The sequence below is a fragment of the Drosophila miranda genome (genome assembly GCF_003369915.1).
Source record: "Drosophila miranda strain MSH22 chromosome Y unlocalized genomic scaffold, D.miranda_PacBio2.1 Contig_Y1_pilon, whole genome shotgun sequence".
Classification (NCBI taxonomy): Eukaryota; Metazoa; Arthropoda; class Insecta; order Diptera; family Drosophilidae; genus Drosophila; species Drosophila miranda.
This window is the reverse complement of record NW_022881603.1, coordinates 50,034,130-50,103,104: the sequence shown is the minus strand read 5'-3', so window position 1 is coordinate 50,103,104 and position 68,975 is coordinate 50,034,130. Positions and strand designations below refer to the sequence as shown.

General features: G+C 52.1%; 4 protein-coding genes across 5 annotated transcripts; 2 read left to right on the top strand and 2 right to left on the bottom strand.

The window, feature by feature from the left end:
* The first annotated feature begins 20,183 nt into the window (after positions 1-20,183).
* On the top strand, positions 20,184-21,305 carry LOC117189391. Its single transcript, XM_033394511.1, has 3 exons — positions 20,184-20,689; positions 20,770-21,090; positions 21,155-21,305. Exons 1-3 carry the CDS (start codon positions 20,597-20,599, stop codon positions 21,176-21,178), a joined length of 438 nt encoding a protein of 145 aa, XP_033250402.1. The 5' UTR covers positions 20,184-20,596; the 3' UTR covers positions 21,179-21,305.
* Positions 21,306-24,096: 2,791 nt separating this feature from the next.
* Positions 24,097-25,250, top strand: LOC117189330. Its single transcript, XM_033394476.1, has 3 exons — positions 24,097-24,620; positions 24,701-25,021; positions 25,086-25,250. The coding sequence occupies exons 1-3, from the start codon at positions 24,234-24,236 to the stop codon at positions 25,113-25,115; spliced, it is 738 nt and encodes a 245-aa protein (XP_033250367.1). The 5' UTR covers positions 24,097-24,233; the 3' UTR covers positions 25,116-25,250.
* An 11,090-nt stretch (positions 25,251-36,340) lies between these two features.
* On the bottom strand, positions 36,341-39,730 carry LOC117191721. Its single transcript, XM_033396507.1, has 4 exons — positions 39,538-39,730; positions 38,449-39,432; positions 38,145-38,383; positions 36,341-36,577 (listed from the first exon to the last, which is right to left on the bottom strand). Exons 2-4 carry the CDS (start codon positions 39,422-39,424, stop codon positions 36,341-36,343), a joined length of 1,452 nt encoding a protein of 483 aa, XP_033252398.1. The 5' UTR covers positions 39,425-39,432; positions 39,538-39,730.
* An 8,893-nt stretch (positions 39,731-48,623) lies between these two features.
* LOC117191096 lies at positions 48,624-50,061 on the bottom strand. 2 transcript variants are annotated; one of them, XM_033396059.1, is made up of 2 exons: positions 49,803-50,061; positions 48,624-49,697 (listed from the first exon to the last, which is right to left on the bottom strand). In XM_033396059.1, exon 2 carries the CDS (start codon positions 49,687-49,689, stop codon positions 48,670-48,672), a length of 1,020 nt encoding a protein of 339 aa, XP_033251950.1. In that variant the 5' UTR covers positions 49,690-49,697; positions 49,803-50,061; the 3' UTR covers positions 48,624-48,669. The 2 variants fall into 2 exon arrangements, with proteins under 2 accessions (XP_033251950.1, XP_033251949.1); XM_033396058.1 differs by having other exon boundaries at positions 48,627-49,732.
* Positions 50,062-68,975: the final 18,914 nt, after the last annotated feature.

Sequence of the window (68,975 nt, the reverse complement as noted above, 5' to 3'; positions counted from 1 at the left end):
CGCGTTTCTTTGTTGCGTTTCAACTCGTGGCGTTGGTATTACGCGAGGTCTGGGTATTCTTGGGGTTATGTTTTTCTTGGCCCTCTAGTGGCCGTGGGGTATGATTCCACGAACCCTTGTTGATGTTTCCTTGTGATGTACCTTTTTCAGACTGAGGTATCCCCAGTCACGTCCAGGGTCAATCCGCAAGAAATTTGTAGAAATGGATGGAACTTTAAAGTAGGACGTCGAGGGTGGCCTGTCGTAGAGGGGGAGATTTGGGGTGAGGGCGGGCGTCGCTGGCGGCGTATGGCGAGTAGCGTACGGCGAGTGGCGTATGTGGATTGGTGAGGGGTGGTGTCAATTGAACTTACGCAGCGAAATCGTTTTTGGCGTCTATAACCTGGGTTTATTGTAGCTGAACTTATAATTTAAACTTTTTGTATTTCTCTAGTTGTCTTAGTTTAAACGTGCTGACTGCTCGGATGGTAGGTTGATCTGTAGTATTATTGCACGTTGAACCTTTTAGGTTTGTTACAATATTGCGGTGTAAAGCAGTGATCCTAGGCTGGGGTCAGTCTCAGTCTGCCCAGGGTCACCTACAGTTTATTTGTAAGTTGCTGAGACGTTGAGACTGGGGGGGGAGGCGGGTCGTTGGCGCAGGGATCCCCGAGCCGCCGTCAACGACGGGGCCTTCGGGAGAAATTAGGGAGGGGGGGGGGGGGGAAAGCGGCGTTGGGCCGGGCGGCGCGAAACTCACCCGAGACGCTGCACTCCCCGACTTCAGCAGGGTAAAACCCCTGTTGCCAAGGTCGAAGTGGGCCGCGGGTCCGGGGAGGTGAAGGAAAAGGATGGGGGGGCGCCTCTGTCGAAACGCGTACCACTTCTCACTCCAGCAGGGTAAAACCCTGTTGCCAGAGTCAGAGCGGGAGCGTAGTGACCGAGAACAGTCAGGAAAACGGGTGGGGAGGGGGTGGAGAGATGACCGCAGTCGGTGGTCCGACCAGAGAAAATAAATGGAAGCCAACGCGTTCTTAATTCTATGATCGAAGTTTTATTGGATTGGTTCCCCTCGCACTCCCTCCTACTCCTACTACTACCTTGGCCAGCGGCCAGCTCACCCGCGGATCCGGCGCCTGTGTTCCCGCAGCTCCTCCATGCTCTTCTCTCCTCTCTGGCGCGCGGCCGTTCAACACTTTTTTTTTACTCTTCACTTCGATGTCCGCGACGTTCCGTCTTCGCTCACTTCCCAGAATCGACTCCCTCTCTCGCTACGGTCGCTCGACGTTCTCGCCACGCCTCGCGCTCGTTTTCGGGCCAACGGGACTTTTCCGAAAGAGCTCCGCTCTGCGGCCGGCTGAGCATGGCTCCCTCTCCTCGCCGTCTTCTTTGCGGTTGTTCCGTGTGAGCTGGCCGTTTGGCGGGATTTCGGCTATGCAAAACATAACTAGCTTATTTACTACTATAGCATATGGTTGTGAGTAATCCAATTATTAATATTATTATTATTATTCTTGTTACTATGTGAGGGTCCCAGTATGGGTCCTCACACCCTCTCCTTACTTCGGGGGGCCCGTGAGCGAATAGTCACTTTGCTCGTCTTGCTGATGTGGACCTGGAAGAAGGTGTTGTCCGCCTCTGCCAAGAATCGGACATCTTTACGCCGCGGGTTGACGAGTTGTGCCAGGAGCCGGGCTTTCAGGGTGTCTGGCAGCCGGCCGTCGGGCGTACGTACTCTCCAATCCGCCTCCCCAGTCACCCAACGAACGGCTGGGTTGGGGGTCGACGTTTCTGGTATCTCCGGACGGCCGCCCTCGGGATGTAGGATGGCGTCCAGATCGCAGGCGTCCGGTAGCTCTGCGTCTTCGGTGGCGATGTCTTCGGGACGCAGGATGGCGTCAAAGTTGCTGACGGCCGGTAGTCCTGCATCTTCGGTGGCGATGTCTTCGGGACGCAGGATGGCGTCAAAGTTGCTGACGGCCGGTAGTCCTGCATCTTCGGGGGCGATGTCCTCGGGACGCAGGATGGCGTCAAAGTTGCTGCCGGCCGGTAGTCCTGCATCTTCGGGGGCGATGTCCAACCCGTCTATCCGTTCGAGAAGGTTGAGCGTATAAAGGGCCCCGAAGAGTGCCGGAAGCGGTGGCTCTTCCCAGCGGAGCACCTCTTTTTCGAACTCCGTCGGCTCGAATTGCTGGCGGTATCCGCGTGCGGTGGCACCTGGCAGCCCGTCAGGGATAGTGATGGCCTCTGCCCCTCGTCGGGGCTCGGACCCGGAGCGGTGTAGTCGGCTGCTTCTCCTACGGTGGCGTGTCCAGGGCCCTGCGCGTGGTCTTCGGCGACCTGGTCGGGGTTGACCTGGCTGGGGCCCTGAGCATGGGTGAACGTGGCTCTGGCGGCGTTGCCAGGGCTTGGGTCCCTGTACGTCTGGGCCACGTCTCCTGTAATATTGACGTGATCGGGGTCTGAATCGTGCCCCTCGATGATCTGGTCGATGCGGGGCCAGCTTACGACGTCGCCGCATAAATTTTCCCAGCTGAGGACCTCTGGGTGGACTTGGAATTCTCGTGGAGTGGGGCGAAGAATCAGTTCCTCGATGATCTCCCAGTCGACTGGGGGCTCCGGCCTGGCTTTTGTCGTAGTTCTCCGACGGCGGGGGTCTCTCGCATTCGATGAGCTGTGAATAGGAATGGACTTGTTGACTACAGGCAAGAAATACTTTGATACTCTGTGAGTGCGGCGGAGCGGTTATAGACTTAATGAGAATCTCCAAAATGTCGGCCTTGGTTGGTCCCTTCGGTACAATCACGGTTGCGGTTTGCCCTTGAAGGAACAGCCACGCCCGCTTCGTTTGGTGCGTCGTTCTTCGAAGGATGTCCGGGTCCCGGAAGCGGATGTGTCCAGGAGAAGCGGCCACGCACGCCTCATTCGGTGCGTCGTTCCTCGCAGGATATCCGGGTTCCTGAAGCGGATGGGTCCAGGAGAAGCAGCCACGCACGCCTCGTTCGGTGCGTCGTTCCTCGCAGGACATCCGGGTTCCTGAAGCGGATGTGTCCAGGAGGAGCAGCCACGCACGCCTCGTTCGGTGCGTCGTTCCTCGCAAGATATCCGGGTTCCCGAAGCGGATGTGTCCAGGAGGAGCAGCCACGCACGCCTCGTTCGGTGCGTCGTTCCTCGCAAGATATCCGGGTTCCTGATTGGTTTCGTCTCTGTGTATCCGGGGTGTCAGCATCGTCGTGGCGGTTTGAGTAGATCTGCGTTGTAATCAAGATTGTTGTATATTGGTTCGGTCAGGGTCGTCTTCACTGTCCGTCCTGATCTGGTCGGTCTTTTCGTCATCTTCGTCGATGGTCTGGTAGAACGCCTTCAGGTCGTTCAAACTGGCTGATCGCTGCTTACGTCCGTTTAGAACCTGTAATCGGACGAGATTCGGAGAGAGAAACTTGGTCACCCGGTATGGTCCCTCGAATTTCGTGGCCAACTTGGAGGCGAAGCCTTCGGCTGCTTTGGACAGAGTGTGGCGACGTAACATCACTTGGGATCCAATAGCCGGTTTCCATTCCCTACGGCGGAGGTTGTAATGTCGTTTTTGCTCTTCTGATGCTTTGTCGCAGTTTGTTTTTGCGATTTCGAACACCTCTCTCATCTGTCGTGCCCTGGTCTCCGGGTCGGCGATGCTAGTTCCCGTTCCTGGCGTAACCTCGTCGTACAAGGCGCCTGGCAGTCTTGGCTCGCGACCTTGGATCAAAAAAGCGGGGCTGAAATGCGTCGAATCGGACACGCTTGAGTTGATCGCGAGCGTGATTTCTGGCAAGAGCTCGTCCCAAGTGTTCTGTTTTCCGTCGATGTATTGCGCCACCATCGTTTTAATTGTTCTGTTCGCGCGTTCTGTTGGATTTTGTTGGGGAGTGTACGGGGCAGTATGCTGAAGTTCCATCCCTAGCCTTTTGCAGAATCCTTTGAACGATCGGCTGGTAAACTGTGCCCCATTGTCGCAAACGAAGGTACGAGGGGTACCAAAGCGGCTTAGGATTCTTTCTCGGAATGATCTTTCCAGGTGTGGCGTAGTTGCCTTGCGTAGAGGCACCAGTTCGACCCACTTACTAAATGCGTCGAAGAAAACCAGTGTAAAGTAGTGATCCTAGGCTGGGGTCAGTCTCAGTCTGCCCAGGGTCACCTACAGTTTATTTGTAAGTTGCTGAGACGTTGAGACTGGGGGGGGGAGGCGGGTCGTTGGCGCAGGGATCGCCGAGCCGCCGTCAACGACGGGGCCTTCGGGAGAAATTAGGGAGGGGGGGGGAAAGCGGCGTTGGGCCGGGCGGCGCGAAACTCACCCGAGACGCTGCACTCCCCGACTTCAGCAGGGTAAAACCCCTGTTGCCAAGGTCGAAGTGGGCCGCGGGTCCGGGGAGGTGAAGGAAAAGGATGAGGGGGGGCGCCTCTGTCGAAACGCGTACCACTTCTCACTCCAGCAGGGTAAAACCCTGTTGCCAGAGTCAGAGCGGGAGCGTAGTGACCGAGAACAGTCAGGAAAACGGGTGGGGAGGGGGTGGAGAGATGACCGCAGTCGGTGGTCCGACCAGAGAAAATAAATGGAAGCCAACGCGTTCTTAATTCTATGATCGAAGTTTTATTGGATTGGTTCCCCTCGCACTCCCTCCTACTCCTACTACTACCTTGGCCAGCGGCCAGCTCACCCGCGGATCCGGCGCCTGTGTTCCCGCAGCTCCTCCATGCTTTTCTCTCCTCTCTGGCGCGCGGCCGTTCAACACTTTTTTTTCTCTTCGCTTCGATGTCCGCGACGTTCCGTCTTCGCTCACTTCCCAGAATCGACTCCTCCTCTCGCTACGGTCGCTCGACGTTCTCGCCACGCCTCGCGCTCGTTTTCGGGCCAACGGGACTTTTCCGAAAGAGCTCCGCTCTGCTGCCGGCTGAGCATGGCTCCCTCTCCTCGCCGTCTTCTTTGCGGTTGTTCCGTGTGAGCTGGCCGTTTGGCGGGATTTCGGCTATGCAAAACATAACTAGCTTATTTACTACTATAGCATATGGTTGTGAGTAATCCAATTATTAATATTATTATTATTATTCTTGTTACTATGTGAGGGTCCCAGTATGGGTCCTCACACCCTCTCCTTACTTCGGGGGGCCCGTGAGCGAATAGTCACTTTGCTCGTCTTGCTGATGTGGACCTGGAAGAAGGTGTTGTCCGCCTCTGCCAAGAATCGGACATCTTTACGCCGCGGGTTGACGAGTTGTGCCAGGAGCCGGGCTTTCAGGGTGTCTGGCAGCCGGCCGTCGGGCGTACGTACTCTCCAATCCGCCTCCCCAGTCACCCAACGAACGGCTGGGTTGGGGGTCGACGTTTCTGGTATCTCCGGACGGCCGCCTTCGGGATGTAGGATGGCGTCCAGATCGCAGGCGTCCGGTAGCTCTGCGTCTTCGGTGGCGATGTCTTCGGGGCGCAGGATGGCGTCAAAGTTGCTGACGGCCGGTAGTCCTGCATCTTCGGTGGCGATGTCTTCGGGACGCAGGATGGCGTCAAAGTTGCTGACGGCCGGTAGTCCTGCATCTTCGGGGGCGATGTCCAACCCGTCTATCCGTTCGAGAAGGTTGAGCGTATCAAGGGCCCCGAAGAGTGCCGGAAGCGGTGGCTCTTCCCAGCGGAGCACCTCTTTTTCGAACTCCGTCGGCTCGAATTGCTGGCGGTATCCGCGTGCGGTGGCACCTGGCAGCCCGTCAGGGATAGTGATGGCCTCTGCCCCCTCGTCGGCGCTCGGACCCGGAGCGGTGTAGTCGGCTGCTTCTCCTACGGTGGCGTGTCCAGGGCCCTGCGCGTGGTCTTCGGCGACCTGGTCGGGGTTGACCTGGCTGGGGCCCTGAGCATGGGTGAACGTGGCTCTGGCGGCGTTGCCAGGGCTTGGGTCCCTGTACGTCTGGGCCACGTCTCCTGTAATATTGACGTGATCGGGGTCTGAATCGTGCCCCTCGATGATCTGGTCGATGCGGGGCCAGCTTACGACGTCGCCGCATAAATTTTCCCAGCTGAGGACCTCTGGGTGGACTTGGAATTCTCGTGGAGTGGGGCGAAGAATCAGTTCCTCGATGATCTCCCAGTCGACTGGGGGCTCCGGCCTGGCTTTTGTCGTAGTTCTCCGACGGCGGGGGTCTCTCGCATTCGATGAGCTGTGAATAGGAATGGACTTGTTGACTACAGGCAAGAAATACTTTGATACTCTATGAGTGCGGCGGAGCGGTTATAGACTTAATGAGAATCTCCAAAATGTCGGCCTTGGTTGGTCCCTTCGGTACAATCACGGTTGCGGTTTGCCCTTGAAGGAACAGCCACGCCCGCTTCGTTTGGTGCGTCGTTCTTCGAAGGATGTCCGGGTCCCGGAAGCGGATGTGTCCAGGAGAAGCGGCCACGCACGCCTCGTTCGGTGCGTCATTCCTCGCAGGATATCCGGGTTCCTGAAGCGGATGGGTCCAGGAGAAGCAGCCACGCACGCCTCGTTCGGTGCGTCGTCCCTCGCAGGACATCCGGGTTCCTGAAGCGGATGTGTCCAGGAGGAGCAGCCACGCACGCCTCGTTCGGTGCGTCGTTCCTCGCAAGATATCCGGGTTCCCGAAGCGGATGTGTCCAGGAGGAGCAGCCACGCACGCCTCGTTCGGTGCGTCGTTCCTCGCAAGATATCCGGGTTCCTGATTGGTTTCGTCTCTGTGTATCCGGGGTGTCAGCATCGTCGTGGCGGTTTGAGTAGATCTTGTATTTTTGGCACACTACGCATTGGCGAACGTATCTGGCGACTTCTCGGAACAGGCCTGGCCAGTAGTACTTTTGGGCGACTCGTGTGCTTGTTTTTCGGATTCCTAGATGTCCGGCCGTCGGGTGGTCATGGCATTCTTTTAGTACGCGTCGTCTATGTTCTGCAGCGACGCAGAGTTTCCATGGGGTGGAGTCTTCTTCTTCGGGCACGGTGTGCAGGCGCCGATACAGTTGTCCACTCTCGCTTCGGTAGTCTTCATATTTGCCCGGCTGCTGCCTGATTCTCGCCAACATTTTCCTGATCCACTTGCACTGTGACTCCTCCTCCAGAGCTTGATGTAGTAACTCCAATGGTTGGCGGGAAAGTGCATCTGCTACCACGTTCTGCTTCCCTCGGCGATAGCGAATATCGAATTGATATTGCTGCAGCTCCAAAGCCCAACGTGCTATCCGTCCAGTGGGGTTGTCGATCGAGTTGATCCATTTGAGGGCGAGATGGTCCGTGATCACGTCAAATCGGTATCCTTCCAAGTAACAGCGCAGCTTGCGGATTGACCACACTATTGCCAAGCATTCCTTCTCACTAACGGAGTAGTTCTCCTCGGCTTTGGACAAGCGTCGACTCGCGTAGGCTATTACTCGTTCCTCGTCCCTTATCTTTTGTGTAAGGACGGCTCCTAATCCTTGTTCGCTAGCGTCGGTTTGCAATGAGAATTTTTCAGAAAAATCAGGGCAGGCGAGGACCGGCGCTTCGGTTAACCTGATCTTCAACTCCTCGAAGGCTTTCTCCTGTTCTTCCGACCATTTCCATTGCCGATCTTTCCTTAACAACGCCGTCATGGGTTCTACTATTTCGGAAAAGTTGGGTACAAACCGCCGGTACCAGGAGGCCATACCGATGCATCGGCGAAGTTCCTTGACACCTGCCGGAGGTTTCAGGTTGCGCACTGCGGCGATCTTGTCAGGATCCGTGTGTATGCCGTTCCCGCTGATGACGTGTCCTAAATACTTCAGTCTGCGTTTGAAGAAGCTGCATTTGTCCTTGTTGAGTCGAAGATTAGCCTTGCGCAGCCGCTGTAGAACTGTCCCAAGATGCCGCATGTGGTCCTCCACGGTGTGCCCGATGACGATAATGTCATCAAGATAGGCGAATGCGTGTGGTTCCATGTCGGGGCCAATCACGCTATCCAGTGCTCGCTGGAAGGTCGCGCCGGCGGAGTGAAGGCCAAAAGGCATCACTTTCCAGTGAAACAACCCGCGGCCCGGCACGGTGAACGCCGTGCACTCGCGGCTGGTTGGGGCAAGCGGAATTTGCCAGTAGCCGCTCTTCAGGTCCAGGGTCGATATGTACCTGGCATCTCTCAGCTGTTCCAATATGTGGTGAATCCTGGGGAGGGGATACGCGTCGGGGATTGATCGCGCGTTCAACTGTCGGAAGTCTATGCACATCCTGATGTCACCTGTTTTCTTGCCCACGAGGACAATTGGGGCGCTATGTGGACTCTTCGAAGGTTCAATCTGCCCTTCCTTAAGCAGTTCGTCGACCTGTTTATTAATGACGGCTTGCATAGCGGGGTTTTTTGGATAATAACGTTGTTTTATAGGCTTGTTGTCGCGCATCACGATGGTGTGTTCTGCAATGGGGGACACTCCGCTGAGGCCGTCGAATTGTTTCAGTTCCTGTTGCAACCATTCGGTGATCCGGGGTTCCAGGGGTTCGTCGTCTTCGGGCTCGAATCCAGGGGCCAAAACGTCGGGCAATTGGGATATACTCACGGTGGCCACTGTTGCTCCCTGTGTCCGTTCCCTGGTGCGCCTACGGCGGGGCCCGTTGTCGCCGATGCCGGGCTCGAATCGCACTCGTTTCTTGGATCGCTGCTGTACCTCGTGTACCCGGAAGGGGTTTTTCAGCATGGCTCTGTGGTCGAGGCCGGGGAGCGCCGATGTCCATCCGGGTTGGTATCCTGCCGGGGTCGAGACCTCGCCCGAATTCCTAGAATTCCTTGAAGAAACGGCCACGCACGTCTCGTTTGGTACGTCGTCCCTCGCAAATTTTCCCCACCTCACCATCATGGATCCCAGGGGATCGGCCACGCGCTCCTCGTTCGGCACGTCGTTCCTCGTCGGTTCTTGATGCTGGGCGACCCGGTCTCGGCTGAGATTCGTAGGTTGATCCAGGCGGGCTGGGGATCCTATGTCTTGAGTCCTGGTATCATGGCTGTGTTTAAATTGCAGGCGCAAGGGGACTCCTCCACACTGCAGGGTCGCGTCTATTCCGCATAGGAAATCCATCCCGAGGAGGACGTCATCCAGCACGTCTTTCATTACTAGCACCGGCATCTTTACTTGTTGATCTCCTAGTCGTATGTCTGCCATCAGCGCCTGAGTCAATTCCCGGAGGGACCCATCCGCCAATCTGATCGTCGTTCGCACCATCGCTATACTCTGTCCGTTGTCCAGCTCCAGGGCTTTGCGTTCGCTAACGAAGCTCCGTGTGGCGCCTGTGTCCAGAGTAGCGAGTAGGTCCTCTCCTTCCATGGTTACTTGCGCGCGAATTCGTCCTCTCTCCAGCCGCAGGGTTCCCTTTACTGCCTCGGGGTGGGATTGGCGGTCTTCGCCCGGTCCCCTGCCGAGTGAAGCGCCTGTCCGTTTCCCGACGAATTCCTGCGACAGCATTCGATGGTGCGTAGCCCGCGACGGCCGCAGTCCCAGCAGTACAAGACTTGGGGCTGTTTACACTCCCTGGAAAAGTGTCCGGACCCGCCGCAGTTCCTACAAGCATGCTGCACGTCGATTATGGGGTCGGCGTCTTGGAGGATGGTTCCATTCCTGACATCCGGCTGCTGCGAGTCCGTCGACCAATCCCTCACCTGGGTTCTATCGTGCCGGAGATCCTGTGTCCTCGCGGCCGCGTGATTCCTTGGTCCTCGTTGACCAGCCGTTGGCCCTAAAGTTTCCCGCGGATGGGTGTCTCGTGCTTGGTTCGCGTAGCCCGTGAGCTCCGACGGTCCCTTGTTACGCGTCACCTCGAAGTTCACAACCAGTTGCGTTAATTCGGAGAGAGAATCAAAATCTTTTCGTCTCGTAAACAACTGGTATTCCGGGAGCATGTTATCGTATATCCTTTCCAATTCCTGAGCCTCGGTGTATCCCGCGCGCTGCATCATTAGTCGAATGTCCACGAGGTACGTTTTAAACGCTTCTTTTGGTCGTTGAAGATGGGTTCGGATCTCGTCTTCTAGCCGTTGAAAGTACCGGGGAGGCAAAAAAAACTCTGAAAACTCTTTGCGAAAGGTCTCCCATGGTTCTCCACTAAGGCGGCTCGTTCGAAACCAACTCTCGGCCCGACCGGTCAACAACACGAGGATTCCTTGTGATAAGTGGCGTAGATCTATCTTATAAGTGGCTGCCCTCTCTTGCACGTGCTCCAGGAAACTTAACGGATCGCCGGACCCATCAAACACGATTCCCCAGCGGACCATTTTCTCGGTGATCGCAGCGTAAAAATGCTCTTCGTTCCAGGTGGACCCCTTCGTTGGTGGGTCCTTGCTACCGTGCAGGTTTCTCTGCGCGGCACCGACGTCGATGCCATGGAGTAGGCTCTCTGCCGGCACAGCGGATCCCGACGCCACGATACTACGGCTACTGGCGGGTACGACATCATACGCAGCCGGGGGATGGGGTTGTAGGTTAAGAGGCGCGAGTGTAGAAGGGCGGGGAGAAAGTGGTTTAACCTCTGGAGTCACGGCGACTCCGTACTGGGCCTCCAATTCCTCCAACCGAGAACGCGCCGTACTTGGTAAATCGGCCGAGTTTGCGAAGGTCGCGAGTCGACGTCTCAACTCTTCGACAGTTCCAGCGCTGTCTAACCCAAGCTCCGCGGTAATCATCTCCAACTCGTTCTTGCGCCTGACCGAAATCCACTTGACTCCCATGTTGAGTTGGTCCGGGTCACTGTTGCTGCACGTGGTCTACGATCAAATGTCTGGAGCGTCGCCCGAGGAGTCGAAAAACGTAGCTAAGGACGCGGCGAAAGACGGGGCTCTGAATCCTTAAACGGCGAGGACGCGTGCGAGGCTATTCGGTAGTGAATTACCGGTGGGCCGTCTTGGTCGTGGGCCTGGACACGGGGGCTGGCAATTAACACGCGCTTGTTCAGGGGTACTTCAGTCGTTGGTTTCTGCAGGATTGTTCCGGTTAGAATCCGTTGGTTCGTGTTCAGTTTCGGGGGGAGCGCGAGGTGGACAGAAGACGCGGGGATCGCTGTCTTTCGCACGTTGTATGCTGCGGGATAGGGACCACTGTATGCTGCGGGATAAGGACCACTGTATTTTGCGCGTTGTGTACTGATCGAAGGCAGGGGATCACTCTGTTTCACACGTTGTATGTTTGACCGAATGCTGAGGATGACTGTCCCTTGCGTTGTATACAACCCGGCTTATATTGGGTCTGGCTGAACGGCCGAGCCTCTGCCGACGTCGACGTCTCGGAGTCGGCCGAGAACACCACGCGAGAGAGCCGCGGGCGAATGGTTAGGTAAATAGTCGAAGATCGGGGGGTGCGGGTAGTATGAGAAAGGGATAATTTCATGTATTATACTCGTGGGTCGTTCGGCTCATGCCCGCCGCCGACGCCCAGAACTGTTCTCCGGTCTTCACCCCCTCTCTCCCCACTGAGATGTAACAGAGGTCTGGCTGCCCTTGGCTCTTTCCCCACTGTACCGGGCGCTATGATCCCGCATGGTTTTGCCTGAGGATAACGGGGACCACAGAATTTTCGTTCTGCTTTGCGTGCTGCTTCGTCGCTGGTGTTTCGCTTGGATTTTTTTTTTTCTCTTTCTGCTGGACATGGGAAGGGCATCACTATGCTTTGCTTGGCTGCGGGCTGTACTTTCATTCTGTCGTTTTCCTCTCTCATTTCCTCTTTCCCGTTCTCTCCTCTTCATTTGCCGACGGCTAACGGGGATTGTACAGCTTTTCAGCCACGCTTTGCTCGCTGCTGGCCTGTACCTTCGTATCGTATTTTCTTATTGATACCCTATAAATTTCTCCTCGGTTTGATGCGGCGCTACCTACGCGATCTACTTGTGGATCTTTAGGCCACGAAGGGTGAAATCCCCCCAGAAAACTATCGTTTGAATTGTCTCAACAGTCCCTGCTCGGGCGCCATCTGTAAAGTAGTGATCCTAGGCTGGGGTCAGTCTCAGTCTGCCCAGGGGCACCTACAGTTTATTTGTAAGTTGCTGAGACGTTGAGACTGGGGGGGGGAGGCGGGTCGTTGGCGCAGGGATCGCCGAGCCGCCGTCAACGACGGGGCCTTCGGGAGAAATTAGGGAGGGGGGGGGAAAGCGGCGTTGGGCCGGGCGGCGCGAAACTCACCCGAGACGCTGCACTCCCCGACTTCAGCAGGGTAAAACCCCTGTTGCCAAGGTCGAAGTGGGCCGCGGGTCCGGGGAGGTGAAGGAAAAGGATGAGGGGGGGGCGCCTCTGTCGAAACGCGTACCACTTCTCACTCCAGCAGGGTAAAACCCTGTTGCCAGAGTCAGAGCGGGAGCGTAGTGACCGAGAACAGTCAGGAAAACGGGTGGGGAGGGGGTGGAGAGATGACCGCAGTCGGTGGTCCGACCAGAGAAAATAAATGGAAGCCAACGCGTTCTTAATTCTATGATCGAAGTTTTATTGGATTGGTTCCCCTCGCACTCCCTCCTACTCCTACTACTACCTTGGCCAGCGGCCAGCTCACCCGCGGATCCGGCGCCTGTGTTCCCGCAGCTCCTCCATGCTTTTCTCTCCTCTCTGGCGCGCGGCCGTTCAACACTTTTTTTTCTCTTCGCTTCGATGTCCGCGACGTTCCGTCTTCGCTCACTTCCCAGAATCGACTCCTCCTCTCGCTACGGTCGCTCGACGTTCTCGCCACGCCTCGCGCTCGTTTTCGGGCCAACGGGACTTTTCCGAAAGAGCTCCGCTCTGCTGCCGGCTGAGCATGGCTCCCTCTCCTCGCCGTCTTCTTTGCGGTTGTTCCGTGTGAGCTGGCCGTTTGGCGGGATTTCGGCTATGCAAAACATAACTAGCTTATTTACTACTATAGCATATGGTTGTGAGTAATCCAATTATTAATATTATTATTATTATTCTTGTTACTATGTGAGGGTCCCAGTATGGGTCCTCACACCAGGAGGACGGTGTTTCCATGTTTGGAGCGGGGCAACGGCCCAACAAAGTCGGCGCATAACACGCTGAAGGGTTCGTCAACTTGTCTGGTGAACATTTTCCCCGCCGGTTTGAACTGGCTCACCTTGTATTTTTGGCACACTACGCATTGGCGAACGTATCTGGCGACTTCTCGGAACAGGCCTGGCCAGTAGTACTTTTGGGCGACTCGTGTGCTTGTTTTTCGGATTCCTAGATGTCCGGCCGTCGGGTGGTCATGGCATTCTTTTAGTACGCGTCGTCTATGTTCTGCAGCGACGCAGAGTTTCCATGGGGTGGAGTCTTCTTCTTCGGGCACGGTGTGCAGGCGCCGATACAGTTGTCCACTCTCGCTTCGGTAGTCTTCATATTTGCCCGGCTGCTGCCTGATTCTCGCCAACATTTTCCTGATCCACTTGCACTGTGACTCCTCCTCCAGAGCTTGATGTAGTAACTCCAATGGTTGGCGGGAAAGTGCATCTGCTACCACGTTCTGCTTCCCTCGGCGATAGCGAATATCGAATTGATATTGCTGCAGCTCCAAAGCCCAATGTGCTATCCGTCCAGTGGGGTTGTCGATCGAGTTGATCCATTTGAGGGCGAGATGGTCCGTGATCACGTCAAATCGGTATCCTTCCAAGTAACAGCGCAGCTTGCGGATTGACCACACTATTGCCAAGCATTCCTTCTCAGTAACGGAGTAGTTCTCCTCGGCTTTGGACAAGCGTCGACTCGCGTAGGCTATTACTCGTTCCTCGTCCCTTATCTTTTGTGTAAGGACGGCTCCTAATCCTTGTTCGCTAGCGTCGGTTTGCAATGAGAATTTTTCAGAAAACTCAGGGCAGGCGAGGACCGGCGCTTCGGTTAACCTGATCTTCAACTCCTCGAAGGCTTTCTCCTGTTCTTCCGACCATTTCCATTGCCGATCTTTCCTTAACAACGCCGTCATGGGTTCTACTATTTCGGAAAAGTTGGGTACAAACCGCCGGTACCAGGAGGCCATACCGATGCATCGGCGAAGTTCCTTGACACCTGCCGGAGGTTTCAGGTTGCGCACTGCGGCGATCTTGTCAGGATCCGTGTGTATGCCGTTCCCGCTGATGACGTGTCCTAAATACTTCAGTCTGCGTTTGAAGAAGCTGCATTTGTCCTTGTTGAGTCGAAGATGAGCCTTGCGCAGCCGCTGTAGAACTGTCCCAAGATGCCGCATGTGGTCCTCCACGGTGTGCCCGATGACGATAATGTCATCAAGATAGGCGAATGCGTGTGGTTCCATGTCGGGGCCAATCACGCTATCCAGTGCTCGCTGGAAGGTCGCGCCGGCGGAGTGAAGGCCAAAAGGCATCACTTTCCAGTGAAACAACCCGCGGCCCGGCACGGTGAACGCCGTGCACTCGCGGCTGGTTGGGGCAAGCGGAATTTGCCAGTAGCCGCTCTTCAGGTCCAGGGTCGATATGTACCTGGCATCTCTCAGCTGTTCCAATATGTGGTGAATCCTGGGGAGGGGATACGCGTCGGGGATTGATCGCGCGTTCAACTGTCGGAAGTCTATGCACATCCTGATGTCACCTGTTTTCTTGCCCACGAGGACAATTGGGGCGCTATGTGGACTCTTCGAAGGTTCAATCTGCCCTTCCTTAAGCAGTTCGTCGACCTGTTTATTAATGACGGCTTGCATAGCGGGGTTTTTTGGATAATAACGTTGTTTTATAGGCTTGTTGTCGCGCATCACGATGGTGTGTTCTGCAATGGGGGACACTCCGCTGAGGCCGTCGAATTGTTTCAGTTCCTGTTGCAACCATTCGGTGATCCGGGGTTCCAGGGGTTCGTCGTCTTCGGGCTCGAATCCAGGGGCCAAAACGTCGGGCAATTGGGATACACTCACGGTGGCCACTGTTGCTCCCTGTGTCCGTTCCCTGGTGCGCCTACGGCGGGGCCCGTTGTCGCCGATGCCGGGCTCGAATCGCACTCGTTTCTTGGATCGCTGCTGTACCTCGTGTACCCGGAAGGGGTTTTTCAGCATGGCTCTGTGGTCGAGGCCGGGGAGCGCCGATGTCCATCCGGGTTGGTATCCTGCCGGGGTCGAGACCTCGCCCGAATTCCTAGAATTCCTTGAAGAAACGGCCACGCACGTCTCGTTTGGTACGTCGTCCCTCGCAAATTTTCCCCACCTCACCATCATGGATCCCAGGGGATCGGCCACGCGCTCCTCGTTCGGCACGTCGTTCCTCGTCGGTTCTTGATGCTGGGCGACCCGGTCTCGGCTGAGATTCGTAGGTTGATCCAGGCGGGCTGGGGATCCTATGTCTTGAGTCCTGGTATCATGGCTGTGTTTAAATTGCAGGCGCAAGGGGACTCCTCCACACTGCAGGGTCGCGTCTATTCCGCATAGGAAATCCATCCCGAGGAGGACGTCATCCAGCACGTCTTTCATTACTAGCACCGGCATCTTTACTTGTTGATCTCCTAGTCGTATGTCTGCCATCAGCGCCTGAGTCAATTCCCGGAGGGACCCATCCGCCAATCTGATCGTCGTTCGCACCATCGCTATACTCTGTCCGTTGTCCAGCTCCAGGGCTTTGCGTTCGCTAACGAAGCTCCGTGTGGCGCCTGTGTCCAGAGTAGCGAGTAGGTCCTCTCCTTCCATGGTTACTTGCGCGCGAATTCGTCCTCTCTCCAGCCGCAGGGTTCCCTTTACTGCCTCGGGGTGGGATTGGCGGTCTTCGCCCGGTCCCCTGCCGAGTGAAGCGCCTGTCCGTTTCCCGACGAATTCCTGCGACAGCATTCGATGGTGCGTAGCCCGCGACGGCCGCAGTCCCAGCAGTACAAGACTTGGGGCTGTTTACACTCCCTGGAAAAGTGTCCGGACCCGCCGCAGTTCCTACAAGCATGCTGCACGTCGATTATGGGGTCGGCGTCTTGGAGGATGGTTCCATTCCTGACATCCGGCTGCTGCGAGTCCGTCGACCAATCCCTCACCTGGGTTCTATCGTGCCGGAGATCCTGTGTCCTCGCGGCCGCGTGATTCCTTGGTCCTCGTTGACCAGCCGTTGGCCCTAAAGTTTCCCGCGGATGGGTGTCTCGTGCTTGGTTCGCGTAGCCCGTGAGCTCCGACGGTCCCTTGTTACGCGTCACCTCGAAGTTCACAACCAGTTGCGTTAATTCGGAGAGAGAATCAAAATCTTTTCGTCTCGTAAACAACTGGTATTCCGGGAGCATGTTATCGTATATCCTTTCCAATTCCTGAGCCTCGGTGTATCCCGCGCGCTGCATCATTAGTCGAATGTCCACGAGGTACGTTTTAAACGCTTCTTTTGGTCGTTGAAAATGGGTTCGGATCTCGTCTTCTAGCCGTTGAAAGTACCGGGGAGGCAAAAAAAACTCTGAAAACTCTTTGCGAAAGGTCTCCCATGGTTCTCCACTAAGGCGGCTCGTTCGAAACCAACTCTCGGCCCGACCGGTCAACAACACGAGGATTCCTTGTGATAAGTGGCGTAGATCTATCTTATAAGTGGCTGCCCTCTCTTGCACGTGCTCCAGGAAACTTAACGGATCGCCGGACCCATCAAACACGATTCCCCAGCGGACCATTTTCTCGGTGATCGCAGCGTTAAAATGCTCTTCGTTCCAGGTGGACCCCTTCGTTGGTGGGTCCTTGCTACCGTGCAGGTTTCTCTGCGCGGCACCGACGTCGATGCCATGGAGTAGGCTCTCTGCCGGCACAGCGGATCCCGACGCCACGATACTACGGCTACTGGCGGGTACGACATCATACGCAGCCGGGGGATGGGGTTGTAGGTTAAGAGGCGCGAGTGTAGAAGGGCGGGGAGAAAGTGGTTTAACCTCTGGAGTCACGGCGACTCCGTACTGGGCCTCCGATTCCTCCAACCGAGAACGCGCCGTACTTGGTAAATCGGCCGAGTTTGCGAAGGTCGCGAGTCGACGTCTCAACTCTTCGACAGTTCCAGCGCTGTCTAACCCAAGCTCCGCGGTAATCATCTCCAACTCGTTCTTGCGCCTGACCGAAATCCACTTGACTCCCATGTTGAGTTGGTCCGGGTCACTGTTGCTGCACGTGGTCTACGATCAAATGTCTGGAGCGTCGCCCGAGGAGTCGAAAAACGTAGCTAAGGACGCGGCGAAAGACGGGGCTCTGAATCCTTAAACGGCGAGGACGCGTGCGAGGCTATTCGGTAGTGAATTACCGGTGGGCCGTCTTGGTCGTGGGCCTGGACACGGGGGCTGGCAATTAACACGCGCTTGTTCAGGGGTACTTCAGTCGTTGGTTTCTGCAGGATTGTTCCGGTTAGAATCCGTTGGTTCGTGTTCAGTTTCGGGGGGAGCGCGAGGTGGACAGAAGACGCGGGGATCGCTGTCTTTCGCACGTTGTATGCTGCGGGATAGGGACCACTGTATGCTGCGGGATAAGGACCACTGTATTTTGCGCGTTGTGTACTGATCGAAGGCAGGGGATCACTCTGTTTCACACGTTGTATGTTTGACCGAATGCTGAGGATGACTGTCTCTTGCGTTGTATACAACCCGGCTTATATTGGGTCTGGCTGAACGGCCGAGCCTCTGCCGACGTCGACGTCTCGGAGTCGGCCGAGAACACCACGCGAGAGAGCCACGGGCGAATGGTTAGGTAAATAGTCGAAGATCGGGGGGTGCGGGTAGTATGAGAAAGGGATAATTTCATGTATTATACTCGTGGGTCGTTCGGCTCATGCCCGCCGCCGACGCCCAGAACTGTTCTCCGGTCTTCACCCCCTCTCTCCCCACTGAGATGTAACAGAGGTCTGGCTGCCCTTGGCTCTTTCCCCACTGTACCGGGCGCTATGATCCCGCATGGTTTTGCCTGAGGATAACGGGGACCACAGAATTTTCGTTCTGCTTTGCGTGCTGCTTCGTCGCTGGTGTTTCGCTTGGATTTTTTTTTTTCTCTTTCTGCTGGACATGGGAAGGGCATCACTATGCTTTGCTTGGCTGCGGGCTGTACTTTCATTCTGTCGTTTTCCTCTCTCATTTCCTCTTTCCCGTTCTCTCCTCTTCATTTGCCGACGGCTAACGGGGATTGTACAGCTTTTCAGCCACGCTTTGCTCGCTGCTGGCCTGTACCTTCGTATCGTATTTTCTTATTGATACCCTATAAATTTCTCCTCGGTTTGATGCGGCGCTACCTACGCGATCTACTTGTGGGTCTTTAGGCCACGAAGGGTGAAATCCCCCCAGAAAACTATCGTTTGAATTGTCTCAACGGTCCCTGCTCGGGCGCCATCTGTAAAGTAGTGATCCTAGGCTGGGGTCAGTCTCAGTCTGCCCAGGGTCACCTACAGTTTATTTGTAAGTTGCTGAGACGTTGAGACTGGGGGGGGAGGCGGGTCGTTGGCGCAGGGATCGCCGAGCCGCCGTCAACGACGGGGCCTTCGGGAGAAATTAGGGAGGGGGGGGGGAAAGCGGCGTTGGGCCGGGCGGCGCGAAACTCACCCGAGACGCTGCACTCCCCGACTTCAGCAGGGTAAAACCCCTGTTGCCAAGGTCGAAGTGGGCCGCGGGTCCGGGGAGGGGAAGGAAAAGGATGAGGGGGGGCGCCTCTGTCGAAACGCGTACCACTTCTCACTCCAGCAGGGTAAAACCCTGTTGCCAGAGTCAGAGCGGGAGCGTAGTGACCGAGAACAGTCAGGAAAACGGGCGGGGAGGGGGTGGAGAGATGACCGCAGTCGGTGGTCCGACCAGAGAAAATAAATGGAAGCCAACGCGTTCTTAATTCTATGATCGAAGTTTTATTGGATTGGTTCCCCTCGCACTCCCTCCTACTCCTACTACTACCTTGGCCAGCGGCCAGCTCACCCGCGGATCCGGCGCCTGTGTTCCCGCAGCTCCTCCATGCTTTTCTCTCCTCTCTGGCGCGCGGCCGTTCAACACTTTTTTTTTTCTCTTCACTTCGATGTCCGCGACGTTCCGTCTTCGCTCACTTCCCAGAATCGACTCCATCTCTCGCTACGGTCGCTCGACGTTCTCGCCACGCCTCGCGCTCGTTTTCGGGCCAACGGGACTTTTCCGAAAGAGCTCCGCTCTGCTGCCGGCTGAGCATGGCTCCCTCTCCTCGCCGTCTTCTTTGCGGTTGTTCCGTGTGAGCTGGCCGTTTGGCGGGATTTCGGCTATGCAAAACATAACTAGCTTATTTACTACTATAGCATATGGTTGTGAGTAATCCAATTATTAATATTATTATTATTATTCTTGTTACTATGTGAGGGTCCCAGTATGGGTCCTCACAGCGGGTATTTATTTTTTCTTTGCAGTATTAAATATTCAAAATTACACCCATTCTTTTGATAATATCTATATCCATCCCAATTATGTCTGCAGTAATTTGGTTTTTCTCAAAAATTGCCCGTGATGAGTTTCCATCGTTTGTGATTCCAAATCCTTGTTTGGGCAGTCAACCTTCAGTGATAGTTTGTCTAAGAATTTTTCTTCCACTCTCGTGGAATTTTATATGTAAGTTCTAAAATAAACTCCTTACATATAATTCTTGCATGCAAAACCTGGTCACAAAGACAGGTACGATTTACCTGCCACAACCTTGCACGAAAAACGGTCACAATATGATTTTTAAGGGATTTAAAAACTGTGATAGCCGTTTTTGTATTTGTGTCCTAAGCGGCACACAAATCTTCGACTTTTGCCACCTCTTTTCGTCTACTAGTCATTGTGCGTCGTTTAACTTCTTGATTTTGTATTGCTGTGACGAAACGAATAATTAAAAAAAATAAATTGAATTTAAATAAACAAATTAAGTGCATTTACTAAAACGTCTCAGAGGAGTCTCAGTTTACCAAAGAGAAGTCTCAAACATTAGATGTGTTGGTGTGCGATGTATTGTACAAGAGGCTGCGTGCCTTGTGTTTGAATTTTTCAATAGTTATTGAGCATGCCACTGAGCATGCAAAGAAACTCAGGGCAAGAACAAGTGGGACAATGGTAAGTGCCAAGTCCGGGGTGTAGGGAGACTAGCAGTATGTGTTTCTTCCTGTGAGCCTGTGAGGGTCACCACGGGATTCAAATACGGTATGAGCGAAGCTTTTATATTATGTCTAAGCACACAAAAGCACTAAAAACATGTGAGTTCTTCAGAGCAGAGGTTTTCGTTTTGTTTAGCGTCGAGTCGAGTGCTCGTAGACATGAAAACTGCTACTGCTACGCCCATCACCAGTGCCTTGAAATTCCCATTACGAAGTCAACGTCTGATCTCGAAACTGTAAAACCGGGCACACGTACACTTCTCCGGAGAGTAAAACTTGAGTTGAACATAAAACTTTGAATAATAGTCGATGCGGACGAGGAAATCGGAGCAATAATCATCGAAACATGAGCCAAAGACGAGGACTCGTCTTGGACTCAAACTCTATGGGCCTGTCCAATCCGAATACTCCCACGATCTCGGGACAGCAGACGTCTCAGCAGTCCGGCACAGGTGCAGCTGGCGCTGAAGGATCAGCAAAGCCAAAAGGCTCTACAGCAGGACACAGGGAATGTCGAAAATCAATCCGGTGTCTTCACGGACTACAGCAACCAAGACCACTCCAGGTGCAATGCTCGCACTGAGCCCATAGCTACGGAGTACTTTCACCGTTTGGTGGACCAACTGCCTGAGGCACACGACATGAGCGCTCAGATGAATCTGCAGCTGAACAAGACATTCCTAAAACGGCTGGACGAGATCGACGGCCTCAATTTTCCGAGCGTAGATTTAAAGGTGAGTGCCTACACAATCCACCCCAGAGGCTACCACTCAATACCTAACCCCAATCTTTGTTGGATTGCCTCCCACTCCAGCTGCGCCAGATCACTTTTCAAGAGTGGGTGGACGTCCTACTAAATGTCAACAGCGTCATGTTCACCAACTTGTCGGCAATTAAAGGGGAGGCATACGGCAAGATCATGGACCGCGTTCAGTCGGTCAGTGGGGTGCAACAGCAGACGCTGGACGAAAACCGAAAACTGCGCAAGGACTTTTGCGCAATCATAAAGCTCCTACAGAATGCCTATCACCGGAACATTTGGGACATGGACAGCCTTTCACTGGAAACCCTGACTGTTAACCAGATTCTGGGCATAACCCACAGGCAGCGTCATCCGGAGAGCGTCAGTGAAATTGTAAGATATACAGCATTTAAAAAATCAGGTTGCTTCTCTCAATCGTTGTCTACTTCCTCCATAGAGCGATAGTGAATGCGGCCGGTGAAGATAACCTGTTTAGTCTTCCGTTACTACCGATGTTGTTTTTAGCTAAATTATATACATAAAATTAAGATTTACATTGTTCAGCAGCGTTTCTTGCGATAAATTTAATAATACTCATCTCATTCATTCTCCCAACTCATTCTCGTTTCAAAAACGGCGCTCATCATTTTCGGATCTTTACCTTGTATCACGCTCATCTTACTTAGAAAGGGTCACCACGATCGGTGATGATTGGCTTTCCCAAAAAGCTGGCTACCTGCAGGGTATCAAGGACGTGTTTAGTTTCTGTATTAAGGACAATAAGAACGAGGGGGAACTTTTTGAGTTGCTGCTGCGACCGCAACTCTACATTTATACCCGATTCATATGTAGTCAGTATGGCTACATTGAGCGACAATGTCTGCGTTCGGGAGAGACAGAAAACGTGTCCCAACATGTTGTCGGGCGTCTAGGCGCTCACTTTTTGCGATAGGCAAAGCCGACCATGAAATGTGTGTGTCAGTGAGAGACAGAGCGAGAAAGAATAAGATTGCTTTTATCATTCTGACTATAATATTAATAAGATCTGCAGTCTAAAAGCTCTCTTTATTGTTTATTGTTTATATAAGTTGAAAGTATTTTTCATCGAGTCGACCAATTTTCAGGTCATTTTTCGCCCACTCCTCTGAAAGTGCTGATTTTAAGTAATTTTTAACGTTTTATAATGTTGGAAGTAAATCCATTGATCTGGCTACTCCATTTCTGACCATGTGTGTAAATGGATGATGCAATAATTGCGTAATAAAACACACACACCCAACTCATATGCATGCAAATTAAAAAACTACAGCAGTGGATTGCGTTTTTAAAAAGTGTTTATTTAATTCTAAATTTACAGATATGGACTTAAGTTGAGGGTTACAAAGGATTCCGGACAAAGGGCTTTCGCGATCTTAATCTCGACTTTTCGGTTTGTCTTCTGGATCAAGACTGCGTTGAACCTTGATCTTTGCGTCGTCAATCCCTTTCGGTAATAATTTTTCTAAAAACATCCCGATTGATTTCGCCATCCCGAGTATTGGAGTATCGTGTGTGAGATTGTTTATCAGAATCCAGGTGTGGGCAAAGATTATTTTTCCATTTAGGCGAGTGTCAAAGATTGGGATTGTGGCGGGAGCCCAAGATTGAGATTGTATATCTTAAAAATTAATTGGGCGGAAGCCTATGATTGAGCTTGTGGTGGGAGCTAAATATTGAGATTGTTTATATTTTGAAACAAGGGGGAACGTTGTGAGTTGCTGCGGAAACCGCAACTCTATATTTATACCCGATACATAGTCAGTATGGCTACATTGAGCGACAATGTGGGCGGGAGAGACAGAAAACGTGTCTGAACATGTCGTCGGGCGCTGCGTAGCCACTAAAAATTATCCGATGTGATCCAGATTCAGCATTCTCATAGATACGGTCATTCTCTATGATTGTGCGTTTTATGTTTTCTCGTATCTTCACTATTGTGGACGCCACAGATCTTCGTTCTTTGTGTGGGCGGAAAGGGGTGGGGAGAAATTTTGAGATATAAGTTTTACAGTGAGATTTAACAGGAGTGTGGATACCAAATTTGGTTACTCTAGCCTTAATAGTCTCTGAGATTTGCGGATGCCTCAGATTTTCGTCTTTTGTGGAGTCTGAAGGGGGTGTGGCGAAATTTTGACACAAAACGGTCAAGGTCCGATACCACAGGAGTGTGGATACCAAATTTGGTTGCTCTAACTTTTATAGTTTCTGAGAACCTTGAACTCACATTTCGCAATAGGCAAAACCGACTATGAAACCTGTGTGTTAGAGAGAGACGAAGCCAGAAAGAATGAAATTGTTTTCTTGATTGTGGCTATGTGGCTGCTCGGATGGTTGGTTGATCTATAGTATTATTGTAAGTTGGGAAGGGCGTTGTAGCAAGACCTTTTAGGTTCGTTACAATATTGCGGGTATTTATTTTTTTTTTGCAGTTTTAAATATTCAAAATTACACCCATTCTTTTGATAATGTCTATATCCATCCCAATTATGTCTGCAGTAATTTGGTTTTTCTCAAAAATTGCCCGTGATGAGTTTCCATCGTTTGTGATTCCAAATCCTTGTTTGGGCAGTCAACCTTCAGTGATAGTTTGTCTAAGAATTTTTCTTCCACTCTCGTGGAATTTTATATGTAAGTTCTAAAATAAACTCCTTACATATAATTCTTGCATGCAAAACCTGGTCACAAAGACAGGTACGATTTACCTGCCACAACCTTGCACGAAAAACGGTCACAATATGATTTTTAAGGGATTTAAAAACTGTGATAGCCGTTTTTGTATTTGTGTCCTAAGCGGCACACAAATCTTCGACTTTTGCCACCTCTTTTCGTCTACTAGTCATTGTGCGTCGTTTAACTTCTTGATTTTGTATTGCTGTGACGAAACGAATAATTAAAAAAAATAAATTGAATTTAAATAAACAAATTAAGTGCATTTACTAAAACGTCTCAGAGGAGTCTCAGTTTACCAAAGAGAAGTCTCAAACATTAGATGTGTTGGTGTGCGATGTATTGTACAAGAGGCTGCGTGCCTTGTGTTTGAATTTTTCAATAGTTATTGAGCATGCCACTGAGCATGCAAAGAAACTCAGGGCAAGAACAAGTGGGACAATGGTAAGTGCCAAGTCCGGGGTGTAGGGAGACTAGCAGTATGTGTTTCTTCCTGTGAGCCTGTGAGGGTCACCACGGGATTCAAATACGGTATGAGCGAAGCTTTTATATTATGTCTAAGCACACAAAAGCACTAAAAACATGTGAGTTCTTCAGAGCAGAGGTTTTCGTTTTGTTTAGCGTCGAGTCGAGTGCTCGTAGACATGAAAACTGCTACTGCTACGCCCATCACCAGTGCCTTGAAATTCCCATTGCGAAGTGAACGTCTGATCTCAAAACTGTAAAACCGGGTACACGTACACTCTCCGGAGAGTAAAACTTGACTTGAACATAAAACTTTGAATAATAGTCGATGCGGACGAGGAAATCGGAGCAATAATCGTCGAAACATGAGCGACAGACGAGGACTCGTCTTGGACTCAAACTCTATGGGGCTGTCCAATCCGGATACTCCCACGATCTCGGGACAGCAGACGTCTCAGCAGGCGGTACAGGTGCAGCTGGCGCTGAAGGATCAGCAAAGCCAAAAGGCTCTACAGCAGGACACAGGGAATGTCGAAAATCAATCCGGTGTCTTCACGGACTACAGCAACCAAGACCACTCCAGGTGCAATGCTCGCACTGAGCCCATAGCTAAGGAGTACTTTCACCGTTTGGTGGACCAACTGCCTGAGGCACACGACATGAGCGCTCAGATGAATCTGCAGCTGAACAAGACATTCCTTAAACGGCTGGACGAGATCGACGGCCTCAATTTTCCGAGCGTAGATTTAAAGGTGAGTGCCTACACAATCCACCCCAGAGGCTACCACTCAATACCTAACCCCAATCTTTGTTGGATTGCCTCCCACTCCAGCTGCGCCTGATCACTTTTCAAGAGTGGGTGGACGTCCTACTAAATGTCAACAGCGTCATGTTCACCAACTTGTCGGCAATTAAAGGGGAGGCATACGGCAAGATCATGGACCGCGTTCAGTCGGTCAGTGGGGTGCAACAGCAGACGCTGGACGAAAACCGAAAACTGCGCAAGGACTTTTGCGCAATCATAAAGCTCCTACAGAATGCCTATCACCGGAAAATTTGGGACATGGACAGCCTTTCACTGGAAACCCTGACTGTTAACCAGATTCTGGGCATAACCCACAGGCAGCGTCATCCGGAGAGCGTCAGTGAAATTGTAAGATATACAGCATTTAAAAAATCAGGTTGCTTCTCTCAATCGTTGTCTACTTCCTCCATAGAGCGATAGTGAATGCGGCCGGGGAAGATAACCTGTTTAGTCTTCCGTTACTACCGATGTTGTTTTTAGCTAAATTATATACATGAAATTAAGATTAACATTGTTCAGGAGCGTTTCTTGCGATAAATTTAATAATACTCATCTCATTCTTTCTCCCAACTCATTCTCGTTTCAAAAACGGCGCTCATCGTTTTCGGATCCTGACCTTGTATCACGCTCGTCAATTTGTTAGATATCCTCAAATCTTGTGGCTCATAGCCATACAATACAATACATTTAGTGGTAATATTTACCATAGTGTTGATGTTCCACTGGAAGGGTAATTTTTGGTCGTCCCATCGTGTTTCATTTTCATTGGAAGGCAAAAGCATTGACAAAATAATCCGGTTCGTTCGATTTGCATGACTGTTATCTCTTGATGTCCTTACAGCATTGAGTATAGGCCTTACATCATTCGATTTACAATACTTTTCATCTTACATAGAAAGGGTCACCACGATCGGTGATGATTGGCTTTCCCAAAAAGCTGGCTACCTGCAGGGTATCAAGGACGTGTTTAGTTTCTGTATTAAGGACAATAAGAACGAGGGGGAACTTTTTGAGTTGCTGCTGCGACCGCAACTCTACATTTATACCCGATTCATATGTAGTCAGTATGGCTACATTGAGCGACAATGTCTGCGTTCGGGAGAGACAGAAAACGTGTCCCAACATGTTGTCGGGCGTCTAGTCGCTCACTTTTTGCGATAGGCAAAGCCGACCATGAAATGTGTGTGTCAGTGAGAGACAGAGCGAGAAAGAATAAGATTGTTTTTATCATTCTGACTATAATATTAATACGATCTGCAGTCTAAAAGCTCTCTTTATTGTTTATTGTTTATATAAGTTGAAAGTATTTTCCATCGAGTCGACCAATTTTCAGTTCATTTTTCGCCCACTCCTCTGAAAGTGCTGATTTTAAGTAATTTTTAACGTTTTATAATGTTGGAAGTAAATCCATTGATCTGGCTACTCCATTTCTGACCATGTATGAGTGCATGTGTGTAAATGGATGATGCAATAATTGCGTAATAAAACACACACACCCAACTCATATGCATGCAATTAAAAAACTACAGCAGTGGATTGCGTTTTTAAAAAGTTTTTATTTAATTCTAAATTTACAGATATGGACTTAAGTTGAGGGTTACAAAGGATTCCGGACAAAGGGTTTTCGCGATCTTAGTTTTAATCTCGACTTTTCGGTTTGTCTTCTGGATCAAGACTGCATTGAACTTTTATCTTTGCATCGTCAATCCCTTTCGGTAATAATTTTTCTAAAAACATCCCGATTGATTTCGCCATCCCGAATATTGGATTTCGTCATCCAAAGATTGAGAACTATAAAATGCTCAAAGTGCAGAATTTGCAGAAAGCCGGGTGTGAGATTGTTTATCAGAAGCCAGGTGTGGGCAAAGATTATTTTTCCATTTAGGCGAGTGTCAAAGATTGGGATTGTGGCGGGAGCCCAAGATTGAGATTGTATATCTTAAAAATTAATTGGGCGGAAGCCTAAGATTGAGCTTGTGGTGGGAGCTAAATATTGAGATTGTTTATATTTTGAAACAAGGGGGAACGTTGTGAGTTGCTGCGGAAACCGCAACTCTATATTTATACCCGATACATAGTCAGTATGGCTACATTGAGCGACAATGTGTGCGGGAGAGACAGAAAACGTGTCTGAACATGTCGTCGGGCGCTGCGTAGCCACTAAAAATTATCCGATGTGATCCAGATTCAGCATTCTCATAGATACGGTCATTCTCTATGATTGTGCGTTTTATGTTTTCTCGTATCTTCACTATTGTGGACGCCACAGATTTTCGTTCTTTGTGTGGGCGGAAAGGGGTGGGGAGAAATTTTGAGATATAAGTTTTACAGTGAGATTTAACAGGAGTGTGGATACCAAATTTGGTTACTCTAGCCTTAATAGTCTCTGAGATTTGCGGATACCTCAGATTTTCGTCTTTTGTGGAGTCTGAAGGGGGTGTGGCGAAATTTTGACACAAAACGGTCAAGGTCCGATACCACAGGAGTGTGGATACCAAATTTGGTTGCTCTAACTTTTATAGTTTCTGAGAACCTTGAACTCACATTTTGCAATAGGCAAAACCGACTATGAAACCTGTGTGTTAGAGAGAGACGAAGCCAGAAAGAATGAAATTGTTTTCTTGATTGTGGCTATGTGGCTGCTCGGATGGTAGGTTGATCTATAGTATTATTGCACGTTGGGAAGGGCGTTGTAGCGAGCCCTTTTAGGTTCGTTACAATATTGCGGGTATTTATTTTTTCTTTGCAGTTTTAAATATTCAAAATTACACCCATTCTTTTGATAATGTCTATATCCATCCCAATTATGTCTGCAGTAATTTGGTTTTTCTCAAAAATTGGCCGTGATGAGTTTCCATCGTTTTTGATTCCAAATCCTTGTTTGGGCAGTCAGCCTTCAGTGATAGTTTGTCTAAGAATTTTTCTTCCACTCTCGTGGAATTGTATATGTAAGTTCTAAAATAAACTCCATACATATAATTCTTGCATGTAAAACCTGGTCACAAAGACAGGTACGATTTACCTGCCACAACCTCGCACGAAAAAGGTCACAATATGATTTTTAAGGGATTTAAAAACTGTGATAGCCGTTTTTGTATTTGTGTCCTAAGCGGTAAACAAATCTTCGACTTTTGCCACCTCTTTTCGTCTAACTCGCCATAGTGCGTCGTTTAACTTCTTGATTTTGTATTGCAGTGACGAAACGAATAATTAAAAAAGCTAAATTGAATTTAAATAATTATACGATCTGGGTCAGTTTTTGCACTCTGGAAGATATACTCATTCTCTCCGACATATTCCGGATATAAAATATCGTTGCTCTAGCTCTTATAGTCTTTGAGCACTAGGTGCTAATAGGGAAGGACAGACAGACAGGGCTCAATCGACTCGGCTATTGATGCTGATCAAGAATATATACCTTATGGGGTCGGACACAATTCCTTCTGGACGTTACACACATCCATTTTCACCACAAATCTAAGGTTGACTGCCCAAACAAGGATTTGGAATCACAAACGATGGAAACTCATCACGGGCAATTCTTGAGAAAAACCAAATTACTCATTTTGAGTATCGGGTATAAAAAACCAATTAGGCGGAGGCCCCATAGTGAAAATGTTTTCGTCTTAGAAAGTCTAAGATTGTTTACAACTCGTATAAGAGCTCAATAGAATTGGGTACGTTAACTTGCATGTATATAGCCAAAACGACAACGACATTTTATATCCGGTCTTCTGTGATATGTAACTGTTACAAGAATATTTCGAAACTTCGCCCCGCCCACTTCCGCCCCCACAAAGGGCGAAAATCTGGGGCATCCACAAATCTCAGAGACTATTAAGGGTAGAGAATCATAGAGAATAACCATATCTATCCGGTTGCTGAATCTAGATCAGATCGGATAATTTGTATAGCCAAAAGAAAAAATAAATTTGCAGTGTCTACGCAGCGCCCGACGTCACTCTCAGACTGATTTTCTGTCTCTCTCGCACGCACTCTTTGTCGTGTCGATTAATATTAGCGGCGTCTGCCGGAGGATAGCCATACTGACTAAGTATCGGGTATAAATGTAGAGTTGCGGTCTCCGCAGCAACTCACAGCGTTCCCCCTCGTTTATATATGTAGTTCTTTTTGCTTCTGTAGTTCGTCTATCTATTATTGGATTATTCTCTGTCTCGTTATGCGTTTGTGATGTCCTATGGCGTTCTTCTAGGTGTTTTTTGTAGGCTTCAGCCTTTTCTATTGTTGTCTTTTGTCCACTTGGGAATGTTTTCTTCGTCTTCTATTCTCAATGGCCAGTTTGGATTCGGCTGCTTTTTAATGTTGTTTGTTATCTTCCACAGCTTTCTCATACTTCGTCCCTCCTCCACGCTTATTGCCTCTAACTGTCTATTGGTTTTGTTTTCCTTCCAGTTTTTAACCGCATTTCTCAGCTTGTTTGTAAGCATATTGTAGTGTTTCTTTGCTTTTTATACCCGATACTCAAAATGAGTATTGGGGTATATTATATTTGTGGTAAAGTGGATGTGTGTAACGTCCAGAAGGAATCGTTTCCGACCCCATAAAGTATATATATTCTTGATTAGCATCAATAGCCGAGTCGATTGAGCCATGTCTGTCTGTCTGTCCGTCTGTCCGTCTGTCCGTCCGTCCGTCCGTCCGTCCGTCCGTCCGTCTGTCCGTCCCCTTCAGCGCCTAGTGCGCAAAGACTATAAGAGCGAGAGTAACGATGTTTTGGATCCAGACTTCTGTGATATGTCACTGCTACAAAAATATTTCAAAACTTTGCCCCGCCCACTTCCGCCCCCACAAAGGGCGAAAATCTGTGGCATCCACAATTTCGACGATACGAGAAAACTAAAAACGCAGAAGCGTAGAAGATGACTATATCTTCTAGAGTGCAACATCTGAACCAGATCGTATAATTATTATAGCCAGAATCAAGAAAACAATTTCATTCTTTCTCGCTCTGTCTCTCTCTAACACACAGGTTTCATGGTCGGTTTTGCCAAATGCAAAATATGCAGAGCAACTAAATTTGGTATCCACACTCCTAATATATCGGACCGAGACGAGTTTGTTTCAAAATTTCGCCACACCCCCTTCCGCCCCCGCAAAGGACGAAAATCTGAGGCATCCACAAATCTCAGAGACTATTAAGGCTAGAGTAACCAAATTTGGTACACACACTGCTTTAAGACGTCACTATAAAACGTATATCTCAAAATTTCGCCATACCCCCTTCTGCCCCCACAAAGGACGAAAATCTGTTGCATCCACAATATTGCAGATTCGAGAAAACTAAAAACGCAGAATCATAGATAATGACCATATCTATCAGATTGCTGAATCTGGATCAGATCAGATCATTTTTATAGCCAAAAGGAACAAATCAATTTGCACTGGCTACGCAGCGCCCGACGTCACGATCAGACTGATTTTCTGTCTCTCTCGCACGCACTCTTTGTCGTGTCGTTTAATATTAGCGGCGTCTGCCGGAGGAGAGCCATACTGACTTAGTATCGGGTATAACTGTAGAGTTGCGGTCTCCGCAGCAACTCACAACGTTCCCCTCGTTGTTTCTTTGCTTTGTCCTTAATATTAGATATACTCGTCTCGCCTCTTTCTTTTTGTCAAGCGTTTACATAGTCCCTTCGTCAAGTTTTAGTGTCCGACTTTGGAATCGCTTGTCATTTGGTTTTGTTGTTTTTTCCGTTGCCTTGGCAGCTGCATCGTATATGTTCTTGGGGAATATGGCCACCGTGTCATCAATGTCCAGGCCAAATTTTATTTCCGTACTTAGGTGAATATTTTGGTTTAGGTGATCCTTGAATATTTTGACATCAGCACCTTTAGTCATTAGTGGCATGGGTGGGCTTGTTTTATGTTCGTGTCCTCTATTGTTTAATGCTATTTTAATTACTAGATGGTCAGACGTTATCTGTCGTTTTTGCAATCAATCCTTCCCCCTTTTGTAAGCCGTTCGTTATGGCAAAATCTATTGCTGATGGAGTCCTGCGTACTGGGTTCTTTCTTGGTATGTGATATATTTTCTTTTTTTCTTTTGATTGTCTGTTTTTTTCTTTTATTATTTTTATTTGTATTATTAGCAGATAGATTAATTATTTGATTTATTTCAGTGTCATCGTTATATTGTCTGCTATTGTTGTCCCTCTATCGTTACTGGCTTGGATTTGGATCAGTGTAGTAAGTAAATGCAATATTTCCTCCATTTTTCTTTCTAATTTTTCTATACTCTCTATGCCTTCTAGGGGCACCCTGGTGCCGGTCCCCGCAAATCCAATTGATCTTTGTTATTGTTGTGGTAGTGGTGCTACTGCTGCTGCTGGTGCTGTTTGAGCCCGAGGATTGGCTGCCTTTTCTGGAAACGGATAAGATGCGCCTCTGCTGAATTTCGCTGTTTTTATACCCGATACTCAAAATGAGTATTGGGGTATATTAGATTTGTGGTAAAAGTGGATGTGTGTAACGTCCAGAAGGAATCGTTTCCGACCACATAAAGTATATATATTCTTGATCAGCATCAATAGCCGAGTCGATTGAGCCCTGTCTGTCTGTCCGTCCGTCCGTCCGTCCCCTTCAGCGCCTAGTGCTCAAAGTCTATAAGAGCTAAACCAACGATGTTTTGGATCCAGACTTCTGTGATATGTCACTGCTACAAAAATATTTCAAAACTTCGCCCCACCCACTTCCGCCCCCACAAAGGACGAAAATCTGTGGCATCCACAATTTTAAAGATATAAGAAAACCAAAAACGTAGAGTTGTAGAGAATGACCATATCTTTATGGTCTGAATCTTTATGGTGAGAATCTGAATTGGATCGTATTATTATTATAGCCAGCATCAAGAAAACAATTTCATTTTTTCTCGCCCTGTCTCTCTCTAACACACACGTAGCATAGATCTCAGAGACTACAAAAGCTAGAGCAACCAAATTTGGTATCCACACTCCTAATATATCGGACCGAGACGAGTTTGTTTCAAAATTTCGCCACACCCCCTTCCGCCCCCGCAAAGGACGAAAATCTGGGGATATTCAAAAATCTCAGAGACTGTTAAGGCTAGAGTAACCAAATTTGGTATCCGCACTCCTGTTAGATCTCCTCCTGTGTATCTCAAAATTTCGAAAATCTGTTGCATCCACAATATTGCACATTCGAGAAAACTAAAAACGCAGAATCATAGATAATGACCATATCTATCAGATTGCTGATCAGATCAGATCATTTTTATAGCCAATAGGAACAAATCAATTTGCAGTGGCTACGCAGCGCCCGACGTCACGCTCAGACTGATTTTCTGTCTCTCTCGCACGCACTCTTTGTCGTGTCGTTTAATATTAGCGGCGGCTGCCGGAGGAGAGCCATACTGACTTAGTATCGGGTATAACCGTAGAGTTGCGGTGTCCGCAGCAACTCACAACGTTCCCCCTCGTTCACCTTGCACCCTTGACCGCTGCAGCAGTCCCTGATGCTGAGGTTCGCTATTTTGTTTGGGTGTACGCTGTTGCTGTTGTTTTTGTCGTTTCTGTTGCCATTCCTGTAACTTCTGATGCTGCTGCTGGTGCTTCTGGTGCTGCTGGAGTTGCCGTTGGGGCTTCTACCAGAGGTGCTGCCTCTGTGGCTGCTGCTGCTGGTGTAACGGCTGCTGTTTGCTACGCTGCTGGTGGCTGTCTCCATTGGCTTGTGTGCTTCTGTGTCTGCGCATTTTGCAGGTGTGCTTGTCGGTTTTGGGCATGCAGTGGAGGGATGATTGCCCGCGTACTTCATACACGCAAAAGCACGTCGGCAATAAGCGCGTGTGTGGCCAAAAGATTGGCATCTATGGCACTGGACCGGGTCCTTTGTTTTGTCCAGCCTCTCTATGGAGACCATCTGCGTGCCCACATGTTTTAGGGCCAGCACCTTGAATTCGTCTCGTTCTAGCTTATTTCGTATTATTCTTTATCGTATTCGCTTAGGAGGATTCTACTGAAGGTCACCGTGAACCCTGCCTCCAGCATTTTTCCCCTGATCCAGCTTGGCGGGGTGGTGTGCTGGAACCCACGGATAGCGATGCGGAGTCCCCTGTCGTTTTTGCTTTGGTGGGTGTACAGGCCCTCGTCTGCATCCCCCAGGATATCCATGATGGCATCTCTGGAAGCCCTATCCTGCGCCTGGATTTTCAGGCCCTCCCTGCTTACTACCTTAGTACTAAATCTGCCCACCCTTGGATCCTTTTGCAGCTTTTCCAGGACCGGCATGAACGCTGTTATCGCTGGTACAATTATTGGCGGTATGTGGATTTTCGGCTGGAAGTTTTTATTAATGGCTGTAGCTATGGTAGGGATGGGGGGAGGGGCATGTGTGGTGCTGGCGTTGCTCCTGCTGGAGGGGGTCGTAGCTTTTGTTGTTGTTGTTGTTGGTCTGTCTGGCTTGTGTGCTCTTGATGTTGTTGCTGTTGCTGCTGGCTTCTTTTGTTACCCTCATTTTCCTCTACTTCTTCGTCTTCATCCTCTATCTCAATGCGTCCTCTCTTGAGTGGGGAATAGTCAGGAATTAAGGTATTGTCAATTATGTTGATGTCGTTTTTGGAGAGAGTTCTTCGTCTGGCTACCTCAGCTAAGATGGATGGCAGTTCAATTGTATGCATTGCTGTTTTGCACATTGTCGTTGTCATTATACCCGATTCTCAAAATGAGCATTGGGTTATATTAGATTTGTGGTGAAAATGGATGTGTGTAACGTCCATGATCAGCATCAATAGCCGAGTCGATTGAGCCCTGTCTGTCTGTCTGTCCGTTCGTCCATCTGTCCATCTGTCCGTCCCTATTATGCGCCTAGTGCTCAAAGACTATAAGAGCTAGAGCAACGATGTTTTGGATCCAGACTTCTGTGATATGTCACTGCCACAAGAATATTTCAGAACTTCGCCCTCCCACTTCCACCCCCACAAAGGACGAAAATCTGTGGCATACACAATTTTAAAGATACGAGAAAACCAAAAACGCAGAATCGTAGAGAATGACCATATCTTTTAGATTGCAGAATTGGATCGTATCATTATTATAGTCAGCATCAAGAAACAATTTCATTTTTTCTCGCCCTGTTTCTCTCTAACACACACGTAGCATAGCCCCCACAAAGGACGAAAATCTGTTGCATTCAAAATATTGCAGATTTGAGAAAACTAAAAACGCACAATCATAGAGAATGACCATATCTATCAGATTGCGGAATCTGGATCAGATCGAATCATTTTTATAGCCAAAAGGAACAAATCTATTTGCAGTGGCTACGCAGCGCTCGACGTCACTCTCAGACAGATTTTCTGTCTCTCTCGCACGCACTCTTTGTCGTGTCGTTTAATATTAGCGGCGTCTGCCGGAGGAGAGCCATACTGACTAAGTATCGGGTATAAATGTAGAGTTGCGGTTCCACTCACAAGATTCCCCCTCGTTTTTTTATACCCGATACTCAAAATGAGTATTGGGGTATATTAGATTTGTGGTAAAAGTGGATGTGTGTTACGTCCAGAAGGAATCGTTTCCGACCCCATAAAGTATATATATTCTTGATCAGCATCAATAGCCGAGTCGATTGAGCCCTGTCTGTCTGTCCGTCCGTCCGTCTGTCCGTCTGTCCGTCCCCTTTAGCGCCTAGTGCTCAAAGACTATAAGAGCTAGAGCAACGATGTTTTGGATCCAGACTTCTGTGATATGTCACTGCTACAAAAATATTTCAAAACTTCGCCCCGCCCACTTCCGCCCCCACAAAGGACGAAAATCTGTGCCATCCACAATTTTAAAGATATGAGAAAACCAAAAACATAGAGTTGTAGAGAATGACCATATCTTTAAGACTGCGGAATCTGAATTGGATCGTATTATTATTATAGCCAGCATAAAGAAAACAATTTCATTTTTTCTCGCCCTGTCTCTCTCTAACACACACGTAGCATAGGCGGCTTTGCTTAGAGTAAAACATTAGCGCCTAGATCTCAGAGACTACAAAAGCTGGAGCAACCAAATTTGGTATCCACACTCCTAATATATCGGACCGAGACGAGTTTGTTTCAAAATCTCGCCACACCCCCTTCCGCCCCCGCAAAGGACGAAAATCTGGGGATACTCAAAAATCTCAGAGACTATTAAGGCTAGAGTAACCAAATTTTGTATCCGCACTCCTGTTAGATCTTACTATAAAACGTGTATGTCAAAATTTCGCCCCACCCCCTTCCGCCCACACAAAGAACGAAAATCTGTTGCATCCACAATATTGCACATTCGAGAAAACTAAAAACGCAGAATCATAGATAATGACCATATCTATCAGATTGCTGAATCTGGATCAGATCAGATCATTTTTATAGCCAATAGGAACAAATCAATTTGCAGTGGCTACGCAGCGCTCGACGTCACTCTCAGACAGATTTTCTGTCTCTCTCGCACGCTCTCTTTGTCGTGTCGTTTAATATTAGCAGCGTCTGCCGGAGGAGAGCCATACTGACTAAGTATCGGGTATAAATGTAGAGTTGCGGTTCCACTCACAAGGTTCCCCCTCGTTTTTTTTTTTTTGTAATCTTTGTTTTTGTTTCCTGGGCTTCCTCTGACATCTTTCCAATTGGTAGGCTCCGATGTTCAATTAAAATGACTATTAAGCGTGGTATTTAGCTTCTTTTCAGGATATTTTTCCAGTAACAGATCTGCAGTCTTCGAGGCATATTCACTATATTCATATTGTGATGTACCTATTTCAGGCTGAGATATGCACAGTCACGTCCAGGGGTCAATCCACAAGAAATTTGTAGAAATGGATGGAACTTTAAAGTAGGACGTCGAGGGTGGCCTGTCGTAGAGGGGGAGAGTCGGGGTGCGGGCGAGCGTCGCTGTTGGCGTATGACGAGTAGCCTACGGCTACTGGTGACAAATGAACTTGGGTTTATTGTAGGTAAACTTATAATTTAAACTTCTTGTATTTCTCTGGTTTTCTTAGTTTAAACGTGCTGACTTGTGTCTCTTCGTAAGTTGCCTTTTGGTCTCGGTTGGCGTCGAGTTATACGCCTGCCGTTGCTGCGGGTACTTCCGTGTAGTGTTCGCTTTTGCCGATTCACCGATCGTGGCATGCCCTAGTTTATTTCTTGCATTTCCATGATTTGGCAGGTTCGCCGCGGGCGTTTGCCGCAAGCTTCCGCGATGTCATCGTTTTCTCAGTTGGCGGAGTCTGCTCGGCGCAGCATTGCTTCCGCGGCGTCATCGTTTTCGTGGGCGGTGGCGCCTGGTCGGCCGCTTGGCTTGGAGTGGGGGGAAATCAGCGCGACCTGATGTGTTTGGCTGCGGCTCTAGTCGCCGCAGTACCTCTGGGACAAGCGGCGCTGGCAGGGTCCGGTTGGCGATGTTCGTCACCCATTCTGGTGGGGCGACCGCCCAACGCGCAGTGAGCTCGGCAGCGGGCGCTTCGTATACCTCGTCGTGGTGCGCCGTGGTGTTGCCTCTTCGTACTCGTCCGTCTCCATTGGCGAGGTGGCCGGTGCCCTCCTCGGAGCTGACTCCCTCGTCGGCGGTGGTGTTTCTGCGGAGATCGGTGATCTAGTCGCGGGGCCTTGCGTAGTCGTCAAATATGTCGCCCATGGGGGCGTACGGACATGCTGTGGACCAAAGAAACACCTCATCTCTGGGACTGCTGGTACGAGGGTAGCTCCGACGGTCCCCCTCGCAAGGTGACGCTGCCTGGCGGGCATTGGCGAGAGTACTGCGGCGGGGGGTCGTGTCTTCGGGTTTGGGGTTCCTCTTCGTCCTCTGAATCCGTAGTGAACCCGTCTTCACTGTCCATGCTACTGTCGGACGATGTCTCGCTTGTCTCGAAGGTGTCTGGCCCCTGGCTTGGCCGTCGTCGTCGTGCTGTCTGCGGGTGGTGTCATCGTGGTTTGTCGGGCGCGGGGCGATGCGGTTGGTGGGTGTCGGCCGTTCTCTTTGCTTTATGCTGTGTCGGCGTTTCGTTCCGGCGCTTTCGCATTGAGGCGGCGGTATAATATTCCAATGACGATGCAGAGGGGAATACGTACCATGACGTACTCTTCACCGTCAGCAGTTCGTGCAGGTCGTCGATGTGATTGAGGCTTCTTCAGGCTTAGTTCTCGTAAGAACGGTAAGCTGGCCCCTGCGTCGTCGATGACGGTCACGTTGTCGTCGTTTACGATGATCGTGCCGTGGTCGACTACTGTTATCGAGTCCAAATGTCCGGGTAGCGTGGCGCAGCGTACGGTGGACCCCGCTACTAGCTGTTGTGCGCAGGTAGTCACTCGCCGTTCCTTGCAAAACGTTGCGGCGACGCTGGGTTCGCAGCTCCCGATGTTGAGTGCTGGGTGCCGCACTAAACCACCATTTCACCGTCGCTGAAGTCTAAAATTTTGTTTTCGCGTTGGAACGGGAATCGGGGAATCGTTTCAGAAATCGTAGCAGGTCGACGTTCTGGAAGACGCTGACGTTGGGGACTTCCAGGAGTTCCACTAAGCGTATATTAGCGAAGTGTTGCTCGTTCAGCTCTTTGATGTCGGTGCCGGCGAAGAGGGTTGGGCTCACCATCTTGATTTTGGCTAGTGTCAGGCCCAGGATGAGGTTCTCCAAGTCGGTGTAATGTCTCCTCTTCCAGGCTGAGGTAAGCTCAGTCCTGTCCAGGGGTCTTCCTACAAGAAATTTGTAGTTCGCAGGAACTCCGAAAGGGGGGTCGGCTCGTCTTACTGGGCGGACGTGAGGGTCGAGAAGAAAGGCGCGGAGCGAGGCACACCCGCGTGGGTCGAGAGAGAGGCGGGCGCAGGGCGAGGCACACCTGCGTGGGGCGGGAAAGAGGGGTCACAGGGCGAGTCACACCTGTGGGGGTCGAGAGAGGGGCGCAGGGCGTGTCACACCTGCGTGAGGGGGGGTTTCGGGGATTGATCGGGGGTTAGTGGAGGTGAGTGTGGCTCGCTGGCGAGTAGTTGTTGGTAAGGGTGACCGGGGAGGGGTTTGGATCCCCAAAAATTACTTACACGGGGTTGGTTCTCGTTACAATAATGATTTATTAGCTTGCTGGTTATACAGGTAATTTGTTACATTGAATATTTTTTGTTGTTTCGTCACGTTCCCGGAAGGATTCTTAACTTGTATCTTAGTTGTCACGCGGGACAACGTCTATTCTCGGCCCGGGTCTCCGCGTAAGTGAAGTCTGCTCGGCGCTTGCGCGCTCGGGAAAACGGTAGGCGAAACGATATGGGGAATGAGTTTCTTTATTGGTGGTACATTTATCGTATGCATTCTCTGTTCTTAAGGCTAAGTAACGATATATTTAAGGGAAACTGGAGATATAAAAAGGGGAAAAATGAGGCGGTGACGATCCCGCGATGTAGCGCGATGTGACGAACCTTCCTAAGGTTCGTTACACCCCCCCCCCCCCCCCCCCCCCCCCTTTCTTCCGGGAGGAGGTCGACGCAGACAGCCGCGGCCCGGGATCGCTTGTGGACCCGGTAGCACTGATCCCAGGACCAGCTTCGGAAACGGAGCCTCTCCGTTTCCAGCAGCCGCTGGTGTATCTCCTCGATGAGGCCCGCCGGTAGGGCTCGGCGTAGGATGTTCACCTGCCAATCTGCCGGCGCGATTACCCACTGGGTGGGCTGGTTCAGCTCTTCGATCAGGGAGAAGTCCGCTGGACTTTGCCCCTCCCGCGTAGATTCGTCTTGTAGAAATCGTAGTAATTTATCCAAGTCGCAGTCCACCAGCAACTCGTCTTGTCCTTCCCACTCCCCAGTTTGGGGGTCGGCGCCGTCTCCTCCGCAACGGGTTGTTTTACCCTCCGTAGGGTCATGGTGGGGTACCCGCTGTCTGGCCCCGTTTCCCACTGCTCCTCCGGTTCGGTCAGCTCCGCTTGTCGAACCGGAGCGGCGTTTCCCTCTTCTGTAGCCCCGGTGGGCCATTCAGTGGGAGGGCCTTGCGCTGCCTCCGCGTGGGGCGCTTCGGCGTGCGTTGGTGTGGTCGCCGCTGACTCTTCTGGAGGATTGGGGCATCGGGGAGGATCCGATGCGGGCGTTGGCGGTCGCGCTTCGGCGTGCGGGGGGCTTGCCCTGGCTGGGGCGGCCGGTTCGGAGCGGTAGTCGATTGGTTCCGCGGCTTTTCGGAATGTCCTGAAGAACGCGTTGACATTCCGGCCGGGAGGGACAAAGACGTCTACGGACATCTGGTGTTTACGCGTGACGCGTAACCCCCATGGCGTGAGCGTGTGGTGAAAGGTCTCTGTTTCGGCTATGAATTGCCGACCGTAGGGTTCCTCCTCTTCGCTCTCCCCGTCGTCGTAGTACGCGTTGTATGGTTTTGGTGTGTAACGCTCCAGCCCCCTCTCGGGACGGTAAATGCCACGTCCGGTTCGGGGATGGCGGCGCTGGTGATAACCGGCATCTTCAAACTCCTGTTCGAACATCGGCGCGTATGATGGCGTCTCTGGTTCCGGGAAGCTGTGCTGGCTAGAACCGGCATCTTCGAACTCCTCTTCGAATGACGGTGACCCTGGCTCCGGGGAGCAGGTCGCGGCTCGTCGTTTATACGGCGGCGGCGACCACAGGTTCTCTCGACGGAACCCGGATGGTCGGCGGGAGAACAGCGGGGGGATGTCTCGGGAACCCTCGGCGTCGGAGAAATCCGTGAGGTCTACGACTTCGGGTGACTCTGCTGATGCAGCGGCTCTCTGGTGCGCCTTAGCTGGGGTGTTCTCGGTGGCGTTCATGGCTGGTTCTTCGGTGCGTAGAGTTCGGGGAGGGGGAGAGTGTCTATTTTCTATTTAATCTACTTTAATCTTCTTAATTCTAGGGCCTCCCAGGGGCCGTGACGAAAACTTACATTGTTTTGGTTCTTGTATAGTAGGGTTTTATCAAAATCGCCTTGCTCGCTCGGCGTTCGGAATCTGACTTATTTCTTGTATTTCTAACGTCATGCATTTCCCTCCGCTGACAGCGCGACTCACGGGAGCCGGCGTCAGCGGGCTTGCAATTCTGTAATCTAAGCTATGGTAAACGGATCCGTGGGACGATTATGGACGTTTGGGGCATGGGTTTATGAATGTGTGTAATGAGTGTAATGCATGAATCTGCCGAATTGACATTTATATTTTTTTTTGTTCTTTCTTTATTTTATTTTTTTTTTTTTTTGGATATTTCATTTTTTTTGCCTTGTTTCTTCGTAACTTCCGTTTTACGGGCAGCGCAGCTATGCGTCGCACGCGGGCTCCGATCGGATTTCGGGCGCCGATGGGCCGGGTGTAGGGCCAGCTCTTATCGCTGGGCTCGGCCGGCCTCTGGGCATGTATCGCCGCGGGAAGGCTCTGCCGGGGGCGACAGTACCGTGCGCCGTCTCTGTTGTTCTGGCCGGTTCGTCATTGGCCGGGGGTTACGGGGGGCGGCCTCCACGTCTCGTGCTGTATGCTCGTTCCGAAGGCCTTGGGATTCAAGGCGGCGGTATAGCACCCAGATGATGGCGCAGAGAGGGATGGCGACGACGAGGGTGAACAAATAGGAGGCGGCGCTCCTTATCGTCACCGTCTCGTTCAGGTCGTCGATGTAGTTTGAATTTTGTAGGCTTAACTCCCGTAGGAACGGCAAGCTTAGCTTTTCCTTGTGTGCCGTTACGTTTATTCGAGTCATCGCCGGTACCACCGCCTTTCTTTTGGAGTCGCCGAGGTGATTCACGTACCAGGTCCCGTTAAACGAGACCCGGTGGGAATACGTAACTAGGTACGATCCCGAGATGGCTTGGGTGGTCCCCGCCTCATCTACAACGGTGAACCTTGCGTCGTTGACGATGATGGTGCCGTGGTCTACCACGACGATCGGATCCAAGTGACCGGGCGAAGTCGCGCAGTGCGCGACGGACCCGGTCACCATCTGCTGAGCGCAGGTGATCCCCTCGCGTTCTCTGCAATACGTGGCGCCGATGGTGGCTTCGCAATCCCCGATGCTGAGGGTTTGGGGCCCGCATTCTGCCACGATGTCTCCCGCGCTGAAATCCAGTATCTTGTTCTGATGTTGGACCGGGAAAATAAGCATTTTCCTACAGACCAGCTTCGGTTGGGGAAACTTGATGAGAAAGTGGAGTAGGTCTGCGCTCTGGAAGACGCTAATGTTTGACACTTCTAGTAGCTCCACTAGGCTGATGTTAGCGAGGTGTTGCTCGCCCAATTCCTTAATGTCAGCGCCGTCCAGAAGGGCGGGGCTGATCACGTTGATCTTGGCAAGGGTTAAGGCCAGGATGAGGACTTCCAGATCCGTTATAATGATCCTGTTCCGGGCCATTATGGCTTCGGCCCGGTCGGCGTTGTCCTCCTTGGCGATGTGGTTCACGAGGCAGGTCAGCTCGTTGATCCGGGTTTGAATCCTGGAGTTGATTTCGTTTTGGCCACGGCTTGACTCTGCCAGCTGCTTTTGTTGGAATTTGACCTGCTCCCAGTCGTCGAAGTCGGACGTTCCGGCCACTACCTTCAATGCTGTTCCGAGCAGGTTTATACTCCTTGTTCCCCGATGGTGGACCCTTAGCGTGGCCACCAGGTTCTTGATGTGGTCCAGGTCGGCTGCTATCACTTGCGCCATCCGGTCTAGGCTAAACCGCTCTGCGGCTTATTCCGTTTCGGCGACGTAATCTTCGTATGAAGTCACGTTCGTAGTGTGGTGCAGGTATCCGTGGTTGGCCCAAATGATGGCGTCCCCGTCCGCTATTGGGATATAGTCCGCGTTAGTGTAGTCATTCAACTTGACCAGCGCGCGCGTCGAGGTTAGCAGAGTGAGGAAAATCAGTAGGTCCTTCATGTTGTATGGTTGTGCGTTATCTTCGGATGCGTTTGGGTTGGGATCGATTCGACCGTTCGGCTGTGGTGGCGGAATGGCACTGATCGGTGATGGTGGGGTCTCGGACTGCCGGAGACGCTTGTCGCGGGCTACGCCGTCGGTCGACCTAGTGTCGGTACTTTTCGGGATCCGGGCAGTCGTCGCTTGCCTCGCTCGGGTTTTTCCCCGGCACGGGCGCCCCTTCCCCCCCTTTTCCCTTCGTTTCAGCCGGTACCTGTGCCCCTGGGTCGTCCGCCTCCCCGGCACGTTCGTCGGGTTCGCGGTAGTGGAATCCTCTCAGATCGTTGATGTTGGCGACCTTCCGTTTCCGGCTGCTCGGGTGCTGCAGCTGAACGATGTTTGGCGACGGGATAGGGGCCGTCAAATTTAGGGGCCAGTTTTGCCGCGAAGCCTTCGGCGGCGTTTGAGAGGTGATGCTGCCGTAGAAGTACTAGCGAACCGATCGTGGGACGCCACTGTCGTCGGCGAAGGTTGTAGTGCCTCCCTTGTTCTTGGCTGGCCCTTTGAATGTTGTCTCTGACGATGGCGAACACTTCTTTTAGCCTGGCGGCCTTACCCATAGGAGTTTCCTGGGCTCTTCCCGTCCCCGGCGTGACCTCGTCGTATAAGGCGCCGGGCAGTCGAGTCTCTCTTCCGTGTACGAGGAATGCCGGGCTGAAACCGGTAGTCTCCGAGACGCTCGAGTTGATCGCCAGCGTCATTTCTGGCAAGAGTTCGTCCCACGTGTTTTGGTGATCGTCCACGAATTGGGCGATCATCGTCTTCACGGTCAGGTTTGCCCTTTCCGTCGGGTTCTCTTGCGGACAATAGGGCGCGGTGTGTTGGAGTTCCAAGCTGGCGGTGTGCAGGAAGGTCTTGAACGACCGACTGGTGAACTGGGTGCCGTTGTCACAGACAAACAGCTTCGGAACACCGAAGCTACTCAGTATGCGTTCCCTGAAAGCTCGTTCGAGGCTAGCCGTCGTTGCCTTCTTAAGGGGCACCAGTTCGACCCATTTGGAGAAGGTGTCAAAGAAAACTAGCAGGATGGCGTTCCCCCGTTTGGATCGGGGTAACGGTCCGACGAGGTCGGGGCACAGGGTGGCGAAGGGTTCCTCGGCCTTGCGAGTGAGCATCCTGCCCACTGGCTTGCGTTGGGTAGCCTTGAACTTCTGGCAGCTCACGCAACCGCGGATATATCGCCTCACGTCGCGATAAAATCCCGGCCAATAATACCTCTGGGATATCCTCGTGATAGTTTTTCGTACGCCGAGGTGGCCTGCCGTCGGTTGGTCGTGGCACTCGCGGAGGACTCTCGCTCGGCAGTCCTTGGGCACGCAGAGCTTCCACGGCACGTGGTCGTCATCGTCGGCTCCGTGCCCCCGGTTTCGGTAAAGCAGCCCGTTTTCGTACGTGTAGTCCGGGTATTTTTGGGGCTCGTCGTGAACTTGTTGGATCCTTCTTCTGAGCCACGGGCAGGTCGTGCCCTCTTCCTCGACGCGTGAAAGGGATTCCAAAGGTTGCCTAGAGAGCGCGCCGGCGACCACGTTCTGGTTGCCGGCCCGATAATGTACGTCGTATTGGTACTGCTGCAGCTCCAGCGCCCATCTCGTCACTCTCCCGTAAGGGAGCCAAGGGTGTTTAGCCATCTCAGCGCGAGATGGTCGGTCACCACGTCGAACCGGTATCCTTCCAAGTAACAGCGCATTCCTTGTCGGTGGCCGAATAATTCTCCTCTTCCTTGTTAAGGCGCCGGCTGACGTAGGCTATGACGCGTTCCTTCCCTTCGATCTCTTGGGTGAGGACCGCGCCCACACCCACGTTGCTCGCGTCGGTCTGCAGGGAGAATTTGACGTTGAAGTCCGGGCAGGCGAGCACCGGGGCGGTGGTGAGTCGCACTTTGAGTTCGTCGAAGGAGTCCTGTTGTTCCTGTCCCCATGCCCATGCTCTCCCCTTCTTTAGTAGCAATGACATCGGTTGCACTAGGGTGGCGAAATTGGGGACGAATCGACGATACCAGCCCGCCATGCCTATGCATTGTCGCAATTCCTTCAGGTTAGTGGGTGGTCTCAGGTCTTTGACGGCCGCTATCTTGTCAGGGTCGGTATGAATGTCTTCCTCGCTGACCATGTGACCCAGGTATTTTATGCGGCGCTGGAAAAATACGCATTTGTCTGCGTTGATCCGCAGATTGGCCCGGCGCAGTCGCGAGAAGACTCTCTTGACGTTGCGCAAATGTTCCGCGAAATCCTTGCCGACGATGACGATGTCGTCCAGATACGCGAAAGCGAAGGGTTCCATGTCTGCGCCGATGACCGTGTCGAGGGTACGCTGGAACGTGGCTCCCGCGGAATGTAACCCGAAAGGCATTACCTTCCACTGATAGAGGCCTCTTCCGGGCACCGTGAACGCCGTGGCCTCCTTACTGTCATGGGCCATCGGTATCTGCCAGTATACATTCTTCAGATCCAGCGTGGTGATGAACCGCGCGTTTCGGAGTCTTTCCAGTATATAGTTGATCCTCGGCAACGGGTATGCGTCCGGGATCGAATGTTCGTTTAGTTGTCGATAGTCCACACACATGCGCCACCTCCCGTCCTTTTTGCGGACGAGGACAATGGGGGCGCTGTGGGGACTTCGCGAGGGCTCGATCAGGCCTTCTGCTATCAGCTGGTCGACCTGCTCGTCGATGATCCGACGCATAGCCGGGTTCTTTGGGTAGTACCGTTGCTTTATGGGACGCTGGTCCCTCATAACTATCGTGTGCTCCGTGAGGTCCGTGGTCCCTCGGAGGCCTGCGAGCTTCGGCAGCTCTTCGTCCAGGAATTCCTGGTTTTGCGGCGCCACGTCGGGAGGCCAGGGGTCGGGGACTCTTTCTGGCTCCTCTTCGCTTAGCCGGCTGGTTCCGGGAGCGGTGGTCTGGTCTCGGCCCTCGGGGAGTATGGTCATGTCGAACGCGCTTGGCGGTTCGATCCCACGAGGGTACTCCCTTATATTAGCGACCACCGGGGTAGTTTCGGGTGAAGGCAGGGCATTTTCGGGACTCCGGCTGAATACATGGGTCGTGTGGTGTTCGGCGTGATGCACGAACATGCGGGTCTCGATGATGCCGCTAGTACTAGACCAGCGGCTCGTTCGGGTGACGCAGATTTCCGCTCTGGTGCCTGCTACAGTGAAACCTTCGGCGACGCGGGGAGGGTGGCTCCAGCAGCGCCCCGTGGCGTTGGTGCTGATGAGTTGATCTCCGGCCACGGGCGCGTCGGTGCCCCGGTCGGTGTCTCGAGTGGCTGTTGCTCCTATATCCGGTTCTCGGCTGGGAAAACTTCGGGCAGTAAGGACGATTTCGGTTGTGGGAGTTTCCGTTACCGAAAGGGCTGCGTTACCGCGCTCGCTCGCCGGGGCGGCTAACGTGGTCGTTGTATTCGGCGCTGGGCCGCTGGACGATCGTCGCCGCCGTGGGGGTTCGATCGTTGCTCCGGGCTCTCCACCACTCGTCGAGGACGTTGGACCGGGGGTCCTGGTGGGTCTGTTCGCGTCCCTTGTTGTCTTACCCGAGATTTTGCCCTGGTTGGATGACCTGGGGTCAGGGCGTTCCGTCGGGGTCCTGGGCTTCGTGTTCCTGATTCCTTGTTTGCGTGGCGTATCGTTCGTCGCCTTGGGTTTCGTAGGCGCGTGTTCCGGGGTGTGCACCTGGCTGGCGGTAACTACCGGTGTATTTGTCCCGAGGCGACTGTCGCGGAGTTGGAGGAGGGTGGTGCCACACTGTATCGTTGTTTCGATGGCGCAGAGGAAGTCCATCCCCACGATGACCTGCTCTAGCATGTTTGGTAACACTAGGAGCGGTATCTGTACCTCGCGTTTGTCCAGTTTAACGAACGCCAACAGAATTTGCGTTATTTCGCGTACCGACCCGTCTGCCAGGCGGATCTGAACGCACGCTTCCCTGAGGCCGGCGTCGTTGCCGAGCTGCCGGGCGAGGTTGGAGCTGACGAAACTCCGGGACGCCCCGGTATCCACAGTGGCCGCTGTGGCCCGTCCTCCTATCGTCACCCTCGCCACTATCCGGCCGTCCTGCATCTGTAGTGGGTGGCTTCGTTCTGGGATTGGGGAGGCGTCGTTCCCGGCTGTTCCTGTGCCAGTCGGGGACGCTGGTCGTTTCCCGACGAGTCTTGGCGGCAGCAATCGATGGTCCTTACGCCTCGCTTACCGCTTTCCCAACAGAACAGGATAGAGGGGTTGGTGCAGTTGTGGGAGGCATGGCCGGCTTCGCCGCAGCGGCGACAGGCCATCCGTGGGTTGGCGATGGGGGTGGTGACCATGCGGTGAGCGACTTCCGGCGCTGGAGTGTCGGGTCGGTTTGACGATGGTCTCCTTGCCGGTCCTGCCGTGTCCCATTGGGGCTTCCGAAAGGAGGTCCGGTTTGCTTCGACCTCGTTTTGCGTCTGGTGCGTCGTCGGTCTAGTGTATCTTGGGCCGGTCCGAGGGGCAGTGGGAGCAGTGGGGTTATTCCGCTCTTGGATGGATTCGAACTCCGTAGCCAACATCGTTAGTTGGGCCAAACTTCGCAGTTCGTGTCTTCGCACGTACAGTTGATATGCCGGCAGAGTATTATCATAAATCCTGTTGAGCTCTTGGGCATCATCGTACCCGGCGTGGTGCATGAGCAACCTGAGCTCGATTATGAAGTCCTTGAATAACTCGCCCGTCGCTTGCTTGCGGGCTCGGATCTGATCCTCTAACTGTTCGAAATACCGCGGCGGGAGGAAGTTGCCGGAAGTTGACCCACGAGGCGCCTTGCAGCCTGCTGGTGCGGAACCAGCGGTTGGCTCGGTCGATAAGGATTTCCGCCATAGCTCGAGGCAAGTGGTTGGTGTCTATCCCGTACGAAAGCCCGCGCTCTTCCAACAGCTCGATGAAAGACAACGGATCATCCTGTCCGTCGAATTGGATCCCCCACCTCCTAATCCGTTCCGCCATCTGGGCAGCTTGACTGTATCGATGGGCTTCCAACGCGTCGTTACCCCCGCGGGGTCTATCGCTTTCAGGGAGGAGCCTCCTCATGGGTGAGGGGCGGACCTCTGTGGACGGGGGTCTTGGGGGGGCGACTGCGGTCACCACGATGGGCGGGCCGGTTGGTCTGCCTTCGGGGGCCCCAGGGATCTGCAGACCGCTTTTGGGGTCTGCCTTCCGTCTCTCCGCCTGCCCGGAAGTAGAGGGTTGCGGCGACTTGCGCGTCCCGGTGGTTTGGCGTATTGCCGTTCGAGTTCCGCCAGTCGAATCCAGGCCTCTTGTTCGAGGGGTCCTTCGACCAGCGTGGCGAACCTTTTCCGTAGGTCCTCAACTGTCCCTTCGCGGGCGAACCCGAATTCTTCCGCGAAGGCTTCCAGTTCTTCCCGGCGGCGCTTGTGGATCCAGCCGGTGCTGACCCCCGGATTAACGGTCAATTCGTCCCCGTCGTACTCACCTGATTGTTCCCCCGTATAGGGCTCCATGCTTCTCTTGGTCGTTGCTTCTCTGTTCCTACGGACTGGTTGAGCGTCCGGGATCTTGAGGTACTGTGTTCCCTTTTCTTTTCACTGTCACTTAGTACACGTACGTAGACTCGTTCGCGATCCTCACCGTTAGAATTGTGGGGATTTGAGCACGGTTACGCGCCGCGGTAGTGGGGTGGGTTTTTTTCTGCGGTCGAGCGATCGGCCGCGTATGCACGTAGGCGTACACGCGGGGGGTTATCTTTCCCCCTTTTTTTCCTTTTTTTTCGGTCTGTCTCTTGCACTCCTGACTGCCGTGGGTTTGTAATCCACGAACCCCTCGTTAGAGGATCCTTCGGGTCCCTGCTCGGGCGCCACTTGTAATGTCTCCTCTTCCAGACTGAGGTAAGCTCAGTCCTGTCCAGGGGTCTTCCTACAAGAAATTTGTAGTTCGCAGGAACTCCGAAAGGGGGGTCGGCTCGTCTTACTGGGCGGACGTGAGGATCGAGAAGAAAGGCGCGGAGCGAGGCACACCCGCGTGGGTCGAGAGAGAGGCGGGCGCAGGGCGAGGCACACCTGCGTGGGTCGGGAAAGAAGGGTCACAGGGCGAGTCACACCTGTGGGGGTCGAGAGAGGGGCGCAGGGCGTGTCACACCTGCTTGAGGGGGGTTTCGAGGATTGATCGGGGGTTAGTGGAGGTGAGTGTGGCTCGCTGGCGAGTTCCCCAAAAATGACTTACACGGGGTTGGTTCTCGTTACAATAATGATTTATTAGCTTGCTGGTTATACAGGTAATTTGTTACATTGATATTTTTTGTTGTTTCGTCACGTTCCCGGAAGGATTCTTAGCTTGTATCTTAGTTGCCACGCGGGACAACGTCTATTCTCGGCCCGGGTCTCCGCGTAAGTGAAGTCTGCTCGGCGCTTGCGCGCTCGGGAAAACTTCGCTGCCGCCGATCTGTAACTTATCAGTATCTTCGGTCTGTGCTTCGGGAGCTTAACTTTAGAGGTGGGGGTAATGTGTTGGTACGAGAATGTGGGATTGGCTGTCGTGAAACGGTAGGCGAAACGATATGGGGAATGAGTTTCTTTATTGGTGGTACATTTATCGTATGCATTCTCTGTTCTTAAGGCTAAGTAACGATATATTTAAGGGAAACTGGAGATATAAAAAGGGGAAAAATGAGGCGGTGACGATCCCGCGATGTAGCGCGCTGTGACGAACCTTCCTAAGGTTCGTTACACCCCCCCCCCCCCCCTTTCTTCCGGGAGGAGGTCGACGCAGACAGGCGCGGCCCGGGATCGCTTGTGGACCCGGTAGCACTGATCCCAGGACCAGCTTCGGAAACGGAGCCTCTCCGTTTCCAGCAGCCGCTTGTGTATCTCCTCGATGAGGCCCGCCGGTAGGGCTCGGCCTGGGATGTTCACCTGCCAATCTGCCGGCGCGATTACCCACTGGGTGGGCTGGTTCAGCTCTTCGATCAGGGAGAGGTCCGCTGGACTTTGCCCCTCCCGCGTAGATTCGTCTTGAAGAAATCGTAGTAATTCATCCAAGTCTCAGTCCACCAGCAACTCGTCTTGTCCTTCCCACTCCCCAGTTTGGGGGTCGGCGCCGTCTCCTCCGCAATGGGTTGTTTTACCCTCCGTAGGGTCATGGTGGGGTACCCGCTGTCCGGCCCCGTTTCCTACTGCTCCTCCGGTTCGGTCAGCTCCGCTTGTCGAACTGGAGCAGCGTTTCCCTCTTCTGTAGCCCCGGTGGGCCATTCAGTGGGAGGGCCTTGCGCTGCCTCCGCGTGGGGCGCTTCGGCGTGCGTTGGTGTGGTCGCCGCTGACTCTTCTGGAGGATTGGGGCATCGGGGAGGATCCGATGCGGGCGTTGGCGGTCGCGCTTTGGCGTGCGGGGGGCTTGCCCTGGCTGGGGCGGCCGGTTCGGAGCGGTAGTCGATTGGTTCCGCGGCTTCTCGGAATGTCCTGAAGAACGCGTTGACATTCCGGCCGGGAGGGACAAAGACGTCTACGGACATCTGGTGGTTACGCGTGACGCGTAACCCCCATGGCGTGACCGTGTGGTGAAAGGTCTCTGTTTCGGCTATGAATTGCCGACCGTAGTGTTCCTCCTCTTCGCTCTCCCCGTCGTCGTAGTACGCGTTGTATGGTTTTGGTGTGTAACGCTCCAGCCCCCTCTCGGGGCGGTAAATGCCACGGCCGGTTCGGGGATCGCGGCGCTGGTGATAACCGGCATCTTCAAACTCCTGTTGGAACATCGGCGCGTATGATGGCGTCTCTGGTTCCGGGAAACTGTGCTGGCTAGAACCGGCATCTCCGAACTCCTCTTCGAATGACGGTGACCCTGGCTCCGGGGAGCAGGGCGCGGCTCGTCGTTTATACGGCGGCGGCGACCACAGGTTCTCTCGACGGAACACGGATGGTCGGCGGGAGAACAGCGGGGGGCTGTCTCGGGGACCCTCGTGGTCGGCTGCCCCTGCCTCGACGGCGTCTAGCTCCTTATCTGCGTACATGTCCCCATCGGAGGTGTGGGGTTCTTCGGCTACTCCTGGCTTCGGGGCGGCTTCCTCGTCCGCCTTGGCAGCGGACTCCGGTTCCTCGGCGTCGGAGAAATCCGTGAGGTCTACGACTTCGGGTGACTCTGCTGATGCAGCGGCTCTCTGGTGCGCCTTAGCTGGGGTGTTCTCGGTGGCGTTCATGGCTGGTTCTTCGGTGCGTAGAGTTCGGGGAGGGGGAGAGTGTCTATTTTCTATTTAATCTACTTTAATCTTCTTAATTCTAGGGCCTCCCAGGGGCCGTGACGAAAACTTACATTGTTTTGGTTCTTGTATAGTAGGGTTTTATCAAAATCGCCTTGCTCGCTCGGCGTTCGGAATCTGACTTATTTCTTGTATTTCTAACGTCATGCATTTCCCTCCGCTGACAGCGCGACTCACGGGAGCCGACGTCAGCGGGCTTGCAATTCTGTAATCTAAGCTATGGTAAAAGGATCCGTGGACGATTATGGACGTTTGGGGCATGGGTTTATGAATGTGTGTAATGAGTGTAATGCATGAATCTGCCGAATTGACATTTATATATTTTTTTTTGTTCTTTCTTTATTTTATTTTTATTTTTTTTTGATATTTCATTTTTGTCGCCTTTTCTCTTCGTAACTTCCTTTTTACGGGCAGCGCAGCTATCCGTCGCACGCGGGCTCCGATCGGATTTCGGGCGCCGATGGGCCGGGTGTAGGGCCAGCTCTTATCGCTGGGCTCGGCCGGCCTCTGGGCATGTATCGCCGCGGGAATGCTCTGCCGGGGGCGACAGTACCGTGCGCCGTCTCTGTTGTTCTGGCCGGTTCGTCATTGGCCGGGGGGTTACGGGGGGCGGCCTCCACGTCTCGTGCTGTATGCTCGTTCCGAAGGCCTTGGGATTCGAGGCGGCGGTATAGCACCCAGATGATGGCGCAGAGAGGGATGGCGACGACGAGGGTGAAAAAATAGGAGGCGGCGCTCCTTATCGTCACCGTCTCGTTCAGGTCATCGATGTAGTTTGAATTTTGTAGGCTTAACTCCCGTAGGAACGGCAAGCTTAGCTTTTCCTTGTGTGCCGTTACGTTTATTCGAGTCATCGCCGGTACCACCGCCTTTCTTTTGGAGTCGCCGAGGTGATTCACGTACCAGGTCCCGTTAAACGAGACCCGGTGGGAATACGTAACTAGGTACGATCCCGAGATGGCTTGGGTGGTCCCCGCCTCATCTACAACGGTGAACCTTGCGTCGTTGACGATGATGGTGCCGTGGTCTACCACGACGATCGGATCCAAGTGACCGGGCGAAGTCGCGCAGTGCGCGACGGACCCGGTCACCATCTGCTGAGCGCAGGTGATCCCCTCGCGTTCTCTGCAATACGTGGCGCCGATGGTGGCTTCGCAATCCCCGATGCTGAGGGTTTGGGGCCCGCATTCTGCCACGATGTCTCCCTCGCTGAAATCCAGTATCTTGTTCTGATGTTGGACCGGGAAAATAAGCATTTTCCTACAGACCAGCTTCGGTTGGGGAAACTTGATGAGAAAGTGGAGTAGGTCTGCGCTCTGGAAGACGCTAATGTTTGACACTTCTAGTAGCTCCACTAGGCTGATGTTAGCGAGGTGTTGCTCGCCCAATTCCTTAATGTCAGCGCCGTCCAGAAGGGCGGGGCTGATCACGTTGATCTTGGCAAGGGTTAAGGCCAGGATGAGGACTTCCAGATCCGTTATAATGATCCTGTTCCGGGCCATTATGGCTTCGGCCCGGTCGGCGTTGTCCTCCTTGGCGATGTGGTTCACGAGGCAGGTCAGCTCGTTGATCCGGGTTTGAATCCTGGAGTTGATTTCGTTTTGGCCACGGCTGGACTCTGCCAGCTGCTTTTGTTGGAATTTGACCTGCTCCCAGTCGTCGAAGTCGGGCGTTCCGGCCACTACCTGCAATGCTGTTCCGAGCAGGTTTATACTCCTTGTTCCCGATGGTGGACCCTTAGCGTGGCCACCAGGTTCTTGATGTGGTCCAGGTCGGCTGCTATCACTTGCGCCATCCGGTCTAGGCTAAACAGCTCTGCGGCTTATTCCGTTTCGGCGACGTAATCTTCGTATGAAGTCACGTTCGTAGTGTGGTGCTGGTATCCGTGGTTGGCCCAAATGATGGCGTCCCCGTCCGCTATTGGGATATAGTCCGCGTTAGTGTAGTCATTCAACTTGACCAGCGCGCGCGTCGAGGTTAGCAGAGTGAGGAAAATCAGTAGGTCCTTCATGTTGTATGGTTGTGCGTTATCTTCGGATGCGTTTTGGGTTGGGATCGATTCGACCGTTCGGCTGTGGTGGCGGAATGGCACTGATTGGTGATGGTGGGGTCTCGGACTGCCGGAGACGCTTGTCGCGGGCTACGCCGTCGGTCGACCTAGGGTCGGTACTTTTCGGGATCCGGGCAGTCGTCGCTTGCCTCGCTCGGGTTTTTCCCCGGCACGGGCGCCCCTTCCCCCCCTTTTCCCTTCGTTTCAGCCGGTACCTGTGCCCCTGGGTCGTCCGCCTCCCCGGCACGTTCGTCGGGTTCGCGGTCGTGGAATTCTCTCAGATCGTTGATGTTGGCGACCTTCCGTTTCCGGCTGCTCGGGTGCTGCAGCTGAACGATGTTTGGCGACGGGATAGGGGCCGTCAAATTTAGGGGCCAGTTTTGCCGCGAAGCCTTCGGCGGCGTTTGAGAGGTGATGCTGCCGTAGAAGTACTAGCGAACCGATCGTGGGACGCCACCGTCGTCGGCGAAGGTTGTAGTGCCTCCCTTGTTCTTGGCTGGCCCTTTGAATGTTGTCTCTGACGATGGCGAACACTTCTTTTAGCCTGGCGGCCTTACCCATAGGAGTTTCCTGGGCTCTTCCCGTCCCCGGCGTGACCTCGTCGTATAAGGCGCCGGGCAGTCGAGGCTCTCTTCCGTGTACGAGGAATGCCGGGCTGAAACCGGTAGTCTCCGAGACGCTCGAGTTGATCGCCAGCGTCATTTCTGGCAAGAGTTCGTCCCACGTGTTTTGGCGATCGTCCACGAATTGGGCGATCATCGTCTTCACGGTCCGGTTTGCCCTTTCTGTTGGGTTCTCTTGCGGACAATAGGGCGCGGTGTGTTGGAGTTCCACGCCGGCGGGGTGCAGGAAGGTCTTGAACGACCGACTGGTGAACTGGGTGCCGTTGTCACAGACAAACAGCTTCGGAACACCGAAGCTACTCAGTATGCGTTCCCTGAAAGCTCGTTCGAGGCTAGCCGTCGTTGCCTTCTTAAGGGGGCACCAGTTCGACCCATTTGGAGAAGGTGTCAAAGAAAACTAGCAGGATGGCGTTCCCCCGTTTGGATCGGTGTAACGGTCCGACGAAGTCGGCGCACAGGGTGGCGAAGGGTTCCTCGGCCTTGCGAGTGAGCATCCTGCCCACTGGCTTGCGTTGGGTAGCCTTGAACTTCTGGCAGCTCACGCAACCGCGGATATATCGCCTCACGTCGCGATAAAATCCCGGCCAATAATACCTCTGGGATATCCTCGTGATAGTTTTTCGTACGCCGAGGTGGCCTGCCGTCGGTTGGTCGTGGCACTCGCGGAGGACTCTCGCTCGGCAGTCCTTGGGCACGCAGAGCTTCCACGGCACGTGGTCGTCATCGTCGGCTCCGTGCCCCAGGTTTCGGTAAAGCAGCCCGTTTTCGTACGTGTAGTCCGGGTATTTTTGGGGCTCGTCGTGAACTTGTTGGATCATTCTTCTGAGCCACGGGCAGGTCGTGCCCCCTTCTTCGACGCGTGAAAGGGATTCCAAAGGTTGCCTAGAGAGCGCTTCGGCGACCACGTTCTGGTTGCCGGCCCGATAATGAACGTCGTATTGGTACTGCCGCAGCTCCAGCGCCCATCTCGCCACTCTCCCTTAAGGGCTCTCAAGGGTGTTTAGCCATCTCAGCGCGAGATGGTCGGTCACCACGTCGAACCGGTATCCTTCCAAGTAACAGCGCAATTTTCGGATTGCCCATATGACGGCCAGGCATTCCTTGTCGGTGGCCGAATAATTCTCCTCTGCCTTGTTAAGGCGCCGGCTGACGTAGGCGATGACGCGTTCCTTCCCTTCGATCTCTTGGGTGAGGACCGCGCCCACACCCACGTTGCTCGCGTCGGTCTGCAGGGAGAATTTGACGTTGAAGTCCGGGCAGGCGAGCACCGGGGCGGTGGTGAGTCGCACTTTGAGTTCGTCGAAGGAGTCCTGTTGTTCCTGTCCCCATGCCCATGCTCTCCCCTTCTTTAGTAGCAATGACATCGGTTGCACTATGGTGGCGAAATTGGGGACGAATCGACGATACCAGCCCGCCATGCCTATGCATTGTCGCAATTCCTTCAGGTTAGTGGGTGGTCTCAGGTCTTTGACGGCCGCTATCTTGTCAGGGTCGGTATGAATGCCTTCCTCGCTGACCATGTGACCCAGGTATTTTATGCGGCGCTGGAAAAATACGCATTTGTCTGCGTTGATCCGCAGATTGGCCCGGCGCAGTCGCGAGAAGACTCTCTTGACGTTGCGCAAATGTTCCGCGAAATCCTTGCCGACGATGACGATGTCGTCCAGATACGCGAAAGCGAAGGGTTCCATGTCTGCGCCGATGACCGTGTCGAGGGTACGCTGGAACGTGGCTCCCGCGGAATGTAACCCGAAAGGCATTACCTTCCACTGATAGAGGCCTCTTCCGGGCACCGTGAACGCCGTGGCCTCCTTACTGTCATGGGCCATCGGTATCTGCCAGTATACATTCTTCAGATCCAGCGTGGTGATGAACCGCGCGTTTCGGAGTCTTTCCAGTATATAGTTGATCCTCGGCAACGGGTATGCGTCCGGGATCGAATGTTCGTTTAGTTGTCGATAGTCCACACACATGCGCCACCTCCCGTCCTTTTTGCGGACGAGGACAATGGGGGCGCTGTGGGGACTTCGCGAGGGCTCGATCAGGCCTTCTGCTATCAGCTGGTCGACCTGCTCGTCGATGATCCGACGCATAGCCGGGTTCTTTGGGTAGTACCGTTGCTTTATGGGACGCTGGTCCCTCATAACTATCGTGTGCTCCGTGAGGTCCGTGGTCCTCGGAGGCCTGCGAGCTTCGGCAGCTCTTCGTCCAGGAATTCCTGGATTTGCGGCGCCACGTCGGGAGGCCAGGGGTCGGGGACTCTTTCTGGCTCCTCTTCGCTTAGCCGGCTGGTTCCGGGAGCGGGGGTCTGGTCTCGGCCCTCGGGGAGTATGGTCATGTCGAACGCGCTTGGCGGTTCGATCCCACGAGGGTACTCCCTTATATTAGCGACCACCGGGGTAGTTTCGGGTGAAGGCAGGGCATTTTCGGGACTCCGGCTGAATACATGGGTCGTGTCGTGTTCGGCGTGATGCACGAACATGCGGGTCTCGATGATTCCGCTAGTACTAGACCAGCGGCTCGTTCGGGTGACGCAGATTTCCGCTCTGGTGCCTGCTACAGTGAAACCTTCGGCGACGCGGGGAGGGTGGCTCCAGCAGCGCCCCGTGGCGTTGGTGCTGATGAGTTGATCTCCGGCCACGGGCGCGTCGGGGCCCCGGTCGGTGTCTCGAGTGGCTGTTGCTCCTATTCCCGGTTCTCGGCTGGGAAAACTTCGGGCAGTAAGGACGATTTCGGTTGTGGGAGTTTCCGTTACCGAAAGGGCTGCGTTACCGCGCTCGCTCGCCGGGGCGGCTAACGTGGTCGTTGTATTCGGCGCTGGGCCGCTGGACGATCGTCGCCGCCGTGGGGGTTCGATCGTTGCTCCGGGCTCTCCACCACTCGTCGAGGACGTTGGACCGGGGGTCCTGGTGGGGCTGTTCGCGTCCCTTGTTGTCTTAGCCGAGATTTTGCCCTGGTTGGATGACCTGGGGTCAGGGCGTTCCGTCGGGGTCCTGGGCTTCGTGTTCCTGATTCCTTGTTTGCGTGGCGTATCGTTCGTCGCCTTGGGTTTCGTAGGCGCGTGTTCCGGGGTGTGCACCTGGCTGGCGGTAACTACCGGTGTATTTGTCCCGAGGCGACTGTCGCGGAGTTGGAGGAGGGTGGTGCCACACTGTATCGTTGTTTCGATGGCGCAGAGGAAGTCCATCCCCACGATGACCTGCTCTAGCATGTTTGGTAACACTAGGAGCGGTATCTGTACCTCGCGTTTGTCCAGTTTAACGAACGCCAACAGAATTTGCGTTATTTCGCGTACCGACCCGTCTGCCAGGCGGATCTGAACGCACGCTTCCCTGAGGCCGGCGTCGTTGCCGAGCTGCCGGGCGAGGTTGGCGCTGACGAAACTCCGGGACGCCCCGGTATCCACAGTGGCCGCTGTGGCCCGTCCTCCTATCGTCACCCTCGCCACTATCCGGCCGTCCTGCATCTGTAGTGGGTGGCTTCGTTCTGGGTTTGGGGAGGCGTCGTTCCCGGCTGTTCCCGTGCCAGTCGGGGACGCTGGTCTTTTCCCGACGAGTCTTGGCGGCAGCAATCGATGGTCCTTACGCCTCGCTTACCGCTTTCCCAACAGATCAGGATAGAGGGGTTTGTGCAGTTGTGGGAGGCATGGCCGGCTTCGCCGCAGCGGCGACAGGCCATCCGTTGGTTGGCGATGGGGGTGGTGACCATGCGGTGAGTGACTTCCGGCGCTGGAGTGTCGGGTCGGTTTGACGATGGTCTCCCATTGGGGCTTCCGAAAGGAGGTCCGGTTTGCTTCGACCTCGTTTTGCGTCTGGTGCGTCGTCGGTCTAGTGTATCTTGGGCCGGTCCTAGGGGCAGTGGGAGCAGTGGCCAACATCGTTAGTTGGGCCAAACTTCGCAGTTCGTGTCTTCGCACGTACAGTTGATATGCCGGCAGAGTATTATCATAAGTCCTGTTGAGCTCTTGGGCATCATCGTACCCGGCGTGGTGCATAAGCAACCTGAGCTCGATTATGAAGTCCTTGAATAACTCGCCCGTCGCTTGCTTGCGGGCTCGGATCTGATCCTCTAACTGTTCGAAATACCGCGGCGGGAGGAAGTTGCCGGAAGTTGACCCACGAGGCGCCTTGCAGCCTGCTGGTGCGGAACCAGCGGTTGGCTCGGTCGATAAGGATTTCCGCCATAGCTCGAGGCAAGTGGTTGGTGTCTATCCCGTACGAAAGCCCGCGCTCTTCCAACAGCTCGATGAAAGACAACGGATCATCCTGTCCGTCGAATTGGATCCCCCACCTCCTAATCCGTTCCGCCATCTGGGCAGCTTGACTGTATCGATGGGCTTCCAACGCGTCGTTACCCCCCGGGGTCTATCGCTTTCAGGGAGGAGCCTCCTCATGGGTGAGGGGCGGACCTCTGGGGACGGGGGTCTTGGGGGGGGCGGCTGCGGTCACCACGATGGGCGGGACGGTTGGTCTGCCTTCGGGGGCCCCAGGGATCTGCAGACCGCTTTTGGGGTCTGCCTTCCGTCTCTCCGCCTGCCCGGAAGTAGTGGGTTGCGACGACTTTGCGCGTCCCGGTGGTTTGGCGTATTGCCGTTCGAGTTCCGCCAGTCGAATCCAGGCCTCTTGTTCGAGGGGTCCTTCGACCAGCGTGGCGAACCTTTTCCGTAGGTCCTCAACTGTCCCTTCTCGGTCGAACCCGAATTCTTCCGCGAAGGCTTCCAGTTCTTCCCGGCGGCGCTTGTGGATCCAGCCGGTGCTGACCCCCGGATTAACGGTCAATTCATCCCCGTCGTACTCACCTGATGTGCTCACCTGAGTGCTCCTAGTGCGGGTGTGCTGGATGCTGACGACGTCTTGCCAATTCCTGCTCCAATTCCTGCTCCAATTCCTGCTGCAATTCCTACTCCAATTCCTGCTACAGCCATTGCTGCCAATTCCTCTGCCCTTGTACCGAGATCTCTTTTAGGAGTGGCTCCACCATCTCGATCTCGCTCGGGACTTCAACTTAAAGCAGTGGTCCCTCGGAAAGCAATATTTGTTTCTCGTCTTATTCCTGAGGCTACAACGGAGGATGTTAAACAACATCTTGCCGCTAAAATTAACACTTCGCCTGTTGATATAGTTGTGACTAAATTTACATTTAAACATAAGCGCAACATATCATCCTTTAAAATTCTTCTCCCTGATTCTTTACTATCCTGTTCTCTAGAACCGTCAATATGGCCTGAGCATACAATTGTGCATGAGTTCCTTCTCAAAGATTCGAACTCGAATCCAAGAATTACCGAACATGCTCCAAAAAACTGATGTACTATTTTTCCATGCACTATCAGAACGTTCGCAGTTTGCTGGGAAAGTTGCGTCAAATTCATACTAATAGCGCGTCCTTTGATTTCGATGCCATCGCGTTTACCGAAACCTGGCTTAACTCCTCTGTCAATGATCACGAAATTTTCATTGATAGTTACACTATTTATAGACTGGACCGCCCATCTTATGCAGGTGGAGTTATGATTGCAGTTAAAACTGTTTTCTCATCTGAGTTATTCCCATTCAATAACATTCATGGAATTGAATTTGTTGCAGTCAAAGTTCGTGTTGGCTCCGCATTTTTCTATTTAACCTGCTCTTACATTCCTCCCAGGTCTGATGCTGAGCTTTACTTACACCACCTTTCAGCAATTAATAATGTTGTTTCTACATTAGGGTGCAATGATCGAATTATTGTCATGGGGGACTTTAACCTCCCATTTCTTTCTTGGCTGCCTTGTAATGACGCTAACCTGTTGTTTCCCAATTGCCATAATGACTTTATCAATGGGCTAACGGATATTTCCCTTGTCCAAATTAATGCCGTTATAAACATTAGGGACAGACTTCTTGACCTCGTTTTTGTTAACGATGGTTCTCTTGCTACTGTATCTAGAGCAAGCCCAATATCTCTCCCTGAAGATCCTTACCATCCAACTTTGTTGATATCACTGGAGTGTACACAATCTGGAGGTGCTGACAGTTCCATGGCTCCTTGTCACATAAAGTGTTTTCGCAAAACAAACTTTATTGATTTAGATCTACATCTCTCGCGTGTTGATTGGTCGTTTCTTTATTCATTACCGAACATAGATGCAACTGTTAACTCGTTTTATAGTTCTATTTACTCCGCCCTTAATACGTTTGTTCCAGATATCACTGTACCTGTATCGTCCAAGCCTCCCTGGTTCTCCAAGTATTTGTCATACTTAAAAAATAATAAATCCCGGCTCTATAAAAAGTACCAGAAGTCGGGCTCCACGTTGGCCTTAGCTCTTTACTCCTTCGCTCGCTCTCTGTTCCTTGCCGTCAATAGTCAGTGTTATAATCATTACCTTTCACAATGTAGTAGTAACTTTCGTAGTGATCCTAAAAAATTCTATTCGTTCGTTAATTCTAAGCGCAAGTCAAACGTTTTTCCTCCGTCCCTTCAGTACCAGAACAAAACAGAAGCTTCTGCTGTTGGTATTGCAAATTTATTCGCTAACTTTTTCCAAACAACGTACTCGTCTCATATTTACAACGCATCCACTCCGTATCCGTACCAGCTACCTCAAGCTAACAGCATTTTTCTGCCCTTTTTCGAGGAAAGCGTTGTTCTGGAAGGTTTGTCATCTATGGACATATCGTTTTCTGCGGGTCCAGATAAAGTACCAAGTTGCATCTTAAAACACTGTGCCCAGTCCCTTTGCAAACCCTTGACCTTTCTCTTCAACCTCTCCTTGGAACAGTCTTGTCTCCCAGTAATTTGGAAGGAGTCCTACATCATTCCGCTTCACAAAAAAGGTTCAAGATCAAACATTGAAAACTATCGTGGTATCGCAAGGCTTTCCGCCATCCCGAAGCTTCTTGAGTTCCTGGTCACCCGGCAACTGCAACATCTTTGTTGCAGCTTGATATCTCCGTCGCAACACGGTTTTTTCAGACATCGTTCAACATCGACTAACCTTCTTGAGTTTTCTAACCTAATCCACCGTGGTTTTCAAATTGGTTTGCAGACGGATGTAGTTTTTACGGACTTCAGCAAGGCATTCGATTCTGTGAACCATGCTCTGCTTATTCAAAAGCTCTCTTTATTAGGGTTCCCAACGAATCTTCTAGATTGGATTTTGTCCTATCTCTCTAACCGTACTCAACGTGTTTTGTTTTCTAACGTGTTGTCAAATACTGTTAATGTTACTTCAGGTGTGCCACAGGGAAGTCATCTGGGCCCGCTTCTGTTTATTTTATTTGTGAACGACCTTCCTCAAGTTATAACATACTCTACTACACTAATGTATGCTGATGATGTCAAAATCTGTCTTTCTTACTCTGATTGGTATTTGCACACACGCCTTCAACTTGATCTAAGTGAACTACTATTGTGGTGTTCAACTAATCTTCTTTTTCTGAACCTTTCCAAATGCAAACTTATGACATTTTACCGTCGCGCTCCTCATTTTGTCTCATATGTTCTAGGAAATCATGTCCTTGAGCGAATTTCGAGCTCAAATGACCTCGGAGTCCTTTTTGATCATAAGATGTGTTTCAACACCCATATAGCTGCAACTGTAAATAAAGCTAAGGGTGTTTTAGCGTTCATCAAGCGTTGGTCCAAGGAGTTTGACGACCCGTACGTTACGAAACAACTGTACATCTCGTTAGTACGTCCTATATTGGAGTATTGTTCTTGTGTGTGGAGCCCGCAGTATAAAGAGCAGCAGGCTGTTATTGAATCCGTGCAAAAGCAATTTTTAATTTTTGCCCTTCGGAACTTTAACTGGGACTCGGGTAGAATCTTGCCACCCTACCGGTCTAGGCTAAATCTTATTGACCTGCCGTCGTTGCACCATCGCAGAATATGCAATGGCGTAATGTTCGTGCACAAGCTCCTTCTTGGGACTGTTGACTCCCAAACTCTCTTGGGTCAGATTGACTTGGCCGTTCCATCCAGACCTACCCGTACTTTTAGGCCTATCAGTCTACCCATATGTAGGTCTAATTATGATGATCATGAACCCTTTAGGGTTTTATGCCATAATTATAACTCCCTCTGTCAAACCCTATCCCCTGAACTGTCTCTTAAACTAATTGCATGCAATATTTATAATCATTTAAATTTAGCTAACTTTTAACTTATCCTTTTCCGCCTTTAGTAACGAAGTACCATTATTAACAGATAATTTGTTAATTTAATAAATAAATAAATAGGGCTCCATGCTTCTCTTGGTCGTTGCTTCTCTGTTCCTACGGACTGGTTGAGCGTCCGGGATCTTGAGGTACTGAGTTCCCTTTTCTTTTCACTGTCACTTAGTACACGTACGTAGACTCGTTCGCGATCCTCACCGTTAGAATTGTGGGGATTTGAGCACGGTTACGCGCCGCGGTAGTGGGGTGGGTTTTTTTCTGCGGTCGAGCGATCGGCCGCGTATGCACGTAGGCGTACACGCGGGGGGTTATCTTTCCCCTTTTTTTCCTTTTTTTTCGGTCTGTCTCTTGCACTCCTGACTGCCGTGGGTTTGTAATCCACGAACCCCTCGTTAGAGGATCCTTCGGGTCCCTGCTCGGGCGCCACTTGTAATGTCTCCTCTTCCAGACTGAGGTAAGCTCAGTCCTGTCCAGGGGTCTTCCTACAAGAAATTTGTAGTTCGCAGGAACTCCGAAAGGGGGGTCGGCTCGTCTTACTGGGCGGACGTGAGGATCGAGAAGAAAGGCGCGGAGCGAGGCACACCCGCGTGGGTCGAGAGAGAGGCGGGCGCAGGGCGAGGCACACCTGCGTGGGTCGGGAAAGAGGGGTCACAGGGCGAGTCACACCTGTGGGGGTCGAGAGAGGGGCGCAGGGCGTGTCACACCTGCGTGAGGGGGGTTTCGAGGATTGATCGGGGGTTAGTGGAGGTGTGTGTGGCTCGCTGGCGAGTAGTTGTTGGTAAGGGTGACCGGGGAGGGATTTGGATCCCCAAAAATGATTTATTAGCTTGCTGGTTATACATGTAATTTGTTACATTGAATATTTTTTGTTGTTTCGTCACGTTCCCGGAAGGATTCTTAACTTGTATCTTAGTTGTCACGCGGGACAACGTCTATTCTCGGCCCGGGTCTCCGCGTAAGTGAAGTCTGCTCGGCGCTTGCGCGCTCGGGAAAACTTCGCTGCCGCCGATCTCTAACTTATCAGTATCTACGTGTCTTCGTCTTCGTCGGCTTCGGATTGGCTGCCGCTTCGCGGAGCGTCCCGAAGCCGCGAAGGGAAGGGGCGGGGGTTCTTATCGGCTAGTCTGTGCTTCGGGAGCTTAAGTTTAGAGGTGGGGGTAATGTGTTGGCCCGGTGGGGAGTTGTCACCGGCTAACGGTTCGTGTCTCGGGAGCTTATGACTAAGCGCGGGGCAATGTGTTGGTGTGGGGGGCATTCTTACCGGCTAATTGTCAGTGCTTCGGGAGCTTTTCGTTAGAGGTGGGGGTAATGTGTTGGTACGAGAATGTGGGATTGGCTGTCGTGAAACGGTAGGCGAAACGATATGGGGAATGATTTTCTTTATTGGTGGTACATTTATCGTATGCCTTCTCTGTTCTTAAGGCTAAGTAACGATATATTTAAGGGAAACTGGTGATATAAAAAGGGGAAAAATGAGGCGGTGACGATCCCGCGATGTAGCGCGCTGTGACGAACCTTCCTAAGGTTCGTTACATCGGTGATAACAATTCGATTCCGGGCTACGATGCTCTCTGCCAGCAGGCTGTCTTCTGCGTCGTCTGACTTTGCTATGTGGTTCATCAGTCCGGTCATCTCGTTTAGGCGGGCCTGGATCTTGGAGTTGATCTCGATCTGCCTGTTGTGGGCGTCCACCAGTTGGGTCTGCTTGAACTTCATTTGTTCTTAGTCGTCGAAGTCGGGGGTCCCGGCTACTACTTTCAGCGCGGTCCCGAGTATGTCCCCAGATAACGACATCGCCGTCGACGAGAGAGGGTGGTCTTGGTTGTCTTGACAGCATTGGTTGTCTTGACAGCGTGTCCGCGACTACGTTCTGGTTGCCGGACCGATAATGCACGTCGTATTGGTATTGCTGTAGCTCGAGTGCCCACCGCGCCACTCTACCGTACGGGCTCTCGAGGGTATTCAGCCACTTTAGGTGATCGGTGGTTATGACGTAGAATCCGTAGCCTTCGAGATAGCATCGCAGTTTTCGGATCGCCCAGATGACGGCTAGGCATTCCTTGTCGGTGGCCGAGTAGTTTCCTATTGCCTTGTTGAGGCGGCTACTGACGTATGCGATGACCCGCTCCTTCCCTTCGATCTCTTGGGTGAGGACCGCGCCCACTCCAAGCTTGCTTGCGTCCGTCTGTAGGGAGAATTTGACATTGAAGTCCGGGCAGGCGAGCACTGGGGCGGTGGTTAGCACTGTCTTTAGCTCGTCGAAAGCGTCTTGTTGCTCTTGGCCCCACGTCCATGCTTTCCCTTTCTTCAGCAGCAGTGACATTGGTTGGACTCCGGTGGCGAAGTTCGGGACAAATCTGCGGTACCAACCAGCCATGCCTACGCATTGTCGCAGTTCCTTCAGGTTGGTCGGCGGCCTCAGATCCTTTACCGCCGCGATCTTGTCGGGGTCCGTCTGTATACCTTCTTCGCTGATCATGTGGCCAAGGTATTTTATTTGGCGTTGGAAGAAGGCGCACTTGTCGGTATTGATCCGTAGGTTTGCCTTGCGTAGTCGCGCGAAAACTTCTCTCACGTTGTTCAGGTGTTCCGTGAAGTTTTTCCCGACGATGACGATGTCGTCGAGATACGCGAACGCGAACAGTTCAATGTCCGCGTCGATAACGGCGTCAAGGGTCCGTTAAAACGTGGCTCCCGCGGAGTGTAACCCTGCCGGGTATCGGGAATGCCGTGGCTCCCGGCTGTCGCGGGCCATCGGAATCTGCCAATATCCGTTTTTCAGGTCCAGGGTCGTGATGAAACACGCCTTTCGGAGCCGTTCCAGTATGTAGTTGATCCTGGGCAGCGGGTACGCGTCCGGGATGGAACGCTCGTTGAGCTGCCGATAATCTAAACACATGTGCCATCTCCCGTCCTTTTTGCGGACCAGGACGATTGGCGCACTGTGGGGGCTCCGGGATGGCTCGATCAGGTCCATCGCTATCAGTTGGTCGACCTGTTCATCGATGATCCGTCGCATAGCTGGGTTTTTCGGGTAGTACCGCTGTTTAATGGGTCGGTTGTCCCTCATGACGATGGTGTGTTCCGTCAGATCGCTTATGCTGGCGACGACGGCGGCGCGTCGCTCACGCTTATGGTGCTCGTGTGTGTCCTTGGGGGTGTGGGGTCGAACGTGCGGGTCTCGATGGCGGTCCCATCGTTCGACCAACGGCTAGTTTGGGCGATGAAGGTTACTGACATGGCTCCAGGCATGGTGCTGGGCCGCATGCCGGCGCCGTACGAGGTGTTACCCGGGAGGCTCGGGGTTCCGATTGGCACCTCGTGTTGCGGCCGCCTTTCCCGGTTCCTGCCTGATGGTCGGTCTTTGGCCCTCAAGGGTCTCGCGGGCCGGGGTGGCGGTCGGAGGTGGTACCTCGAGCGCCTGGTTGCTGCGTGCCGGCCGTCGTTTCTGGGGCCGGGTTGTCTCCCGGAGGGGCGTCCTGGGTTCCTTTCCCATTGTTGGGAGAACCGCGTCGGTGCCCTCGGAGGACCGGCTCGCTTTCTTCGTTGCTTGGCTTGATTTTGAGTTTCTCGTCGTCGGCCTGGGGCTGGTGTGCCCCGTTGCGGCCGTGCGTTTTGTGTTCCTTGTTCCTTGTGCTCGTGTCTCGTTTCGAGGCGGGGAATTCGTTGGGGGTCTTGAGTTCGTGGGTTCAGTGGCGTGTGCTTGGCTGGCGGTGATCATCGGTGTGTTTGGGATGGGGCGCTGGGAGTCTTGGGGATGGAGGCGCGTGGTTCCACACTGTATTGTGGTGTCGATAGCGCCCAGGAAATCCATCCGTATGATGGCTTGTTCTAGAATGTTTGCCAGTACCAAGAGCGGCATCTGTACCTCCTAAGTTGACGCGCGCTAGCAAGATCTGAGTTATCTCGCGCGTTGAGCCGTCGGCAAAGCGTATCGGGACGCGTGCGTCTTGTAGGGCGTTATCGCCGCCGAGTCGGCGGGCGAGGTCGGCGTTGATGAAACTTCGGGACGCCCCGGTGTCGACCCGGGGTAGCCCCGGTAGCTTCCCGGGCTGGAGCGCCGGCTTGGTGTGGCCCTCTCGTGGGTTACGGGGTGTCCCAGTGGGGTTTTACGCTGAAACGGTTTTGTCGTAGATCCTATTGAGTTCTTTAGCCGCGTCGTAGCCGGCGTGGTGCATAAGCAACGGGAGTTCCATGACGAAGTCCTTGAACTGTTCGCCTACCGCTTGTTTGCGGTCCTTGATCTGGTCTTCCCATTGCTCGAAGTACCGCGGGGACAGGAAGAAGGCCAGGTTGGCTCGGACGACGAGGAGCTCCGCCTTGGCTCGCGGCAGGTAGTTCTTGTCTACCCCGTACGAGAGCGCACGCTCTTCCAGAAGCTCAACGAAAGAGAGTGGGTCGTCCCGAAGTTGCTCCGCAAATCTTCCACGGTACCTTCGCGGCGGAATTTGAACTACTCCGCGAAGGGCTCCAGCTCCTCTCGGCGGCGTTTATGTATCCAGCTGGTACTCACCCCTGGGTGGCCGACAAATTCCCCAGAGTGGGGCCCGCCAGGCTGTTCCTCTGTAAGGGATTCCATTGCTCCATTCGTTGTCTGCGTTTGCTGTTTTGTTTTGCTCGCCTTTTCTGGCACTGGGGCACTGGGTCGAGCTTCGCCGCGGGCGTTTCGAATTTCCCCTCGGTGTTACAGCACCGTTCGCGTTTCTTTGTTGCGTTTCAACTCGTGGCGTTGGTATTACGCGAGGTCTGGGTATTCTTGGGGTTATGTTTTTCTTGGCCCTCTAGTGGCCGTGGGGTTTGATTCCACGAACCCTTGCTGATGTTCCCTTAGGTCCCTGCTCGGGCGCCACTTGTGATGTACCTTTTTCAGACTGTGGTATCCCCAGTCACGTCCAGGGGTCAATCCACAAGAAATTTGTAGAAAATGATGGAACTTTAAAGTAGGACGTCGAGGGTGGCCTGTCGTAGAGGAGGAGATTCGGGGTGAGGGCGGGCGTCGCTGGCGGCGTATGGCGAGTAGCGTACGGCGAGTGGCGTATGTGGATGGGTGAGGGGTGGTGTCAAATGAACTTACGCAGCGAAATCGTTTTTGGCGTTTATAACTTGGGTTTATTGTAGTTGAACTTATAATTTAAACTTCTTGTATTTCTCTAGTTTTCTTAGTTTAAACGTGCTGACTGCTCGGATGGTAGGTTGATCTGTAGTATTATTGCACGTTGAAGCTTTTGAGTTCGTTACAATATTGCGGGTATTTATTTTTTCTTTGCAGTATTAAATATTCAAAATTACACCCATTCTTTTGATAATGTCCAGTAAACAAATCTTCGACTTTTGCCACTTCTTTTCGTCTAAGTCGCCATTGTGCGTCGTTTAACTTCTTGATTTTGTATTGCTGTGACGAAACGAATAATTAAAAAAGATAAATTGAATTTAAATAAACAAATTAAGTGCATTTACTAAAACGTCTCAGAGGAGTTTCAGTTTACCAAAGAGAAGTCTCAAACATTAGATGTGTTGGTGTGCGATGTATTGTACAAGAGTGTTTGAATTTTTCAATAGTTATTGAGCATGCCACTGAGCATGCAAAGAAACTCAGGGCAAGAACAAGTGGGACAATGGTAAGTGCAAGTCCGGGGTGTAGGGAGATTAGCAGTATGTGTTTCTTCCTGTGAGCCTGTCAGGGTCACCACGGGATTCAAATACGGTATGAGCGAAGCTTTTTATTATGTCTAAGCACACAAAAGCACTAAAAACATGTGAGTTCTTCAGAGCAGAGGTTTTCGTTTTGTTTAGCGTCGAGTCGAGTGCTCGTAGACATGAAAACTGCTACTGCTACGCCCATCACCAGTGCCTTGAAATTCCCATTACGAAGTGAACGTCTGATCTCGAAACTGTAAAACCGGGCACACGTACACTTCTCCGGAGAGTAAAACTTGACTTGAACATAAAACTTTGAATAATAGTCGATGCGGACGAGGAAATCGGAGCAATAATCGTCGAAACATGAGCGACAGACGAGGACTCGTCTTGGACTCAAACTCTATGGGGCTGTCCAACCCGGATACTCCCACGATCTCGGGGCAGCAGACGTCTCAGCAGGCGGTACAGGTGCACCTGGCGCTGAAGGATCAGCAAAGCCAAAAGGCTCTACAGCAGGACACAGGGAATGTCGAAAATCAATCCGGTGTCTTCACGGACTACAGCAACCAAGACCACTCCAGGTGCAATGCTCGCACTGAGCCCATAGCTACGGAGTACTTTCACCGTTTGGTGGACCAACTGCCTGAGGCACACGACATGAGCGCTCAGATGAATCTGCAGCTGAACAAGACATTCCTAAAACGGCTGGACGAGATCGACGGCCTCAATTTTCCGAGCGTAGATTTAAGGACACAATCCACCCCAGAGGCTACCACTCAATACCTAACCCCAATCTTTGTTGGATTGCCTCCCACTCCAGCTGCGCCTGATCACTTTTCAAGAGTGGGTGGACGTCCTACTAAATGTCAACAGCGTCATGTTCACCAACTTGTCGGCAATTAAAGGGGAGGCATACGGCAAGATCATGGACCGCGTTCAGTCGGTCAGTGGGGAGCAACAGCAGACGTTGGACGAAAACCGAAATCTGCGCAAGGACTTATGTGCAATCATAAAGCTCCTACAGAATGCCTATCACCGGAACATTTGGGACACGGACTGCCTTTCACTGGAAGCCCTGACTGTTAACCAAATTCTGGGCATAACCCACAGGCAGCGTCATCCGGAGAGCGTCAGTGAAATTGTAAGATATACAGCATTTAAAAAATCAGGTTGCTTCTCTCAATCGTTGTCTACTTCCTCCATAGAGCGATAGTGAATGCGGCCGGTGAAGATAACCTGTTTAGTCTTCCGTTACTACCGATGTTGTTTTTAGCTAAATTATATACATAAAATTAAGATTTACATTGTTCAGCAGCGTTTCTTGCGATAAATTTAATAATACTCATCTCATTCATTCTCCCAACTCATTCTCGTTTCAAAAACGGCGCTCATCATTTTCGGATCTTGACCTTGTATCACGCTCGTCAATTTGTTAGATATCCTCAAATCTTGTGGCTCATAGCCATACAATACAATACATTTAGTGGTAATATTTACCATAGTGTTGATGTTCCACTGGATGGGTAATTTTTGGTCGTCCCATCGTGTTTCATTTTCATTGGAAGGCAAAAGCATTGACAAAATAATCCGATTTACAATACTTTTCATCTTACTTAGAAAGGGTCACCACGATCGGTGATGATTGGCTTTCCCAAAAAGATGGCTACCTGCAGGGTATCAAGGACGTGCTTAGTTTCTGTATTAAGGACAATAAGAACGAGGGGGAACTTTTTGAGTTGCTGCTGCGACCGCAACTCTACATTTATACCCGATTCATATGTAGTCAGTATGGCTACATTGAGCGACAATGTCTGCGTTCGGGAGAGACAGAAAACGTGTCCCAACATGTTGTCGGGCGTCTAGGCGCTCACTTTTTGCGATAGGCAAAGCCGACCATGAAATGTGTGTGTCAGTGAGAGACAGAGCGAGAAAGAATAAGATTGCTTTTATCATTCTGACTATATTATTAATACGATCTGCAGTCTAAAAGCTCTCTTTATTGTTTATTGTTTATATAAGTTGAAAGTATTTTTCATCGAGTCGACCAATTTTCAGGTCATTTTTCGCCCACTCCTCTGAAAGTGCTGATTTTAAGTAATTTTTAACGTTTTATAATGTTGGAAGTAAATCCATTGATCTGGCTACTCCATTTATGACCATGTATGAGTGCATGTGGGAAAATGGATGATGCAATAATTGCGTAATAAAACACACACACCCAACTCATATGCATGCAAATTAAAAAACTACAGCAGTGGATTGCGTTTTTAAAAAGTTTTTATTTAATTCTAAATTTACAGATATGGACTTAAGTTGAGGGTTACAAAGGATTCCGGACAAAGGGTTTTCGCGATCTTAATCTCGACTTTTCGGTTTGTCTTCTGGATCAAGACTGCATTGAACCTTGATCTTTGCATCGTCAATCCCTTTCGGTAATAATTTTTCTAAAAACATCCCGATTGATTTCGCCATCCCGAGTATTGGAGTATCGTGTGTGAGATTGTTTATCAGAAGCCAGGTGTGGGCAAAGATTATTTTTCCATTTAGGCGAGTGTCAAAGATTGGGATTGTGGCGGGAGCCCAAGATTGAGATTGTATATCTTAAAAATTAATTGGGCGGAAGCCTAAGATTGAACTTGTGGTGGGAGCTAAATATTGAGATTGTTTATATTTTGAAACAAGGGGGAACGTTGTGAGTTGCTGCGGAAACCGCAACTCTATATTTATACCCGATACATAGTCAGTATGGCTACATTG

Bases quoted from the DNA above. Each gene is read 5' to 3' on its own strand.
- LOC117189391 (XM_033394511.1), top strand. From the start codon at position 20,597: ATGAGCGCTCAGATGAATCTGCAGCTGAACAAGACATTCCTAAAACGG. The intron at 20,690-20,769 runs GTGAGTGCCTAC...CTCCCACTCCAG, and splicing joins TTCCGAGCGTAGATTTAAAG to CTGCGCCAGATCACTTTTCA. The intron at 21,091-21,154 runs GTAAGATATACA...CTTCCTCCATAG, and splicing joins CGGAGAGCGTCAGTGAAATT to AGCGATAGTGAATGCGGCCG.
- LOC117189330 (XM_033394476.1), top strand. From the start codon at position 24,234: ATGAGCGACAGACGAGGACTCGTCTTGGACTCAAACTCTATGGGGCTG. The intron at 24,621-24,700 runs GTGAGTGCCTAC...CTCCCACTCCAG, and splicing joins TTCCGAGCGTAGATTTAAAG to CTGCGCCTGATCACTTTTCA. The intron at 25,022-25,085 runs GTAAGATATACA...CTTCCTCCATAG, and splicing joins CGGAGAGCGTCAGTGAAATT to AGCGATAGTGAATGCGGCCG.
- LOC117191721 (XM_033396507.1), bottom strand. From the start codon at position 39,424: ATGAACGCCACCGAGAACACCCCAGCTAAGGCGCACCAGAGAGCCGCT. The intron at 38,384-38,448 runs GTGGGAAGGACA...GATTTCTACAAG, and splicing joins GCCGACCCCCAAACTGGGGA to ACGAATCTACGCGGGAGGGG. The intron at 36,578-38,144 runs GTCTGCGTCGAC...CACCACCCGCAG, and splicing joins AGCGATCCCGGGCCGCGGCT to ACAGCACGACGACGACGGCC.
- LOC117191096 (XM_033396058.1), bottom strand. From the start codon at position 49,900: ATGCATGACGTTAGAAATACAAGAAATAAGTCAGATTCCGAACGCCGA. The intron at 49,733-49,802 runs GTAAGTTTTCGT...AATAGAAAATAG, and splicing joins TATACAAGAACCAAAACAAT to ACACTCTCCCCCTCCCCGAA.